Here is a 68,546-nt window from a genome sequence, read left to right as displayed (position 1 = left end):
GGGTACAAATTAAACCCAGAGCAAATAAATCTCTATTATTGTTTTTATTAGTCCCTGAATATTAGCTCCCAGTTTTTATTTCACATTGTGTGGGCTCAAGTAACCCTATTGGTTTCCTTTAGCATGCTTAATATTGCCTGAGGGGCAGATTTATTATATGCCCTGTCTTATAATATCAGGCAGGGGAAGCATTCCCCACAGAGACGCAATTAGGCAAAAGAGATGTAACCATCTTATTGTATAAAGCCCACTTAAATCTACCAATTTTTAGAAACTTTCATCTCAACTCTATCATCTTTAATACCTTTAACTTTAGTTTACATCAGGACCCCATCAACCTGTCTTGGTTTTACAAGGAGTCCAGAAACCTTTCTTTTTATCCTCCAGCCATTTTATCTATTTTTGTATAATGGCTTTGGGGTCCCCAGGGAGAGGTTGAGCCAAGGGACTCAGGACTTTTTGTCAATCTTTTTATTTATTTATTTATTTATTTATTTATGGCTGCATTGGGTCTTCGTTGCAGTGCGTGGGTTTCTCATTGCGGTGGCTTCTCTTGTTGCAGAGCACGGGCTCTAGGGGTCCGGGCGTCAGGAGTTGTGGCTTGTGGGCTCTGGAGTGCAAGCAATAGTTGAGGCACATGGGCCTAGTTGCCCCGCGGCATGTGAGATCTTCCTGGACAGGGCTCGAACCCGTGTCCCCTGCACTGGCAGGCGGATTCTTAACCACTGCGCCACCAGGGAAGCCCTTGTCAATCTTTTAACTTGATTAATTGGCCTAAATGTTGTCCCAAGCAATTGCTGGTCAAGTATCTCAGTGTAATTTTCTTCCAACTTTATGTATATGAGACATATATAGGTATATATATATATATATATATACACACGCACATATATATATAGTGTTGTATCAAACCTTTGTTTTAATCCCATTAACATCCATTTTATTTATCCCATTTCCTTTTTTTTTTTTTTTTTTTTTGGCCATGATGAGAGGCATGTGGGATCTTAGTTCCCTAGCCAGGGATCAAACCCGCACCCCCTGCAGTGGAAGTGTGGAGTCTTAACCATTGGACCACCAGGCAAGTCCCCTATGTATCTCATTTTTTAATAACCATCTAAAGATTTCTGTCCTGTTGGGATGAGTACTTTTAAAATTTCCATCCTATTGGGACTTCCCTGGTGGCTCGGTGGTTAAGAATCTGCCTGCCAATGCAGGGGACACGGGTTCAGTCCCTGGTCTAGGAAGATCCCACATGCTGTGGAACAACTAAGTCCACGTGCCACTACTACTGAAGCCCACGCAGCTAGAGCCCGTGCTCCACAACAAGAGAAACCACCGCAATGAGAAGCCCGTGCACTGCAACGAAGAGTAGCCCCCACTTGACACAACTAGAGGAAGCCCATGTGCAGCAACAAAGACCCAATGCAGCCAAAAATAAATAAATAAAAATAAAATAAAATAAGATAAAATTTCCATCCTATTGGGGAAAAAAAAGTCTCTTGACTTTCCCCTCAGCTTTTCTTTTTTTTTCCTGTTGATCAACCTAATTAACATTAATTAACCTAATATTTTTATTAGCTTCTGTAAGACCCACTGAGGGGAAGCTAAGACAGAAATAAGGTTTCGCAAACTGGTTTTTGTTTGTTTGTTTGTTTTAAACTAAGAGAGTTTTTAGGTGAGCTGTTTTTTATATATATATATTTTTAATCCGCCTTCTAATTTGTTTTTTTCACAGGTGCAAATGAAACAGCTGTTTATAATGAGTACTCTCTAAAAATTTACCAGTTTAGAAGTTTTTCCAGTTTAAAGGATCCATCATCTGCCCGTTGACAAGTAGTATCTTAGTAGGTACTCAAACTAATAAGATGCAAGAGGTGTCCCCACAAGAGAGTGCAAAGGATGCAGCCTTCGCAAGATCTAGGAAGTTTACTCCCCAAAATAGTCTAAGAAAGTAAAGGCCTTTGTTGTATAGGACACAATGAAGGTTAAGATGACAACAGCCCCTGAGAGTTGGTACAGTCAGACAAAAGACTGCTCAAAATCCCAGTCTATTTGACTGGCTGCCAAGTGTACACCTTATGTGTACCTTCCAGATGGGAGAGACAAAGCTCTCAAAATACAGGGGGGAAAAATGCCTAAGAAGACCAGGTAGAATATTTACATCTCAGAAACACAGGGAGAGAAATGTAAGTTTCCCCCTAGAAGGGCTTTTTTTCCTTTAAGGTCAGAGTTCTGAAAAGATGTTTTATCAAGCCTTTTCTAGCTGTGTACACAAACAAACAAAAAAGAAAGGTCAAAAGAACCCCAGTTTGGCCATTTTTAGGGTGAGATTTCCTTTAATTCCAATTAATAAGCAAGAAATTTATTCTTTGCGTACATAATAAAGTCTTTCCAGTGTCTTTCAACTGAGGATAACCAGGTACCTTTCCTTGAAACTTAGTTTCAAGGAAAACCTACTTCCCCAGTGAGGAGTTTAACACCACTGAATAAAACTTAGGATCATCAGTCAATAATGGGAGATCCAAGACCCAGGAGAGACTCACCCAAATTTGTCTGGACTCTCTGAGGAGGCAGACTGACTCAAGAGGTCTCTGCTGGTGCCAAAGCTCTGGTTGTCATAGAGTTCAGGCAAAGAACAGAAGTTGAAGCCAAGCAGGAACCTGTGGGGTCCTCCTGGGTACAAAAGCCTACCTGTGTCCCCTGTTTCTTGTTTTTAAGAAAAAAGGCTTCAGCCTCCTAGACCTTCCCTGAGTACAAAAGGCAGATTCAAACAGTTTCTAATTAGGGAAGTAAGGGAATGTAGAAACAAAGGAGGAGCAATCAAGAAACAATAGTGCAGAGGACTTCCCTGGTGGTCCAGTGGCTAAGACTCCACGCTCCCAATGCAGCGGGCCTGGGTTCAATCCCTGGTCAGGGAACTAGATCCCACATGCTGCAGCTAAGATCCTGCATGCCACAACTAAAAAAAAAACAAAAAACAAAAAATCCCGCATGCCACAAGGAAGATCCTGCATGCTGCAACTAAGGTCCAGTGCAGCTAAATAAATAAATATTAAAAATAAATGAACTAATTAAATAAAAAAGAAACAATAGTGTAGCAATTAAAGCAGGATCCTGGGTCCTCCTCAAGGGATATATATAACAATATCTTTGAGTTCTTCTACAGGAACTAAGGTCCCCACCCAGGTGGAGGATGGTAACTTCAGGCTGAGCACAAGATTCCTGGAACATTGCCGTTACCTCACCACAAACCAATCAGAAGAAAGTCACACACACCCTGCAGCACTCACCCCAAATTTTGCCTAAAAAAACTTTTCTCTGATAGTTCTACTTATTACTTTAAAATGTATATCTCAGAAAGAACTAAATTTCAAAAAACAAAAAAACAAAAAACTTTTCCCTGAAAGCCATCAAGTAGTTTGGGGTTTTGAGCACAAGCTACATGTTCTCCTTGCTTGACCTTGCAATAAACCTTTCTCTGCTCCAAACTCCGTGATGTTTTCATGTGTTTGGTCTCATTGTGTGTTGGACACATTAACTTGCATTTGGCAACAAAGTCCACTCTGGATCCCTTTGCTGATTGCCCAAACTGGCAAATGAAAAGAAAAAGCACAACTTAATAGTTGAGAGAAATGTTTTATTCAGGAACTTTACTGAGGACTGTAGACCAGGAGACAGCCTCTCAGATAGCTGTGGAACTCTTCAAAAGAAGTAAGGAAAGAGCCAGGATATAAAGGTGTTTTGCTTAAAAGAAAAAAGAAAAAAAATATATAGTCAAACATCAAGATTACTTCTAATCACAAAAAACAGACATCTCAGGTTAATGATTTTAGTGACTTTCTATGTATGGGAAGATGCAAGAGCCTGGGCTCATTGAAATTATTCCTTTGATATGCATCTTAACTATCTGAGGGCCAGTATCCTGTTTTGCTCCATCCTGAATTCTCTCAGGGTGCACTGTCGGGGGCAGCTGCAGTGGTGAATAGCTTGATGGCGGGTAATATTTGTTGTTTACTGAAATGGCAGACAACATTCTTTGTCCACGTGATCATTCCAATAATGTCCTTTATAAGTGGTGGATCCAATCCAGAACCACACATTTATTTTTTTTATTTGACTGCATCGGGTCTTAGTTGCGGCATGCGGGATATTTTCATTGCAGTGCATGGGCTCCAGAGCGCGCAGGCTCAGTAGTTGTGGAACGAGGGCTTAATTGCCCTGTGGCATGTGGGATCTTAGCTCCGCAACCAGGGATCGAACTGTCCCTTGCATTGGAAGGCAGATTCTTAATGACTTGACCACCAGGGAAGTCCCCAGAACCACACATTGGATTTAGTTGCTAAATCTCTGTAGAGTCTTCAATTGGGAACAGGCCTCAGTCTTTCCTGGCCTTCCTTGACCTTGATATTTTTGAAGATTTCAGGATAGTTTCTTTATAGAATGTCCTTAATTTGAGTTTTTCTGGTATTTCCTCATGATTAGGTTGTATAACCTGAATCTAATCATAAGGAAATATCAGACGTAGACTCACCACAGCCCCATCCCAGCTCTGCTTGTACCCCCGCCCCCTTCATCTGCGAGGGTGGGGTGGGGGTCCCAGAACAGGAGGTGTGGTGGGCAACCTGCTTATGAGTCTGCCTTGAACCTTAGTTGTGCGTGCTCAGCGGCACATGGGACTAGGCCAGGCTGCTCCCCTGCCCTTCAGGTACCCAGTGTCATTGGGAAGATGTGACCACACACGGTGTACAGAGAGTAAGGCAGCACCTCAGCACACAAGCTACAGGTTGAGGTGCCATGAGTGCCCTGGGAGTGTTACCTGAAAACTGGATTCGCCTCTCGGTAGGTGTCAAATCAAAACACACAACCAAGCCAGAGCACAGGAGGAGGAAGGGTTAATTACTTGCAGCAAGTAAGAACACCAGGGAATCTTTCCCAAAGCAGTGTCTCCTAAAACAGCAAAACTGGGGAAATTTCAAGCTAAGGGTACATGCATATTCATGAAAAGGCTTGGGTGGTTGACAGAGTCCGAGCTTTAGTTGAAGTCAGGAGGGTCAGAAAAGGTCAACATCATTCCTTAGGTTCCAGTTGATCTGGTGGTTGAGCACTTCAGGCTAATCTTTACTTCTGAAACAGAACTGGGAGTCTTTACAACTGATATGTTATCTTTGCTATTGTTACTTTTCTTGCCTGATAACAGTCATTTGTTTCTGCATTAAAAAAATTTTTTAATTGAAGTATAGTTGATTTACAATGTTGTGTTAGTTTCAGGTGTACAGCAAAGTGATTCAGTTTCATATCTATCCATCTCTAACTATCATCTATTATCTATCTATCTATCTATCTATCTATCTATATCTTCCTTTTCAGATTCTTTTCCATTGTAGGTTATTAAATGTTTCCGCATTCTTTTGTTTCCTTACGATTAGTAATTACTGAGACCTGCTCAAGGGCAGGCATAGTGGTCAGGCTTAGATCACAAGATGGCTTAAGCCAAAAATGTCTTCTCTTATGTCAAGAAAGCCATGCCTGGTTCTTTCTCCAGGGATCCCCCTACCCTATCTTGTTACAGGAAGACTGGGGCAAGAGGACAGACTCATCCATTAGATATCTATGGAGCCCTTACTATGTGCCTGCTCTGTGTAATGAACAGAGCAGACACAACCTCTCCCTGCCCTCGTGGAGTTAACATTCCAGTGGGCAGGGGCCAGGGAAGACAGACAGAGAAGTATGTCAGGCTTTCCTGAAGAAGGGGAGAGTTGGTCAATCATTTATTGAGAGCACCCTATGACCGAGGCTCTTTGCTAGCTCCCTGCTTGGTGACAAGGCCTGCTATTGCCAGGATGGCCAGAGCGGGGTTGGGGATGGGATGGGGCAGGTCTTTGGAAGGGCAGGGCCAGGTGTAGGAACCCAGCTCCCTGCAAAGGTGCCATAGGAGGCAGTGTGGAAGGAAAGGCCAGGGCTCTGACTCTGCTACCTGCCCTCCTACCTGAGTGCCATCCCCTCCATCTTAGGCACCTGGCTGGACAGTACTCAGAGGATTCCTGTCAGCCTCCAGATTTGCCCTGCATGAAGCAGCTGGTGGCCTTTGTGTATCATCTCAACCCGGCCAACTCAGACCTGGAGTGCTGTGCCCAACTTGTCCAGAGCCAGCTCCAGTGCCAGCTGTAACACCAGATCCACAGCTAGAGATGGCTCTGGCACCAGCTCCAGCTGTAGACGTATAGCCAGAGCCAACTCTAGAACTAGAACGAGCTCCAATACCAGCTCTAGAGCTAGAGTCAGCTCCAATGTCTGCTCCAAAGCTAGAGCCTGCAACAGCTCCAGGACAAGCGTCGGCCCTAGCACCAGTCCTAGTTCTAGCTCCAGAGCTAAAAACAGCTGTGGTACCTACTCCAACACCAGCTCTAGAGCTAGAGCCAGTGCCAGCTCCAGAGCAAGAGCTGGATGTATTATCAGCTCTAGCACCTGACCCCAGCTGAGAGCCGTATTGAGTGTCAGCTCCAGAGCTAGAGCATCTCCTGCATCAGAGCCAGAGCCAGAACCAGCTCTAGGACTAGGGCCAGCTCCAGAGCTAGAGCCAGTACCAGCACTAGCTCTAGCACAAGGTCCAGAGACAGAGCCAATGACAGAGCCATTGGCATGTCCAGAGCCAGTGCCAGCTCCAGCCCCAGCTCTAATACAAAAGCCAGAGCTAGGGCCAGCTATAGGGCCAGAGCTAGTTCAGAGGTACAGCCAATTCCTGGACCAGCTCTCACACCAGTTGCGGGGCCACATCCAGCTGTAACTCCAGCTCCAGCACCAGTGCTAGCTGCCAGCTCTAACACCAGAGCCAAAGCTAGAACCAGCTCTAAGCTTTCCATTAGCTAATTGAGCATATTTAAGACAGTTGATTTAAAGCCTTTGTCTAGAAAGTCCAACGTTTGGGCATCCTCAGGGATGGTTTCTGTCCATTTTTTCCCCTTTGAATGGACCACAATCCTGTTTCTTTTTATGATTTTTGTTGCTGTTGTTGAAAACTGAACATTTGAATATTATAATATGGTAACTCTGGAAATCAGTTTCTCTCCCTTCCCCAGAGTTTACTGTTTTTGATTATTGAAAACTGCAGTCATCTGTTTGTTTGATAACTTTCCCAAACTATTTTTGTAAAGACTGTCATCCTGGTCATGTGTGTTCATTTGAAGTCTCTGTTCAACTAGTATTTTCACAGAGATTTCCTTGAATACCAGGAGCTAAAAAGAAACAAACAACCCATCTCTTCCAGTCTTTACAGACTGGCTCTTTTCCGGCCACTCCTTTAGCACTTAGCCAGGCAGTTTAAAACTCTGCCTTAGCCTTTATTTCCTGCTTGAACCAAGCCCAGTGACCTGCCAGAGGTGAAAGCTTAGGGTCTTCTCAGGTCTTTTCCAAACATGCATCCTGTCCTAGCCATGCATGTGGCTTTCTAAATTGCATAGTACACAGGGTCACTTTAGAATACCCCAATTTCCCAAAGAGACTCCCCAGTATTTCTTCCTAGGCTTTAGGTGGTCTATTGTATGTCTTAAGCATAATCTTTGCTTCAGGTGGCTGCAGGTTTTTGTTCACCTTACAAAGGTAGTTTGTTTCTTTGTTTTTGTTTTTTGGTGTTTGGGGGTTTTTTTGGCCATGCCACACAGCATGTGGGATCTTAGTTCCCTGACCAGGGACAGAACCCACGCCCCCTGCAGCGGAAGCACGGAATCTTAACAACTGGACTGCCAGCAAAGTCCCCCACCTTGCAAAGTCCCCCACCTTACAAATTTTTTGAGCAATACCTACTATTTTTCTGCCCTGAATGAGTTCCAAGTCAGGCAAGACAGAGAAGAGTACCTGTCAGTCTTTCTAGCCCCTGATAGATTAGAACAAACAATAATTTGTGAATAAGGTCTGCTCTGCTTTCTCTGGAACCAGGGACTGGGGTCCCATACTGAGAACAGGGGCTGCTTTCTTCAAGACTGCCACCAAGCTGGTGAAGAGTTGAGGCAAGGCAAGTAAAAACACCACACAAGGACTTCCCTGGTGGCACAGTGGTTAAGAATTCACCTGCCAATGCAGCGGACATGGGTTCGAGCCCTGGTCCGGGAAGATCCCACATGCCGCAGAGCAACTAAGTCCGTGAGCCACAACTACTGAGCCTGCACTCTAGAGCCCGTGAGCCACAACTACTGAAGCCTGCGCGCTTAGAGCCCGTGCTCCACAACAAGAGAAGCCACCGCAATGAGAAGCCTGAGCACCGCAACGAAGACCCAACGCAGCCATAAATAAATAAATAAATAAATAAATAAATAAACAAACAAAAAAACACCACACAGCTTTCCTACCTACCATATTGAAGTTGTCTTGATGCAGTCTTCGCTATAAATCTATGACTGTTGTCCAGTTCAGACAAAGTTGGTTCTGACAGTTTCTGCTTGTTTTTCAGTGTTCCTTTTGAGGGATGGGTGTTTGGAACTGCCTGCTTCACTATTTTGCTCTCTCCTGCTAGTGTCCTTTGATGCACAAAAGTTTTAATTTGATGAAGTCTGATGTATCCATTTGTCTTGTCGCTTGTGCTTTTGGCATCATATTTAAGAAACCATTGCCAAATTCAAGAAGATCTGCCCTATGTTTTCTTCTAAGAGTGGTTTAGTTTAGCTCTAAAATTTAGTTCTTTGATCCATTTTTAGTTAATTTTTGTATCTGGTGTGTGAGGTAAGGGTCCACTTGCATTCTTTTGCATATGGATTTCAAGTTTTCCAGCACTATTTGCTGAAGACACTATCCCCACTGAATGGTCCTGGCACCCTTGACAAAAATAATTTGACTTAGATATATGGGTTTATTTCTGGAATCTCCATTCTATTCCACAGAACTTTATGTTAGTCTATTTTTATGCTAGTACTACTACACTGTTTTGATTACTGACTTTGAAGTAAATTTTGAAATCTGGAAGTGTGAGTCCTTCACCTTTGTTCTTCTTTTTCAAGACTGTTTTGCCTATTTGTGATCCCTTGTAATTCCATACAAATTTTAGGATCAACTTTTCAATTTCCGCAAAAAAAATAAAAGGCCATTGGAATTTTATTTTTCAAACCTTTCTTTTCTTGCCATCTTTTTTTGTTTTTTTTTTTACATCTTTATTGGAGTATAATTGCTTTACAATGGTGTGTTAGTTTCTGCTTTATAACAAAGTGACTCAGTTATACATATACATATGTACCCATATCTCTTCCCTCTTCCATCTCCCTCCCTCCCACGCTCCCTATCCCACCCCTCTAGGTGGTCACAAAGCACCGAGCTGATCTCCCTGTGCTATGCGGCTGCTTCCCACTATCTATTTTACGTTTGGTAGTATATATATGTCCATGCCACTCTCTCACTTTGTCACAGCTTACCCTTCCCCCTCCCCATATCCTCAAGTCCATTCTCAAGTAGGTCTGTGTCTTTATTCCTGTCTTACCCCTAGGTTCTTCATGACATTTTTTTTTCTTAGATTCCATATATATGTGTTAGCATATGGTATTTGTCTTTCTCTTTCTGACTTACTTCACTCTTTTTGACAGACTCTAGGTCCATCCACCTCACTACAAATAACTCAATTTCGTTTCTTTTTATGGCTGAGTAATATTCCATTGTATATATGTGCCGCATCTTCTTTATCCATTCATCCGATGATGGACGCTTAGGTTGCTTCCATCTCCTGGCTATTGTAAATAGAGCTGCAATGAACATTTTGGCACATGATTCCTTTTGAATTATGGTTTCTCAGGGTATATGCCCAGTAGTGGGATTGCTGGGTCATATGGTAGTTCTATTTTTAGTTTTTTAAGGAACCTCCATACTGTTCTCCATAGCGGCTGTACCAATTCATATTCCCACCAGCAGTGCAAGAGTGTTCCCTTTTCTCCACACCCTCTCCAGCATTTATTGTTTCTAGATTTTTTGAAGATGGCCATTCTGACCGGTGTGAGATGATATCTCATTGTAGTTTTGATTTGCATTTCTCTAACGATTAATGATATTGAGCATTCTTTCATATGTTTGTTGGCAATCTGTATATCTTCTTTGGAGAAATGTCTATAAGCCATTGGAATTTTGATAGGTGTTACATTTAATCTGTGAACGAGTATTTCATTAGGAAATATTGCCATTTTATCAACATTAAGTCTTCCAGGGACTTCCCTGGTGGTCCAGTGGTAAAGAATCCGCTTTCCAATGCAGGGGACGTGGGTTTGATCTGTGGTCTGGGGAACTAAGACTAAGACCCCACATGCCGTGGGGCAACTAAGCCCACACGCCACAACTACTGATCTCACGCACCTCAATGAGAGAGCCCGCGTGCTGTAAACTACACAGCCTATGCGCTCTGGAGCCCAAGCACCACAGCTGGAGAGAAAAAAAGAAAAAAAAACCTGCACACCACAACTAGAGAGAAACCTGCACACTGACACAGCCAAATAAATAAATAAATAAAATATTTAAAAAATAAACACATAAATAAAGAAGTCTGCAAAATATCTAAAATAAAGTTTTCCAATCCATGAACATGGGATGTCTTTCAATTTATTTAGGTCTTTAATTTCTTTCAGCAATGTTTTGTATTTTCAGAGTGTAAGTCTTGCACCTCCTGGGTGAATTTTATTCTTTCTGATGTTATTGTAAATATTGATAGAATTGTTTTCTTAAGTCCTTTTTGCTTTGTCTATTGCCAGTATATAGAAGTACAATTGATTTTTGCATGTATCCTGCACCTTTGTTGACTTTGTTATACTTTGTGTTTTTTTGTCTTTTTTCTTTAGGATTTTCTAGATATATGATCATGTCTTCTGCATATAGTTTTATTTCTTCCTTTCCAATTTTGATGCCTTTTCTTTTTCTTGACTAACTGCTCTGGCCAGAACCTCCAGTACAATGTTGAATAAAATTTGTAAAAGCAGTCATTCTTGTCTTGTTCCTGATTTTAGTGGGAAAGCTTTCAGTCTTTTACCAACTGAGTATGATGTAGGGTTTTTTTTTTTTTTTTTTTTTTTTTGCGGTACGCTGGCCTCTCATTGCTGTGGCCTCTCCCGTTGCGGAGCACAGGCTCCGGACACGCAGGCCTAGTAGCCATGGCTCACAGGCCCAGCCGCTCCGCAGCATGTGGGATCCTCCCAGACCGAGGCACGAACCCGTGTCGTCTGCATCGGCAGGCGGACTCTCAAGCACTGCGCCACCAGGGAAGCCCTGATGTAGGGTTTTTTATATGTCTTTTATCATGTTTAGAAAATTCCCTTTCCTTCTAGTCTGTTTATTGAGTGCTTTTATCATAAAAGGGGGTTGGATTTTATCAAATACTTTTTCTGCACCAAAAGAGGTGATCATGTGGCTTCTCCCCTTCATTCTACTGTGGTGTTTTATGTTGATTTTCATATGAACTACCCTTGCATTCCTGGGCTAAATCTCACTCGATCATGATGTATAATGCTTTCAATATACTGCTGGATTCTGTCCACTAGTATTTTGTTGAGAATCTTTGCATCTATATATTCATAAAGGGTATTTGTCTTCAGTTTTCTTGTAAAGTCTTTATATGGCTTTGGTGCAGGGCCATGATGACCTAATAGAATGAGTTAGGAAGTGTTCCCTCTGCTTCTATTTTCTGGAATATTTTGAGAAGGATTGATACGAAACATTCTTTAAATGTTTCGTAGAATTCACTAGTGAAGCCACCTGGCCCTCAGATTATTGGGGAGGTAGGGAGGATTATTGGCTGGGAGGTTTTTTATCACTGATTCAATCACTTGTTATAGATCTATTCAGATTTTGTTTCTCCTTGAGTCAGCCTTGGTAGTTTGTGCTCTTCCAGGAATGCATGGGAACAAGGCTCTCAGAAGGACCAGCTTGGCCCATCTCTGATGACAGAGGTCAATGGGCTTGAGGAGAGGGATGGGAGTGCAGCCTTGCAGGCCCAGTATTTTGGACTTTAATGTAGGGCACAGCTAATTTGCACTTTTAAGGTCCCTCAGGCTGCTTTGTGGAGGATGTGGGGGGTTGGGAGAAGCAGCAGGGAGACAGGGACGAGGCTGCCACAGTTGTCCGGGGGGACTTGGTGGTGGCCTCAGGGGAGGGCAGAGGTGGACTTCAGATATATTTTGGAAGCAGAATCCATGGGATGTAGTGATGGATTGGATATGGGGAAGGAGGTCCGGAGGGTCTCAGGTCTCTAGCCTGAGCTCAGGGTGGACAGTGGAAGTGTCATTCCCTGAGATGGGCAAGATGAATGCAGCAGGTGGGGGCGGGTCAGAGGCTGAGGAGTTCTGTTTTGAACTTGAGATTCCTAAGCAAGTCATTTCAGGTCCTGGAGCTCAGACTCTTCAACTGAGGTAAAAGGGAAAGAAAAGGAAGCATCTTCCTCGCAGGGTTCTTAAGAGAATGTGGCAGGAGCTGGGCTTCCCTTAAGCATGCAAGCTCTGCACAAATCTCTCAGCCAGTTCACTTGCCTTTGTTTCCCCCTTCACTCCCTTGCGGGCTGGCAGTTCTGGGCCTGGGGTCAGGGTCTGATAGCATGTTAGGTAAAAGTCTCTGCCCTGTCTTTGGACTTTCCCAGGGAAACCTTCCCCAGAGGCATCTGACCCTCAGAACCCTTAACTACTTACAGATGGGCAAATCCACTGGCCAGTTGTCCAGCCTCACCCTGCCAGCGGCTTGAGGACAGTGTTCCCCAGCACATGTCCCCTGCCTGATGCCTGTCCACACTTCACCCTACTTCCTGGTAGGACAGTCTCTGGAGCTCCCCAGTCCAGGGCTCCCTTTCAGCTGGTTTGTTCTCCAGGCACCAGTTCTCCTGACAAATCCCTGTGCCTCCAGGGGTTCCTTCCTGGCCCAGGGTTTAGCCCAGGGCCACCCATCATTCTGACACCTGGACAGGATGCCAGAAGGAAATAGCACCAACAAGACAATGTTTCTGGAAAGGTAGTCTTTACAGAGGGCAGCTGGCATTGCTTTTCTCTGGCGTCCTGGGAGACTGTCCTGGGTGCAGAACACAGAGGCTAGTTTGTTATTCTCCACCCCAAAATGACCGGGGTGGTACACAAGGTGATACGGTAGGTAAGCGGACACTTGATGGAGATAACAAAAGGTTGCTTTTCTGCCCTGTCCCATGGCTCCAGGACTCCTCAGAAGAATGATGAGAGGGATATAAGGATAACATTTCTATGTATCATCCACGTGGGTCTGTGTAGATTCCTGGGTAGCAGAATGAGACTTAAGTTTGGGAAATTATTTGCCTGGCTTATTTAAAACATTTAAAATAAATATTTTGGTCCTTGTCATACACTGAGGACACATAACCTGACTTCTCCTCATGCAGGTTTGTATCAATTCATCTAAAACTCTCAAGTAGCCACCATCTCTGAGATGAATGATGGATAAGGGTACAGTCTGCCTCTAAGAACGGCCTTCTCTTGGCAGTTTCTGCAAGGGAGGGCGCTGAGTATTTGAGTATGAAGAACAGAAACAGCACTGGGAACATGTTTGAGGCAGAGAAAATAGCAAGTGCAAAGACTCTGAGTTAGGAACAGACTTGGTCTCTATAATAATCTGCTAGCAGCAGCACTTGTGGAAAAGGCTTAGGAGTTGAAGGAGCTTGTGAGGATGAAGCAAGTCAGTGAGGCAATCCTATCACCAGAAAGGCTGAGGGGAGCTTCAGCTATATTGATGAAAGTACAGAAATTAAACCAGAGAGGGAGTCTTTCCACACCTGAACCCCACAATTTAAAACATGCCCAAGGGTGGGAGTCAGGGGGATCCTGAGGGAGACACGTTTCCCCTTGGCCTAAGGAAGATCTCTCCTCAGAGGGGTCTGAGGATGGATGGCCCCCAATGCTAGAGGTGTCTGAACAGAGGCCAGAAGAGCACTTAGCAGGATATGGTTGGGAGATTCAAGTATGGGAAGGCTCCTGAAGCAGATGCCGACCTTGACGGTCCCTTTCAGCCCCATGAGAAGGGCTGCCACGGGCCTTCCCGATGCTGACATCCTGTAGGTCCCTAAGGAGGCTTCACCGGAGACTGGACACACCATCAGACCTGGTCTGGTGCCCACCCCAGAGTTCTCTCAGCTCGGCACCTGGACACACTGCTTTAGCACCCGTATGGGGCAGAGCTGAGAATAGGCTTGAGGCCTCCATGCCAGCCACGCCATGGAGGGAGGGGGTTAGACATGTTACCCAGGGCGACATCTCCCCAAGTCTGGAGCTCCACCCTGCATCTGGGATCATTTTCAGTGGTATCAACAGGCATTAAGTAACCTCGTCTTAGAGAGAGAGAAAATCACTTCCCTTGCGGTTCCCATTCCATTTCCCCAAATCTATTAAGAAGATCCTCAGTTGGGTGCTAGTATGTCTAACTCCTCTGTAACATCCCTGACCTCCCTTTGTACAGAGAGCAAGCCTCAGGTGTAGGGTCTTTGCAGGTGCAGTACAGAGCTGCCATTCATAACACTATTTGTATTAATTTTTACAGTTACTTTCTATTTATATCAAGTGTAAACTTTCCTTTAAAAATGCATTTAGGGGGCTTCTCTGGTGGCGCAGTGGTTAAGAATCTGCCTGCCAACGAAGGGGACGTGGGCTCAAGCCCTGGTCCGGGAAGATCCCACATACAACGGAGCACTAAGCCCGTGAGCCACAACTACTGAAGCCTGCGTACCTAGAGCCCGTGCTGTGCAACGAGAAGCCACCGCAATGAGAAGCCCGCGCGCCACAACGAAGAGTAGCCCCTGCTCACCACAACTAGAGAAAGCTTGCGCACAGCAACGAAGACCCAACGCAACCAAAAATAAATAAATTAATAAATTTTTATTTTAAAAAATGCATTTAAGAAATGAATTAACTTAAAAATATTACGGGATTTATTTTCATCTGGGTTAAGAAAAGCAGAAGGGCCCTCGATGTTAGTGGCTGAGGGACAATTGGCAATGGGTAAGTGGGAGATGCCAGTGAAGTGAAGAACCAACGGGCATAAGGTTCTAGCACAGTGGAGAGTGCTGCTCCCACCCCCCAGGCTCTCAAAGACAAGCCTGGAGAGTCAATTAAAAACATTATTTCGGGGCTTCCCTGGTGGCGCAGTGGTTGAGAGTCCACCTGCCGATGCAGGGGACACGGGTTCATGCCCCGGTCCGGGAAGATCCCACGTGCCGCGGAGCGGCTGGGCCCGTGAGCCATGGCCGCTGAGCCTGTGCGTCCGGAGCCTGTGCTCCACAACGGGAGAGGCCACAACAGTGAGAGGCCTGCATACCACACACACACAAAAAAAAAGGTTATCTTAGGGACTTCCTTGGCAGTCCAGTGGTTAAGACTCCATGCTTTCACTGCAGGGGGCACGGGTTTGATCCCTGGTTGGGGAACTAAGATCTCACATCCTGCATGCATCCTGCATCCCGCATGGCGGGGCCAAAAAAAAAAAAAAAAAAGATCTTATGATGATAAAGAAAGAAAAAAGGGGAAAGTTGCAAGTTTAAAAACATGTTTATCTTTTCTTTTTAAAAAAGTTATAAAATTTAAATAGTTGATTAAAGTTAAAAATCTACTGTTGCAAAATTGATGTATTCTAAAAGATTTCTGGATCACTTGACTCCAAGTCCAATACACTCTCCATTTTGACCCTGCATTTCTTATAGATCCCACACTTTCAGGTTTTCTTTAGAAAACACGATCTGAGGTTATACGTTAAGTAATCAGCACTTCAAGTGTACGAAGCTCTGGCTGAGGCAGGAGGCACCCTGGCAGGATGAGGGTCACACGTGGGCTGGGTCCACTGCTGCTGGTGCTCCCCACACGGGACCTGTGAGGCAAACCTGGAGCTCCTTCCTTGCCCCATCAGCCCTCCTGGTCTCTCCTGGGGACTCGACCTCCTGGGCTCGGCTCTCCTGCCGGTGGCCAGCCTTGGCTTCATTCCACTTTGATTCTGGTCAGCTCCCACCTTCCTTCTCCACAGAGTTTCAGAACCAAGGAGTGAAACTACAAGAGACCACCACCACGTGGAGATCAGGCTGCCCTGGCTGTGACAGATCCCCTGCCCTCTCTGCCATCCCCACTCTCCATTGTGAGGGGGCTCTGGCCCCAGCCAGGCCCAGCCTTGGCATTCTTTCTCCTCCTCAGGCCATCCTGCGGGCACGGGTACCTTCTCAAGGTTGCGCCGATGGCCCACGCTGACGAACGTCATGCCCAGCTGCTGGCCGATGCGGTAGAGCTCGCTCTCCACCTCCTCGGTCAGGGCACTGGTGGCTTCATCAAGCACTGAGGACAGGACCCAGTGGGAAGAGATGAAGTCCTGCCCCAGACCCACCTCTGCTGCTCCTCCAACCCACACCCACCTCCGCTGGGACCTGGTGGGAGGCTGAAAGCTGTTACAGGGACCCTGCCTTAGGGAGAGCGTGGGCCAGAGGAGCGGAGAGCTAGGCTCCACCTGGGAAGCCTTCTGCCAGCTGCAGGACAAAACCCCTCAGCTTCCTACCCTATTCCTAATCCACCAGCCACTGCCTAGGACCACTCAATCCAGGGAATCCTAGTTCCCCCAAGGATGTCAGTCCTTAGAAAAGTTCACGCCTCTGCCAGGCACAGCAGAGGGAGGCCCATTCGCTGATGGCAGGGCCTGACGACCGTAACGTCAGAAGCCCCCTCAAGGCTGGCTCCAGCTGCTGCACTGGCACAAAGGTTAAGAACTGGCCGCTTAACATACACCCGAGGATGCCAAGCACTGCTGCCTCACGGGCAGAGCCCTGCCATCCTCTCCTGCAGGGACAGAGATGCCTGGCCAGGCACAGGTGTGCTCTCCTACCCATACCAATGCCTCTCCAGGTGCACACGAACACACGCTGCTATACCTGTGAGCGCAAACGTTACCTGGCTAGCACGTGTACCTACAGGGCGAACCTCACCTGCGTACTTCGGCTGCAGGTAGAAGAGCCGGGCAAAGGAGAGCCTCTGCATCTCTCCTGGGGACAGAACATCATACCTGAGAAAGGGGAACGAGAGAGGCCCACTGGAGGAAGGAGGCTATAGCCTGGCTTCTGCACAGAATGGTCTGGGCAGGAAGAGGCTCTCAGCGCAGACAGGCTGCCCCAGGACGGATGGATGTCAGCCCCCTTTCCACCACAGCCCCGCTGCCTACACAAGGCGAGGCCAAAATTCTGTACCACGGACATGAACCAGGTCCCCAGCAGCCCAGCAAACCCCTAGAATTTGGGGTCAGAAGTCACTTGATCCCTTGCCCAGGCCTCTGGGACCCACTGTCTTTGGGGGAGCTGGCTCTGGAGCACCCCAACCTCCTCCTTACCAGTTCCAATCGACCTGCTGGTCCAGACCCTCTGTCCTTGCCACCAAGCTGGACTGTAACACACCCAGAGGGAAAGATGTCCATGAAAGGGCCCATCCCTGCTTCCTGCCGTCCTGAGGACCTCCTCAGGCCCACCACACACACCCGAGACACAGCTACCCCTGGTCGCGTACCAAGGTGGGGCTGGGGGAGCAGGCTGCCCCAGGCAGAGAGAAGCAGTCCGTCAGCCACACTGTTTAGACTTGCTGGAACGTGGTGACCAGAAAAAGCAGGCTGATGTAGATTATTGTTTTAAAATTTGCTAGAGAGTGGACGCTGCTCGTTGCCCGAACCTGGCCAACAGCTCCCACTGCCGATTTATATACCCACTGCCCTGCCCCAGGCCCAGACTTCCAGTCCTGGGGCAGGGACGGTAGGGCCAGCTCCGCTGGGCCAGCACCTGTGGTCAGTGCCACCAGGTGGGCTTGGGCCTCAGGGTCCCTGCCCTCACTCACCAGGCCTGCCAACTCCAGGAACCTCATGATCCTCTCATCATCAGCAGAACCTGCAAAACACAGAAGGCTTCAAGAAGTCAGCTCCTCTGGGTAGCCAGAATAGATGGGGCACATCATGGCCGGGGGCCCCAGAATGTGGGCCAAGGCTCTGAAGCGACAGGTTCCAGCACTTCATAAACACGGGAAGGACCCAGTGAAGGAAGCAATCCCTTCCTTTCCTCCAGTGGTGTCTCTCAGATGAGGTCAGGGTACAGACCCCCAAATAGTAAACAGTCAAAGGAGGAGGTGGAGGGGACCCCACCTGAAACCAGCAGCCTGGCTGGGGCCTCTTCCAAAAGGTACAGGTGAGGCCACAGTCAGGCAGAGAAGAGACAGTGGGATGGGAGGTTGTGTCCTCAAGAGGTTCAGCTCACCTGAGTCCGGGTAGATCTCCTTCAAGGGATATATCACCTGATTAAAAAAAACCACATGGGCCTAGGGCAAGGGCCAAGGACAGGTGGGGCTGCACACAGCTATCCTCCCTCAGAAACAGCCCCAGGAACTGCCAGAGGCCAGGCTCCTCTCCACCCGAGGAGAGCAAGGAGTCCTGGCTGAGGGTCCGGTGGGAGAGGCGGAGCTGGCAGACAGCAGGGCAGGGCCCCCAAAATCCAAGCTGGTGTTCGACAAACACATGTGATATTTGGCTTACGGCCTCCACAGGTTAACCTGCCCCCAGAAGTTGCTCTGAGTACATGGCCTAATCCATAGAAGTGAATAAAAAGTCCTTAGAGCCAGGGAGTTCCTGGGCTTGGTTCATTTTATACCCCACCTGCTGTCCCATAGCTCTCCAGGGCTGAGACCTGTCCCACCACCAGGGTCCAGGTTGGGGGCAAGGGGTGGGAGGAGTGGGCCCCGGCTAACCTGCTCCCGAAGGGTCCCGTCAGTGAAGAATGGCTTTTGTGGCAGGAACAGCACCCCGTGGGGTCCAAAGTCCGTCAGCATCTGCACTGTGCCTACAGAAAGCACCATTTTAAGATCTCCCAGAAAGGTAATTGCCCCACACTCTGCTTTCCCAACAAGAGGCTTGATTCTTACACACATACCCCCCACAGGCCAAGGCTGGCTCAGAGCAGGGAAGGCTGGCTCTCACCCCATGTGCTCGCCCAGAGGCCACCCAGAACCCGGAGCAAGGAGGTCTTGCCGGTGCCTGTGTTGCCTGTGATAAGCAAGCTCTGCCCCTCAGAGATCTTCAGGCTCAGATCCTTGATTAAGGGTTTGTTAGAGGAGGGGGCGGAGATGCAGACCCGCTCAAGGAGAAAAGCTGTATCTGTTCGCTCTGTTGCTGGCCATCCCGGGGCCCTAGGGTGCAAGAAGGGAAGAGATGTTGGGAAGATAAGCGGTGTCAGTATTGCTGGGGGCAGAGGGGAAGTTCTTTCTCCTTGGGGGCATCACCTCTGGACTGGAGGGTTGCCATGGGCTGAACTGTGGCCTCAAAACTCATATGCTGAAGCCCCAACGCCTAGTACCTCAGAAGGTAACTGCATTTGGAGACAGGGTCTTTAAAGAGGTGATTACATTAAAATGAGGCCTTTAGGGTAGGGCCCCAATCCAGTATGACTGGTGTCCTTTTAAGAAGAGGGAGAGACACCGGGGTGCACAAGCATAGAGAAAAGGCCATGTAAGGACACTGTGAGAAAGCGGCCATCTGCAAGCCAAGGAGCAAGGCCTCAGGAGAAATCAACCCTGCTGACACCTTGATCTTGGACTTCTAACCTGTAGAACTATGAGAAAATAAACTTCTGTTCTTTAAGCTACCCAGTTTATGGTACTCTGTCACGGCAGCCCTAGCAAACTGATAGAGATGGACTGGGCACCTGCTCTGCGGCACGCTGGGCAAAGTCCTGCCCATGACTGATCTTAATCAGTCTTATCAGCCATGAACCACAGCTATTATCCCCACGGGGCAGATGAGGAAACTGAGTCAGGTGGCTGAATAACCTGCTCAGGGGCACAGAGCCGCATCTGTCCAATTCTAATGTTGGTGGCATTACATGCATTTTCATGGCATCACCGTGTGGCTGATGGTAAGAATGGGAGCGGAAATACTAACACAGTTTTGGAGTTTCTGGCTCTCCACGGATGCCCATCTCCCCCACAGAAGAGAATCTCCAGTTCCCTACAGTCCCTGCACCACCAGCCCCACACCCCCACCTCTGGGCTCAGAGCTGTATGAAGCTTTAATTCTGAACAGAGGCAACAGTTAAGGCATTAGCTCCTAAGAAGACAGTTGAGTGCAGACCCTGAAATTCAGCCTGTTTCCATTTTGAAAGCTTACTCTGTGGCCTCCGTCCAAGCACTTTCTATAAACTATGATATCTAATCCCCACAACAACCCTAAGATGAAGGTTCCATTAACGTCTTTTTTTTTTTTTTTTTTTTTGGCGGTACGCGGGCCTCTCACTGTTGTGGCCTCTCCCATTGCAGAGCACAGGCTCCGGATGCGCAGGCTCAGTGGCCATGGCGCACGGGACCAGCCGCTCCGCGGCATGTGGGATCTTCCCAGACCGGGGCACGAACCCGCGTCCCCTGCATCAGCAGGCGGACTCTCAACCACTGCGCCACCAGGGAAGCCCCATGTCTTCTTTATAGAGACGAAGAAACTGAGACACAGAACAGTTAAGTAGTTTGCTCAAGAAAAGTGAGGACATGAACAAATCCTTGATGCACAGGAAGGTCAGAAACATCACGGAGCCTGCAAAGATACAGGAATAAAGACACCTCTGGGCCTGAGTGGGGACAAAGAATAGACATGCCCCAAGGAAGGGGACTGGCGGCAGGGCTCAGCGAGGAGGAGGGAATAAAGGAAGACGAGGGATCCAATTCAGATTTTTGTTTTGTTAACTCAGGCCCAGGCAGACTGTACTTTGTTTCCATCAGCTGGGGGATGGTGTAAATAAACACAGATGCCAGAACAGCAACACTGATGGTGAACATTTACAACGTGCCTGGCGTAAGTCAGAGCTTTCCTCATTTGCTCCGCCTAACTCTGCTGCCCGGCTGGGAACGGGCTGGGCTCCAGGGTGCTTCCAGCACCTGCATTCTCCACCACCGAGCTGCACCGCCAGCCCAGCGCTCACCTGGCCAAGTCCCACTCGCTCTCGTCCAGGATCTCCCCATCCCGTGACTTCAGGGTCATGTCCAGCAGGGTCTCCTCAAGTTCCCCGATCCTGGGCGAGAAGTGAAAACCTGAGGAGGGTCTGGGCGCCCAGGTGAAGGCGTTACTCCTTTTTTCCTCTCATGCCCACTAGTATATGGTGAGCTTTTCTGCTCCTTTTTTCATTCTGCTACTTCTCCCTGAGGTACACGCTTTGCTCAGGACCTAGAGGGGCCGGACGCAGCCTTACCTGTGTGTGTAGCCTGCCACATCGGAGAGTGTGGTGGAGAGGTCAATGAGCCGGGTGAAGCAGCTGATGAGGTACATGCACACAAAGGCGTTCTGGACGGGACAGAGGGCAGTGAGCGCGGGCCTTGACTCCAAGGCCCTGGGTGCTGGGCCAAAAGGCAGGGGGGATGGTATGAGGGGGTCCCCAGAAGGGATTCTCACCTTGCTGACCAGGGTGCTGAGCTCTGTGGGGCTCAGGTCTCCGTAGACGCCGCTGAAAATGGGGATCGAGATCACGACATAACTCAGGATGCTGCCCAGATAGTCAAACATGTTGACACCGACTGCGGAAGACAGAAAGACCTAGGGTGAGAGACTTGGGAAGCAATCCTGCACTCCAGGGGAACGGGAAGCCAAGCAGGGTCAAGCTGTTCTGGGGATCTTCACTCTCCTGAGGTCACTCATGGCAAAGGCAAACTGATCAGTGCAGAGAGGGAGGAAGGAGTTGTGGGGAGGGAAGCAGACTCCCCCCCCCCCCGACCACGGTGGTTCCTGCCTCCCGGGGCTCCCTGCACCTACTGTACAGCCAGAGCTCCTTGGACATCAGCTCCCTCTGGGTCTGAAGGAGTCTCTGCAGCCTGCGGTCTGTCCTCATGTGCTCCACGTGCCCAGCTCTGATGAGAAAGGCCGGGATGTCCACGGAGCCTGGAGAGCCTAAGCCCCCCTCCTCACACTCCCCTTTAGGGACCAAGCACACCCAAGTGATCTTCCCCTCAGACCCTTTCGGCCACTAGCAGCCAGCCATTGCTTCATTCATTCAACACGGTATTGTCTGCGGAAAGACCATGAACTCTAGACTGGGCAGACCGGATTCAAATCCTGGCTCTGGCTAGTTACTAGCCGGGTAACACTGACAGGTTATTAAGCTGCTGAGTCTCAGTTTGCTCATCTATAACATGGAGCTTGTAATACCTACGTAATAGGCTAGAGTGAGAATTTCTGAATGTAAAGGGCCAAGCACATGAGGGGCTCCCAATAAAAAGAGCGGCTATTATTAAACAAATATACACGCAGCAGTCACTAGGTGGCAGGCTTGGTGCTAGTGAGCCAGCGAAACAGTTTTAGACAAAAGAGCCCCTGCCCTCGAGGAGCTCCCAGTTCAGGGAGGGCAGGCAGATGCGCTGCATTCTTCACCTGGAACGTGGACAGTGTTACGTAAGCCGTGTGTCTTCAGGGCTATGGAAGCAAATAGGCGTGACCCCTAAGGGAGTCTGGAAAGGCGCCCAGGAGGAGGTGACTTGGAGCTTCAAGGATGGGCAGAAATTCTCCAGGCAGAAAGGGTGGGGGAGGACAGAGGAAACGTTTCAGATTTTGCAGGAAGGACAGAGAGGCTGCGGGAAAGCACACTCGGAGCTCCAAGAATCAACCTGCTTTCCCCAGGGCCCAAAGCTTCATGAGCAGTGGCTGCAGAATCCAAAAAAAACCTAGCGCAGGCCCAGCCCTACCTGGTCCCCGCGACCAGCCCCACTCATAGATCCCTGGTATCCTTGGTGCCCCCAAGTGGTGGCAGCTACAAACTGCAGCAGAGACGGACAGAAGAGCAAAGTCCCAGGGCTATTAGATTCAGGTGATCCAAGGAGTAACTTCTCCTTAAACACAAACCTCTGGGCACTTACTGTCAATACAAATCCTGAATCCAGAGTCCTCATAGGAGGCAGAGTGCAGGGACCTACTCTGGCCCCGGGGGAAGGAATGGGATTTCACAATGCTGCTGTCAGGAGACCACTTTGCTCCACTAGGACAGTGTCTTGTGGCGAGCAGGCCTTCTGACCTGAGAGGCTCCATTCCCTCCCATGCTACAGAGACAAAGGATCAGCCTTGGACGTCAGGCACTGGCAGAAAGCCATCTTACAGACAGAAAAGCAGAGGCAGAGGCAATGCCTTACAGGCATCAGTAAGATGACGAAGCATTCACTCATTTCATTCTTAGAACTAATTTAGGCCCCATGCTAGGCCACGAAAAGAACTAGTTTCAGAAGCAAATCCATGGACCTAAGGATGAGGCAGACGAGGACAGTGAGAGGTAAGGGGAGAGGGTCACAGCCAAGTGTGAGGATGCCTGGCCCCTGGCCTTGGTGATGGTGGGAGCGTTGTTTCCTTCTCCACCATCTCCACTATCAGCTCTGACAAGGCAGAAGGGGAACTATCCCCACTAGACTCACCTGAAAAAAGCAGCAGGCTCAGCATTCACCCGGATCTGCATGTGCTTGAACCTAGGAAGACCAAAGGCAAATGTGTGCTGACAGTGGACAAGACTGGCCCGTCTCCTTTCAGAGTCCTGGATCAAGAAAACCTCCAGGCAAAGAGGAGCCTGGCTCCACTCCAAGACTGTGGCTGCCTCAGCCCGCGCCTTCCCTGGACTGTCACAGGGTGGGAAATTCCAGGCCTGGGAGGGATGGCAGGAGACCTGCAGCCACGGCAGCCACTTGCCTCTCCAAAGAGGACAGGTGCAGGCCTGCCACGGCTCCTCTTCTTCCCAGGGCCGGGTCTGAAGGAGGAGGCCAAGAAGCACAGAGTAGGGGCTGGACCCATCGGCTGACCAGAATAAGGGTGGTTGGAATAGAAGCATGTGAGAAGGCCCAGGGATGATGATGATGATGATGATGATGATGATGATGATGGCGGCCAACCAGTCACCGTTCTCAGTGCTTCTCATATATGATCTCATTAATCCTCCTTACAATTCTGTCAGTACCATCCCCATTTTAGAGATGGGAAAACTGAAGTTTAGAGAGGTTAAAGACCCCGCCCAAGACCATACGGCTAGTGACTGGCCTAACTGGGATTTAAACTTAGGCAGCCTTTCTCCAGATCCCATTCCTTAACCATTACGCCTGGTCCAGAAACCTCAAGCAAGGGAGACACACCTGAAATCCCCCTCCAGCTTCTCCTGCTGCACCAGCTTTGCCACAATGGGACCCATCAACATTTTGTTCACCACGGTTCCCAGAATGAAATACCCAAAGATGCTCACAGGCCCGAGCCAGCCGGTGCTGAAAGGCAGAGAGAGGGAGGGTGTGGGGAGTGACATATCCCCCCTGTTGGGCAGCCCCTGTCCCATCTCAGAGCCCTGTGTGGCTTCTGCTCCTGTGCGGGGGCATCTAGTACCTTAACACTGACACACCACAGGGCCACAGGGAGGGCAGGGGCCCAAGCATGCAAGACAGGAAGACTTCCTGGGGTGCAGGTGGGAGGGAGGGAAGACCAGCCTCTCGTGGACCCTGACCAGGGAGAGCTGACTCCCCGCCCAATGTGAGGGAGGGACTCTGGGGAATCACCAGGCAGGGGAGGAGGAAGGGCTCCGGCAGGAGGAGAGCCTTCACCTCTGGAAGCACTGATAGGTGTAGTAGACGAGGGTGAAGGGGGAGATGATCAGCTTGCTGGCCATGCTGCTGAGCTGCCGGCAGAACCGCTCCACGTCCTGGCTGATGCGCTGGTCCCTGGAGCCAACGACACACAGTGACTAGGCCCAGGGAGCTGGGCTTGAGGGTTGAGAGAGCTAAGGCAGTTCCAGGTTACCTCTTATTCTGACCTTGCCTTTCAGTGCTGTCAGCAAAGACCCCGTGGGAAGGTGGGCCCAGACAAGGGCTGGTTTCCTAGAGGCAACGAGACCCTTAGGACTTTCGAACAGGGCTCTGAAGAGTTGCTTCCTATGGTGCCTCCGTCTACCCCTCGGAAAAAATGGTAACTGAAAGGTCCAGCACACGAGGGTCCTGAGCCAGCTCTGAGCACAGCCAGAGAAAAAGCCCGAGGGTAGAGGATCCGCGTTTCCGGATGATCAGGAAAGCTACCTCACTTACCTCACTCCCCACAACCTCTCTCTCACGAGCCTGAGCCTGCCCCCATGTTAGCTATCTGGCTGTGGAAGTTGTGTACAGGTTGAGCCATAGAGAAGAGGCCTAGGGACTTCCTTGGTGGCCCAGTAGTTAAGACTCTGTTCTCCCAATGCAGGGGGAACGGGTTCGATCCCTGGTTGGGGAGCTAAGATCCCACGTGCCTGGTGCGGCCAAGAAAAAAAAAATGCGGAGAAGAGGGCTAGAAGAGGAGGTTAAGAAGCAGCAGCGGCCTCCCAAGAGTCTTTGCTGCAAAGCTCCACTTGAGCTGAGGAGAGGTTACGTCAGGCAACAAAGTGCTTGGGATGGTGTGGAATGGGGAAGGAATGAGGGTGAAGAGAGACCCACGTGTCCCAGCCCACCACCAAGGCCACAACGACTCCTATTCCCAGTGAGACGTGAGCTTTGGCAAGTCACTTGCATTCTCTGGGCTTCAGTTGCCTCACGTGTAAGGGAACCTGGAGCTTAGTGAACCTAAGAGAGGTGATAGAATGGTGACTGGAATCCCAGACTGAGCCCTAGACAGCAGTAGTTTTTTACTGCTGAAAACTGGAGCGCTGCTCTTCTAGCTTTTTCTACCAAGGACACTATCTTCAGAGGGTGCCTCATCTGGAAGCCCAGGATATGAAGTGGACAAAAGGGAGCTGCTCTTGGCCTCTTCCTTTTAGCTCCCTGTCCTCAGCCCTGCAGACTCTCCGGGGTCCTCTGCAGGGCACCCTTCCCCCTGGGCTCTGGGCAGCACCATTTGCAGATAACGGTGGATGACCTCACGGGGTCTGCCGCAGGGGGTCTCCAGGGCTGTGTGAGCCCAGGTGGAGGAACCACGCAGAGGGTAGCAAGGACTGAGAGGGGGCGCCTACGGGTTATCGATGTCATCCCGCAGCACGTTGAGGGTGTAGTACACGCGGCCCCGGAAGTAGAGGCGGTGGAGGTGCTCGGTGAGGTCCTTCCTCCAGCTCACATACAGCAGGTTGCAGGTGAACTGGTCAAAGCTCTTCAGCTGTGCAGCGGGGGAGACAAGGGGAAGGGAGAGATGCAAGTCTCTTTCTACCAAGTCTCGGCTCCAAGCTCAGGCTGGCGGAAAGCCTCTGCTGACCAGTCCCAGCCCATTCGGCTGTCCACTCAGCACTTGAGCCTGTTAGAGCGTCAAGTCACGGGGTTCATCCCTTCCTCATTCACTCATGTGTTTATTGACTGCACCAAATATTGAAGGGCTTACCAAAGGCAAGGCCTTCTAGCCTCCTCTACAGCGTATTGTCTTACATCTCCAGAGCACATGAGCTTCTGAAGATTGGAAACAATATCTTCTATTCCACTTATGTTCTTACCTTTCTGTCCCCCAAAACTTGGAACAGGGTCTGAATACATAGGTGCTTACTGACCGAAGACCCATCAAAAGTGCCAAAGTGTGATGAGAAGTGGCTTCCCCAAGAAAACAGGTAGTGCAGCCTGACAGAGAGCATTAGGCTTGAGTCCTAAAAGCGCCCTGACTCTCATCATTCCGTTTATGGAGCCCCTGTACGCTAAGCACGAGGAAAGTAACAATGAGCTCACAGTCTAGTGAGGACACAGACAATCACTAGGGTGTAAGGATTGTCAGAGCAGAGCTGAACTCAAAGGATCAGTAGTCGAAGGGGCAGAGTTTGGTGGAGGAAACATGAAGGACAAGCTGAGGAGGACGTGAAGGAGGTGACAGCGGAGGAATCGTGAAAAGTGAGCAGGTGTTAAGCAAGTGAACAAGGGGTAGGGGAAGGAGGCCATTTTGCAAGAAAGCAGCAGGTGCAAAGGCTGGGAGATATGACAAGTGCCAGGCTCAGGGACAGCCTCAGCACCCCCCAGAGGACAGCAACAGCTCTGGCTGCTGAGCCCAGTTTTCAAGTGCTCTGAGCTCCCTGAAGCAAGAGTTCTGGGAATGGAAGGGACAAGGATCATTTCCACCAAATGCTGGATTAAACCAGAATCCTGTGGCCAAGCCCCAGGAGCTTGAAACACTCTGGGAATTGGTCCCATGTGGGCCAACAGCAAGATCAATGCCCTGCCTAGAGTTCCCAGAAGAGGGAGGGAACACACATCCACAGCTTGGTTCCTGCTTCCTGGTGGCTAAGTCCCACTGGGCACTGGAGAGGCATCACACTAGACTGGAGAGGAAGAGAGACACAGGGAGAAGACCTTACCACGGAGTTGAGGACGATGAGCACAACAGCCAGGAACGTCAGGGTCTTAAACCCATTTAAATCTTTGTTTCCTAGGACCCCAAAGTACTGACTGGGAATCAAGCCAACCCGGTAGATCACCAGTTGTTCTGGGGGGAAGGAGAGGAGTCAGGAATCAGTGATGAGGGGTGAGAAAAGACAGAGGGAGGCTTCCTCTTGAGTCCTTTCCTCATCAACACCCCACAGAAGGAAAAGGACCTCAAACCAGGGCTGCCCTCCCTCCACCAGCCTGGGCTCATTCACTCACCCAGTAGGGCCACACACAAAAGGGTCAGGAACATCAAGGCATTCTGTGATGACCAAGAGGGAAACAAAACCTTCTGTATCTGCAGGAACCGCTGGAAAAATTGCAGATCTAACCTGGGCCTGAAGAAGAGAAGCAGGAGAAGCAAAGTCCTAAAAGGACAATGGAGTCTTAGAGAGCAGTTACCAAGCTTATCTACAGCTGTTGGTGGGCAGGGCGCAGGCCATGCAGAAAGAATGGTTTACGAATGCTGAAGATGGTAGGAGGGAAACAGACCAGGGGATAAAAAGGAATTTAAGTTGATAAATGCTATGAAAGGTTATTTACCAAAAACCTATAGCTAAATTAATAAAGAAACTTTAGCCACATCCTCTTTTTTGGTCACAAATGAGGCAAGGAAACCCACTACATCAAGGATTTTAAGATCCTGGCTAAAGCAATAAAAAAAAAAAAAAAAGAAATGAGGTCAAAGGAATGAAAGAAGAGACTAAATTGTCATTATTTTCAGATGATGTGATCATTTACATAGGAAACACAGCAAAGCAATAGACAAAACGTTAGTGGGACTTCCCTCGTGGTCCAGTGGCTAAGACTCCACGCTCCCAATGCTGGGGGCCTGGGTTCGATCCCTGGTCGGGGAACTAGATCCCACAGGCATGCCGCAACTAAAGATCCCGCACGCTGCAATAAGGATCCTGCACACAGCAATGAAGATCCTGCATGCCTCAACTAAAACCCAGCACAGCCAAAATAAATATTTTTTTAAAAATAGACAAAACGTTTGAAATAAAAGGAGTCCAGCAATGTTGCTAGATACAGGGTTAACACACGAGTATCAATAACCAACAATAACCAACTAGCAAATATAAAGAAAATATGTCATTTACAGAAGAAAAGTACAGAAAAACCATAAAATGTCCAGGAATTAACTTTAAAAAAGAATGTATAAGACATTTTGGAGGAAAAACCAAAAGCTCTATTATAGGATATGAAAGAAGACTTAAATAGAAAGACTTCATTCCTAATAGAAGTCTGTAACTGCAATGCAATACCAGTCAAAACCAGGAGTTCTTTAAGGAACTGTATATGGAAATATAAAGGTCCATGAATAGGTCAGGACAACTGTGAGGAACAGGAAAGGAGGAGGAAGAAACCCACCTAAAGCATCAGGTTATTAAGACATATCATATTACAGGGTTGGAGTAATAACAAAGTGTGGTATGAATACAGGAACAAAAAGACCATGGAACAGAAAGACCAAAAAGAAAAAATTCACCTATGTTTACGTGGGCACATAATAGAGATTATATGACAAGAAAGCGCATATTAAACACACATTAGGGGCTTCCCTGGTGGCGCAGTGGTTGAGAGTCCGCCTGCCGATGCAGGGGACACGGGTTCGTGCCCCGGTCTGGGAAGATCCCACATGCCGCAGAGCGGCTAGGCCCGTGAGCCATGGCCGCTGAGCCTGCGCGTCCGGAGCCTGTGCTCCGCAATGGGAGAGGCCACAACAGTGAGAGGCCCGCGTACCACACACACACACACACACAAAAACATTATATGCCAAACCCATACTACGTGCCCAGTACTGTTCTACACATTTTATGTGTATTAATTCATTTAATAATCACAACCCTAAAGATGAGGAACTGAGGGTAAAAAGGTTAAGTAACTTGCCTTGTCACCCACCTGATAAGTGGCAGCCTTAGGGTTTGAACACAGGCAGCCTGGCTCTGTGCTCTTAACTATGCTGTACAGCTTCTCTAATTTTTAATTATTAATCTGTCATTAATTGAAGAAGGTAGAGGAAAATTTAGGCCATTACCTCAAACTATGTATAAAAACAAACTTTAAAAACTCCAAATGGATTAAAAATCTAAATGTGAAAAGTAACATTACTTAGTTAATAGAATATAGAAATACCTTAATGAAAATATAATGGAAGGTATTTCTCAAATAAGACCCCCAAACCACCAACTATAAAGCAGGAAAACTAACAGATTTAACTTAGCATTAAGTACTTTTGTTCAACATAGTGCCACAGATTAAAAGACTTGGAGAAGTTACTTGCAGAGTGGAAAATAAACAAGGTAATAAAATCTAGTCCATATAAGTAATGACTGCATCAGGAAGACAGGAAATCCATAGAAAGTGGGAAAAGGATATAAATAAGGGGAAACTCAAATGCTTAACAGAGGAAAATTAACACAATGGGACACCACCTTACACTAATCAGGTCGATAAACAGAAAACCAAACAATACCAAACACTGGGCGGCGGGGTGGGGTGTCGGTCGTTAAGAAGCAGCAGGAACCTTTACGCAATGCTGTTGAGAAGTTGGGTGTGACCATGCCAGAGAACAAATTTAGCAGAATTAAGTGACCTAGCATCCTACCCTCGGATGGATACTCCAAAGAAGATCACCCATATCCACAAAGGAGGCAAGTGGTGCTTAAAAACTGGAAGCAATCTAAGTGTCCGTCACTAGGGTAATGTATACGTAAACTGGGGTCTAACGCACTTAGGTATGCAGCACTCAGAAGCACCATGCAGCACTCAGAAGTGAAAACTAGATTATTATACTATGGATGATCTCAACCATGTTGAGTGAAAAGTTAAAAAAAAAAAATCACAGTATGTTATGAGGGCGGAAGGTGCTCCTTCCCCACACAGCCCCGAGTAGGACGCCCCGAGGCCCGGTCCTCCTCCCCAGCCGCCGTACTCACCGGGTGCCAGCCGGGGGCGCGGGCCCCCGGACAGCCATGACCCGGAATCCGACCGACGCGGGAGCCCAGTAGCCCCCGGGTCCGCTCAGGGTAAAGTCCGAAGAACTCGCTGCCGCGGAAGAAGGGAGGGGCCCCGGGGAGGGGCCCCGGCACCCCCGGCACCCGGCTACCACAGAGACGGGCGGATAGAGAGGAAGGCGCAGGGAGACGCAGCCGCTCCCGGAAGCGACCGACTTCTCGAAAAGAACCACAGTGCTGACTCTGTTGACCCGGCGCCTAGAGCGCCCCCTCCTGGATATGGGAAGTTTCCCCTTTGGCAAGAAGTAGCCGAGAATGTGACTGAAGTATTTTACAAGTATTTTAAGCTCTGAATATAGATGTTTCATACATTCTCCCAAAGAAGCCAGAGTGATCTTTTAACAACATGTCAGGCTTCCAATTTCAGTTAGAATAAAATCCAAACGTTTCCATGGCACAAGTGATCCGGCCCTCTCCCCTTGGTCTTCTTTGAACAGGCCCCTCTATTTTGGCCTCAGGGTCTTTGCCTGGATCAGTCTTCTCCCTAGCCTAGAGCTTTTAGTGGCTGGCACATTCTCATCATTAGTTCAAATGTCAGCTGCTCACCCTACCTAGACTATGCTGTCCTTGCCCCATCATTCACTGTTGCATTATACTTTTATTTTCTTCATAATATTTATCACTGTCTGAAATCATCTTGTTTCGTTGCTTATTGTTTGTCTTCCTTTATAGGAATAAATTTCATTGAGCAGGGACTCTGTCTTGCTCATTGTTGTATTCCCAACATCAAACACTGCTAGTACATAGTAAGTGCTTAATAAACATGTTAAATGTTGAATGAATGAAATGCTTATCAAGTGGCTGATCACAAGCAGCATGATCTCACAGGGCCCTAAATTTGAACCTGGATGTACCTTTCCACCTTCTTTCAATCCTTATTAAGTGTCAACTATATTCCAAACACTCAACAAGATACATGTATCACCTGTCTTCTTGGAGTTGCCAGTCTAGCTGGGAAGGCCAACCAGTTGACAGTTTTGGTTGTCTTTATGAAGCACTATGACAAACTGCTCTACAGCAGGGTTTCTCAACCTTGGCACTATTGACTTTTTGGGCCTGATCATTCTTTCTTTGGTGAGTGGAGAGTCTGTCCTGTGTATGGTAGGAGGTTGAGCCGTATCCCTGACATCTACCCACTAGATTCCAGCAGCACGACCCCAGATCCAGTTGTGCCAATCAAAAATGTCTCCAGACATTGCCAAATGTCCCTTGGTGGGTGGGGGTGGGGAGGAGCAAAATCCTAGCCTTGTCCCAGCCCCCAGCACTGAAAACCACTGTCGCAGAGCCATAGAGAGGGCCATCCGACTCAGGATGGGGAAAAGGAGAGAGAAGATAACTGAGTGATTCCTCGACATGGCAAGAGCTTATCTATTCCCAAGTGTGATTTCCTAAGTATGTCTTTGTTACTTTGAAAATCAAACAAATAAACACATCAGGATACAATTTCGGAAAAATTAAATAAGGCAACAAGAGTATCAAGGCGAGCAACCTCACCTTGCTAGGGAAAACCAGGTTTGTAGCTCTTGTTTCCTTTCACCCTCAATAGTGTTCTGCTTTGGGGTTTGTCCCAGGGCTCTTCATGCTGTATATTACTTTAAACTTTACAAAATGCTATATATATCATATTGTTCATTAATATTTCAGTTTATATTTCTTAATTATCTTTTGAATAATTTCCAACACTTTAATCCTGAAGTGCAGTAGTGGGAAACCTAATGAAACACCTAAAATTAAAAAAAAAAAAAATTCTTGGGACTTCCCTGGCGGTCCAGTGGTTAAGAGTTTGCCTTCCAGTGCAGGGGGTGCGGGTTTGATCCCTGGTTGGAGAGCTAAGATTCCCTATGTCTCGCGGCCAAAAAACCAAAACATAAAACAGAAACAATATTGTAACAAATTCAATAAAGACTTTAAAAATGGTCCACATCGAAAAAATCTTTTAAAAATTTTCTTAATATCAAATATCCTGTTAAAATTTCCAGTTGTAATATCAAATATCCTGTTAAAATTTACTTAAAAAAAATCAGGATCTAAATAAGGTCCACGCATTGCAGTCAATAAATATGTCTTTTGAGACGCTTTTAATCTATAGGTTCCTCCTCCATCACCTTAGATTAACCACTGTCATCTCTCTCCTGTCTTGCAAAAACCTCCTAATTGGTTTCCCCACTTGAATTCTTGCTAATGGTCTAATGCAGTTCCTACACAACAGCCAGGGATACTGCAAAAATCAGATCAATACCTAGCTTAAAACTCTTCAGTGGTACCAAAGGCTCTAGTGCCCTCGCTCCACCAACCACAACCTTTTTAGGCGCCGGGAAACAACCTAATGCCCTCCACTCTTCTGTTCATCTCTACTCTTCCTTCATCTCCAGTGTAATGTCCCTTCCCCAGAAAGCCCTCTCCTGACCACTTTCTCTAAAGAAGAACTCTATTATTCCTTCCCATAGCACCCCATATTTTCTCCTCATGGCACTTATCGAAGCTTGTTATTATATTTTCATTTTGTGTGCTTACTTTATGAATGCCTCTCTCTCCACAGACTATCAGCTGCATGAGGGCAGGGACCATGTCCATTGTATTCACCATTGTCCAGGAGCACTTAGTAAGGGCACAATAAATATTTGTTGAACAAAGATGAACAAGACAATTCCTAACCTCACAAAACACACAGGCCATTGTCTCTGCTCATACTGTTTAATACTAGGACTGAAATTCCCCTTTTCCAGCTACCAGACTTGGGGCTACTTCCTCTGTCATACAAAGACAAAGAAAAAAAAAAGGAAAGTAATTTGATAATAACTATCAAGCTTTAGATGATGCCATAGTTTCACTTCCAGATCTTCTCTTATAAATATATTTACACAAGAGCGCAAAGGTTAATCACGAGGGTGTTTCTGCAGTGTGGTAGGTAGGTAATAGCAAAACCCTAGAAACAACCAGAATTTCTATCAAAGGAGGAAAGGGTAAAATAGTATGACACAATCACTTTATGGAATACACTTTGCATCCCTTAACAAGAATGAGAGAGGCTGCATGGCCATAGTGGTTCAGAGTATGGGCTTCAGAGCCAGATTGCATGGGTTCAAATCCCTGCTCTACCACTTAATATCTGTGTGACCTTGGGCAAGTTGCCTCAGTTTTCTTATCAGGGAGCTGTGGGAAGTATCTAAACAGCACCTGGCAATGATCAGGGCAAAATGGTGTACTATATAGTAGCATGAGAGAAATGCCTATGTTGTATTGTCTCACTCATTTTTAATGAACTAGTTTAATGGAAAAATTTAAAAACACATGATAAAAAAATTCACACAGGATCATTAGGCATATAGTGAAAAATAAGTGTGTCTCCTGCTCCAGAGACAACTACAGTTCACAGTTTCTTAGGAATCTTTACAAAAATGTTTCATGTAAATGCAAACTTATATGTGTGATTATTTTTCACATACACACACATAGACACACAAACACACAGCCTTACCTATTCCTTTTAAACACTCTGCCTTGAAGCTTGCTTTTTAGATTTTATAGTATATCTTGGAGATACTTCCATATCACACAGACCCACCTCATCTTTCCCCACTGCATAGTACTCCACTGTATAGAGAAACTTTTTTTTTTTTTAATTTCTTGGCCGCACAGCATGAGGCATCTTAGCTCCCCAGCCAGGGACCAAACGGTGGCCCCTGCAGTGGAAGTGAAGAGTCTTAACCACTGGACCACCAGGGAAGTCCCTAGAGAAACTATCCAGTTCCCTATTGCTGGACATTTTAGTGATTTATAGTTGCTTGCGGGCCTCCCTGGTGGCGCAAGTGGTTGAGAGTCCGCCTGCCGATGCAGGGGATGCGGGTTCGTGCCCCGGTCTGGGAGGATCCCATATGCCGCGGGGCGGCTGGGCCCGTGGGCCATGGCCGCTGGGCCTGCGCGTCCGGAGCCTGCGCGTCCGGAGCCTGTGCTCCGCAGCGGGGGAGGCCACAACAGTGAGAGGCCCGCATACCGCAAAAAAAAATAAAATAAAATATAGTTGCTTGCTATTACATAGAATGTTGAAATGAATATCCTTGGATATAGCCAAAATATGATTAATTTTAAAAGATGGCATACTCCATATTTTATTTGAAAAAAAGCATATTTGTGTGTGCATGAGCATATACCTATTTAAAATGATTAGAATCTGTAGGAATTAGGAATGCAAGGAATGGAGAGAGCAAAAGACAGTTTGAACGAAAGAGCCTGTGTGTTTAAATGTTTTTTTTGTTTTGTTTTTTTAAATGTGACCTGCACAGTAAAACCTTCCCAGAGGTTGTCTCTTAATAAGAAAAAATTACTTCATCTTCTGACCCTCCCAGCTCCTGGTTCACACCTCAGTAATAGACAGAGTTCTTCCTTCTCATCTCTCCTGCTAGCCTGCCAGTCATCTTCATGTCCTGTAATACTCAGCCCAGTGCCTGGCACGTAGGTGTTCACTAAACAGTTCTGGAATGAGTGAAGCTACTCCTCTGACTCCAGTTTGCCTGCATATAAAATTAGGATGGTAAAGTGGACCCACAACTCATGGCCGTCACGGGAAATTATTGAGCAATGTGAATGCTCTTGAAAAAGATGAAACAGTGTGTAAAAATACTCAAGAATAGCCACTGAATCTGAAACTTATCCTATGGGCTGACCAGGTCAAAACACCTGCAGTGTAGCTGGTTCAAAGGCTCATGGCAGCTTCCCCACAAGACCAGCCTGTTAAATTTATTTTCTGACAAAAGAAGGACAGAGCAGGAGGGATCGAGTTGTTAGCCAAGCAGAGCCCTGCTGTCAGGTCTTCTAGATCTGAAATCGTCTGGGCCTGTTCCACTCCAGATGTAGATCATTTTGGAAAGATTTGCCCCCTGAGCTGTACGTCTGTTAAAAAGTTTAAGTTTTCATATTAGAAATCACCCAAGGGTTGATTTGATTTCACCCAAGGACAATTCCTTGATTGTAGAGTAATCTTAGAGGAGTGAGGAGCTGAGGCTGACGAAAATAATTCATTCAACTTTCAATAAATGTTTACTGAGCACCTACTCTCTATGTGCCAGGCATTGTTCTAGGTGCTAGTGATACAGCAGTTTCAAAACAAAAAGTCGAGCCAGCGCTGGAAGTTGGCTGCCGTACAGCGGTGAGGCGGAATCTGTTCGGAAAAGAAGAGAGGTTTCTCCGTGTTACGTGGGGACAACAATGGACACCCAGAAGGACGTTCAACCCCCAAAGCAGCCAATGATATATATCTGTGGAGAATGTCACACAGAAAATGAAATAAAATCAAGGGATCCAATCCGTTGCAGAGAATGTGGATACAGAATAATGTACAAGAAAAGGACTAAAAGATTGGTGGTTTTTGATGCTCGATGAAAGATGAAATTCAGAGGAATGTCTTCATTTGGATTTGGATTTGCTATTAATGTTGTCGTATAGCTTTTGATTAGTGTACTTTATGAATACAACTATATACAAATGATTTCGTTTTAAAAACCATATTGTATTTAGGTATCAAGAGCTTATATAAAGATATTTTTGTTCAGTTACATGGTTTGTAATTTAATTTTATCGTATATGTAATCTGACACACAATGAAGGTTAAAAGTGCTTCCCCAAACGACACTTTAATCAAAACCTAGAATCATCTGGGGCCCTTGTTAAAAATGAGGTTTGCTAGGGCCCTTTAAAGGTCTGATTAAGTAAGTTCCTAGGAAACCACTGTTTTACATCACCAATTGTTTGTAAACTCTCCAGCCTCATTTTGTATAGAGTATACCAATGCACTTACTGTCAGTGTGCATACCTCATTTTGAGTTATAATTTATTTGTTAACTTGGCATAGGCCTTTCTGTATTTGTATATAATGCTTGACTGTTTTTTAAATCTTCGGCAAGGGAAAAGAAACTTTAACGGTTGCTTTATCTAAGGCAAAATCAACCCCAAGTAAAGTGGATGAAGCAGACTATTAAGGCAGGTGCAGTTTCCCAGGTGTAATCATTCATCAAGGTAAAAAAACTCTGCTTTCAGGATATAGAAAAAATAGGAGTTGGTTTACACTAAATTGGATGAATGTTTAAAGCTTTTGCCTTGATCTTAGGGATATGGATGCTCAGATACTCCATCTGTTCCAGGATTCGATTAGATATATTTCAACTTTGTTAATAGTTTTGTGTGTCTCGCACATTCAAAGTATTAACTGTGCAACTGTGCCGTTTAAAAAAGAAAACAAAGCATTGTTTCTACTACCATCCTCAAATATTAAGTTCTGTAAATTTATTATGTGCTATACAAAGTACTACCATACTCAAGATTTTTAAAGAGTGCTTCCTTGGTCCAGGTTTTCCTGGACTGTGGCTTTCATAATTTTGTAATTCTGCCATGTTCCTTCTTGAGCTTGTCCTTTTTGTACAAGATCCCCAATAAATATCTCTTTATGACAGCCTCCTAAACCACACACACACAAAAAAGTCCCTGCCTTCAAGACCTTAAGCAGATACAAGGACTTGCCTGGTGGTCCAGTGGTTAAGACTTCACCTTCCAGTGCAGGGGGTACGGGTTCCATCCCTGGTCGGGGAGCTCAGATCCCACATGCCTCACAGCCAAAAAACCAAAACATAAAAAAAACCAGAAGCAATATTGTAACAAATTCCATAAAGACTTTAAAAATGGTCCACATCAAAAAATCTTTAAAAACAAAAGAAGACCTTAAGAAGATACATATAATAAACCAAAAAAGTGATATGAAATGTAAATCATAATGTTAAGAAAACTATAGCAGGTGTCCCAGGTTAAATCCTTTGCGATGCACACCCTGAGATGTTTAGCACCTCAGTGGTGAGAGAGAATGTTCTAGGATCACATGTGTGGAAGGGTGGGGAAGGAAGCAGGATTGAGCACAGGGGGAGATCAGGCTGAGAGGTGGCTCGGATGATAGCCTCAGCAGACTCCATGGGGAGCTCCAGAGCTAAAATGGCCCATCTGAGTTGTCTCCTTTCCGCTTAGCCCCACTCAGTTCTTAGATGCGGGCTGCCTAGGGAAGGTCATGACCTTGGGCAAGTCCGCTCTGTGGCTGAGGCAATCCCTGAAGGGGCTGACAGCTGAAGGCTGTCTGCTTACTACACTCTGAGCAGCTGGGGTGACAATCTTTCCTCAAGGAAGGAACTCTGGGCTGCACATCTCTGTGTCCGTCACACAGGCTGCGGGGAGAGAGAGGGATCGGGGTGGCAGTGCCCCTTGGGAGAGAGTGATCAAGGGAGGTCTCTCTGGTTGGGTTTAAACAGCAACCCTGAGTAAAATGAGGGAAGGAGCCACGTAGATTCTGAGGGACCTGGAATGCAAGTAGGGAAACCAGTTAAGAGGCAATTCTGGTATTTCAGGTAAGAGGTAGTAATTGTTGAGATTACAGAGTAAAAACTGTAGAGAAGTGTTTCCCAGCCAGGGTGATTTTGCCCCACCCTCTCCACCCAGCACTACCCAGGCCAGGGACTTTTGGCAATATCTGGAGATATTTTTGGTTGTCACCACCAGGGATATGCTCCTGGCACTACTGGGTAAGGCTAGGGGTGTTGGTAAGCATCCTACAATAATGCACAGGACAGCTCCCCAGAGCAAAGAATTACCTGTTCCAAAATGTCCAAAGTGCCGAAGCTGAGGAATCTTGCTTTAGGGAAAGTGACAAGTGTTGAATTAGGGATGTATTTTGAAAGTAGAGCCAACAGGATTTGAGTTTGGATGTGGGGAGTGAGAGAAAGAGGAGTCGAGGGATTCCAAGGTTTTTGGTCTGAGCAACGGAGTGAATGATGGTAGCATGTACTGAGATGGGGAGCTCTGGGAGAAGAACAGATTCTGGGTGGGGAGCAGGTGGTAAATCAAGAGTGTGTTTATCGGGCTTCCCTGGTGGCGCAGTGGTTGAGAGTCCGCCTGCCGATGCAGGGGACACGGGTTCGTGCCCCGGTCCGGGAGGATCCCACATGCCACGGAGCGGCTGGGCCCGTGAGCCATGGCTGCTGAGCCTGCGCATCCGGAACCTGTGCTCCGCAACGGGAGAGGCCACAGCAGTGAGGGGCCCACGTACCGCAAAAAAAAAAAAAAAAAGAGTGTGTTTATCAACAGGTTAAATCTGAGATGCCTATTGGTGATGTTACTTAGGCAATCGGCTGTTTGAGTCTGGAGCTCAGGAAAGATGTCTGAGTGGGAGCTGTAGATGCGGGGTCATCAGAAGAAAGGTGGGATTTTAAATCAATAGCTCGTAAGAGATCACCTAAGGAGTAAAGGCAGGTAGAGAGGCAAAGAGGTCAGAGGACTGAGCCCTTTGGGAATCCAATATCTAGTTGGAGAGGAGGAGGGAGAGCCAGCAAAGGAGATGGGGAAGGAGCAGCAGGGAGGTAGGAGGAGAACCACATGAGTGTGGTGTCCTGGAAGCCAAGGAAAGCAAGCACTTCAAGAAGCATGGCTGGCTCAGCTATGTTGAATGCTGCTGAGGGGATGCAGGTGAGACAAGAATTGCCCACAGGGATTGCATCATGGAGCTTGTCAGTGACCTTGACAAGAGCAGGCTCCATGGAGTGGGTTTGGGAGAGAGAAAGAGGTGATAAAATGGAAGTAGCGGTTATAGGCAATTATTTCAAAGAGTTATGCCATAAGAGGGGAACAGATAATATGCCAGTAGTTAGAGGAAGATATGGGGTCAAAGAAAGATATTACAACACATTTGTAGGCTGCAGGGAAGATCTAGTGGAGAGGGGAAAATACTTGATGTTAATCTCTGTTGCCTACTTACTACATCTCAGGAGCTGCGTTAGGCATTTCATATGGAATTTTTTTTTTTTTTGGCCGCGCCTGTGGCTTACGGGATCTTAGTTCCCACACCAGGGATTAAACCTGGCCCTCAGCAGTGAAAGCGCAGAGTCCTAACCACTGGACCGCCAGGGAATTCCCTGTATGTATTATTTAATTTAACCTGTACATCAAACCAATGAGATAGACTATAGTGTTTTCCTCATTTCACAGAAGTTAAAACTGAGGCATGGAGAGGATCAGTTGGTTACATGGCCACGGTCCCATGGCTAGTAAGTGGGGGAAGTTGGATGTAACCAGGATGTCTGGCTCTGGAGCCCAAGTTCTCACTTTCTTCTTCATCTGAATTCATTTCTTATTGCAGATTGTAACCACCGGCTAAAGTTTATTATCATTTGTTTTCCCCTTCAGAGGAAAACAAAACTATTGACCCTTCAATACTCAGCTGAAGCTGATCTCCTGGGTTTTGTGTCTGACTGCTCCCACCGTGAGCCCCTCTGCTTCTGGAGCAAACCTCGATCTATCATAGTCTCTAACACAGCCCACCCAGACCATCACCCACCTAATTGTGTCTGTTTACTTGTCAGTCTCCTGCAGTGAAGCAGGAGCTCCTCAAGGACAGGGGCTGTGTCTAATTTGTCTAATTCATCTTTCTATTCTTAGTTGGCAGGACAAGCCCTCAAACAATAAGTATTTGTCAAGGAGTTGAATGGATGGATGATTGAACGAATGTAAAAACTTATTAAGAATATTGGAAGCCGGGCTTCCCTGGTGGCGCAGTGGTTGAGAGTCCGCCTGCCGATGCAGGGGACACGGGTTCGTGCCCCGGTCCGGGAGGATCCCTCATGCCACGGAGCGGCTGGGCCCGTGAGCCATAGCTGCTGAGCCTGCGCGTCCGGAGCCTGTACTCCGCAACAGGAGAGGCCACAACAGTGAGAGGCCCGCGTACCGGAAAAAAAAAAAAAGAATATTGGAAGCCATAAGACAGTTGAGTATGGGCATCTAAATGTACAAGCTGGATACATACAAAAGCGCTCTCAGTTCAGAGGAGTGGGGGCTTAAGGGTGAAGATGCTTGTAAAGAAGGCCTCACGTCCATACTAGTCAGTATGTCGAGATGGAGTCCAGGAGTTAGCACAGGAGGTTTCTTCCCTTTTCAAAGAATTCCATGGTCTTACCACTGGAAGCCCAGAGAATCAGGAAACTTGGGTTCCAGTCCACATTCACCCCTTACCATCTGGATGGGATTGCCAGATAAAATATTGCATGAAATATTTGATATTTGCGATACTAAAAAATATTCATTATGTATATGAAATTTAAATTTAACTGGGCTCCTATATGTATATTTGCTCAATCTGGCAAACTTCCAGCTGGTAACCTTGGCCAAGCTGCATAAAACCCCCTTAAGCTTCAGTCTCTGTATCTATAAAATGGAGAAATTTGAGCTTTCCTTATTGGCATGAGAATTAAATAAGGTCTTCAAGTAGAGTACTTAACACAGCAAAGGGCACATGGTAAGTGCCCAATAAATGAGATAGTCGGCTTCATAACATTTATTTTAATTTCCTTCTCTTCTAGAGCATTAACGTATAATCCATCAAATTAGACTTACGCAGAGCTTCTCAGGAATGCGTCAGTTAAGTGGCCAGTTAATGTGAGTTTGGGCAGCTGTCTAGGATGGTGAAGTATAGAGTTTGAGACTCAGTCCTGGGCCCCAAAGAGGGTTAATGGAGGATCCGAATTCTCATTCAGCCACTGATTTCTCAGTCAGATCTTGGGAGTTTCCCCACAACAGCACACCAGTAAAAGAAAGATGTGATCCTTCCAGAAACCAGTAGAGGGGGGAAGTGTGTGCATTTTGGGATAAAACTGGGATACAGCAGGATCAGTCAAGCAGCAGCAGCAGCAGCAGCAGCAGCAGCAGCAGCAGCAGGTTTTCACGTTCCTTTAGAGAACAGCGGAGGGCCCGAGAAAGCCCTGAGGAGGATACTGGCCATAGGCAGTCAGTGAGACCCCCAAACCACCAAGTAAATCAGCCTATAGAGGACCAGCCCCTAAGGGCGGTTTTGGGCATACACTGTGTAGAAAGAAAAAGAGACTCTGTATGTTGAAAGATACCAAAAAGCCAAAAGCAGGCGACAGCCAAGAGAAAAAATTGCAAATTGTATAACAAAGAATTCCAGAATGCATAAAGGTGTCCCATCAATCGTTAAACCAAAGACAAAACCAAAACCAAACAAACAAAAAAACACACTGAAAAAAGATTAATCTCGTTAGCAACAGGGAAATAAAAATGGAAACAACATTGCAGGGAGTTTCTGCCTTATTTTCCTATGGTTAATATTCATTGAATACCTATTCTGTGCCAGACATTGTGCTAAGAATTTCCTAAACATTAACTCAGCACTTAATTTGTCAAAAACCTTTAGAAGCAGAAACACAGTATTCCCATTTTACCTATAGAAAACTGCTGCTCAGAAAGGTTAGTAACTTGCCTAGAATTCACTCAGCTGGGAAGGGCAGAGCAGGGTTCGGACCCAGGTTTGCAGGCTTCCAAGTCCTTCCTCTCCTCACACTGGTTGTTTTAGGATTTCGGTTCAAGCACTATCTAAGGCTTGAATATGGTGCTTTGGAGAAGGCCCTGGAAGTTGTGAACCCCAAGCAGCCAAATAGGAATGGAAAAGTAAAAACAAACAGAAACCTCAGAAAATCCAACAGCCTTACGAGCAGGCCTGGGGAAACAGATTGGAAAGTGGGGATTTGGGGAATGGACGAGATGGGTGTTCAGAAGCCCGGTTGCGGGGGGCAGGGAACCAACCAGTTGATGGCCCTCAATTTTAAGCGAGATGGAGTCTGGCAGGCCTGAAGTTTCACAGCCTTAGAGGCTGGAACCCAAGGAATCTGTTTGTCGTCCACTGCATGCTGAGTTGTAAATTCTCATTTCTAAACCTTCCAGGCTGGAGTCTGCAGCTCCCTCCCCCATCTCGCACCTGTGGGCAGCGGGGGCTCCAATGAATGGACAAGTTCCATGAATTCTTGCCCCTTCCCCCACTTTTTACATAGCCAAGCCGCGGGACAAAAGGCGCCCGGGCCCTGGGGCTCCTTCCCCGGGCTCCTGCCAGCTCCGGGGAGTGTCAGACGGCTGGAGCCGCTCCACACCGCACCATTTACATTTTTTACAGCCTCCCTCCCACCCCCTACTCCCCTCTCCCTTAGGGCCATGGCCAGGGCCACAGGTCCTCTAGGCCCCTGGACTCTCCTTACAGTTCCCTGGAGGTTGAGGGCAGTTGCCTGTGAAGCAGAGAGCCAGGGCAGCAGGAATACAGGAGGGGCTCCATGCTGGGTCCACATCCTAAAATCTAGGGCTGAAGGTGCAGGTCCTTTGTTCGGGACAATTTATTCCACCAGCCCAGCAGCCGCAGCCAGAATTTGCTTCCCTTTTCCTTGTAAGCCTGTTCCAGGCCCCACAGAGTGACTTCCCCGTAGGATATGGGTCCCTATCTTTCTTGCATAGCTCCCTAATCCACTGATAAATGCAGCTACTATTTATTGAGCACCTACTGCATGCCAGGGACAGTGCAAAATGCCTGTGCATCTGTTCCTTCATTTAATTCTTACAACAACCCCAGGTGAAATAAGTGTGGACCCTATTTTCCAGATGAGGAAAGAGGTTCAGACAGGAGAGGTGTGTCCCCCCGGGCCTCCACGCACTCAGCGGCCTATCAGTTGTCAGCAGTAGTGCCAGGATATGAGCCCAGGTCTCCTCATACCCCCCCACCCTGACTGTGAGTCTGAGGACCGATTGGGCAACTCCTTCCTCAAACTCTCTTGCACAATCCCTCAGTCCCTGCTGTTTACCTGTTTACCAGCTGGTTCTAAAATCGGACAGGCCATCATCCTGATCCTTCCTGATCCTTAGGGCTGGCCCCACCTGGGCTCGCCTTGCCCTCCTAGGTAGCCTCCTATAGAAGCCCACATTTTGTTTCAAATAGTAGTTCAGTAGGACAGGCCAGGAAAAGGGACAGTTATTCCTCACTTCTGTGAAAGGCCCTGTGGAGATTCAGGCCTGGCTCAGATTTGCTGCTCGCTGACCTTCCTCCATCTCTTGCAGGCCCTGCCCTGTGGACTGAGGCCAAGTTTCAGACAAAATGAGGGCCGGTTGATTCTAACTGGCATGTTCCACATCTTCTGATAGCCCCCCAAGGCGCCTCCAACTTCCTAGGATATGGGCCAACACATCAAAAGGCACCCTGCAGGGAGAGGAATGAAAACTCTGGAACCTGGCCACATCCTGCCTTAGAGAGAAAAGCTGAAATACAGCCACGGAGGTGATCACGGTTTCAGTCAGCCCAGCCAGCCCTTGGCGTCTCAAAGGGCCCAGCAGTCCCATCCCTTAAAGGGCTCAGAAGCCACTTTAGCCACAATAATTCTATGCACTGCACGTACCCAGCAAATGACAACACAAAGCACTTCCTTCATTCATTTACCAAAACACAGAAATAAATACGTAAGTATCTAAATACTTCTCTACATATTACCTTCTTTGACTAAGCATTTCCACTTTGTGAATCTTACAGAAATGTTTGTACAATGTGTGCAAATATGTCTTTTCACATTGTTTGTAACAGGGAAAAAGTGGAAACAACCTAAATGTCCAATTGCAAAGAGATGATTAAATATATTATTGTACATCCCTACAATCAAATATTATGCAGCTGCTAAAAGGTGTGAGCTAATTTTATATGTACCAACAAGGAACATAATTCATGACATACTGTTGGGTGAAAAGAAGCAAGTAGCAGAACAATATATAAATGTCATTCCTTTTTGTTAAAAAAAATGTATTTATTAAGGTAGAAGGTAGATAGATAATGTTTTTAACCTGAGGATTTAGGACGGCGGTTGTTACCTTAACTGCACATTGGAATACCCGGGAATTAAAAAGATCCAGAGGCCCAGGCCCACTCCAGACCATGTATCAATATATCACAATCTCTTGGGGTGGGAGGGAGGGAGTGTTTTAACTTCCCCAGGTGATCCCAATGAGCAGCCAACTTGGGAAACACTACCTTAAACAAACAGAAGGAAGGAAAGGTTGACTCAGAAAGGAAATCAAGTTGTAACCTCTTTACATGAAATCTAAACAGATATTACCTACTCTGCTCTTTCTGGGAAAAGAAAGGGGCTGGATCGCCTTGAATTATCACTAGCCTTCTGTAAGCACTGAGTTAGTTGAGTTTAGCTCTGAGCAATGCCAAACTTTTTGATGACACCGGAGGGGTTCTAGAAGTTGACCACTTGACTTCAGGAGATGAAGTCTCCAAGGGCAGCAGGAAGGTTAAGAGCCCGCATTGCTGCGCCTTCTGAAGGACGTGGGCCACCACCTCATTAGTAAATGGAAACACAAATGAAGCACTTTGCACAGCGCCTGACACAGTGGTGGTGCTTAACATGTGGTAGCTTATTTATTTTCAGGAATGGAAAGAGCTCAGAGATAATTTTAGTGCCTGCTGAGTACCAGGCATGTATATATGGTGTCCTGTAATCCAAACAAGCCTGAGGCCAACACTCATAGACCCATTTTACAGATGAGGAACCTGGGGCGTACCGGGGTTGGCATCTTGTCAGAAACCAGAATTAAAAGCCGGTTCTGTCCAGCTCTATATTGTGTACTTTGCTTACCACACTCTGTCCCTTCTTAGGGACCTTTTGGGCAGGGATTTAACTCTGATTAGGGCTCTCATTTTTAGACTCATTCTTCATTTACCTTCAGAGGAAGGGAATGTGTGGCTGAAGTTACCTGGGATCACTCTGCTTAGAGATGATAGGACACCTTAAAAGACTGTGCCCAAAAGTGGTCTGGAAGGCCTGAAGTTGAAGCCACACCATGAAAGGAAAGGAAAGGAAAGTTCTATCTCTGAGCCCAAAAGGAAACGTTATGGGCTTTGGGCATTTGTTCTGCACTGCGGATGGATGCAGGCAGAAGACCCCTCCAATCTCCCACCCCAAATTTTCCATTCCCTCCTCCCTCAAAGCAACTGCTTGAGCCTGGTTTTCACATCTGTGTTTCCTGGCCTGGCTGGCAAGTTTATCTTCGCACCTCAGAGGATTTGGTGCTGCTCCCGTTCTTTTTCACTTCCCTTGAAAAAAGGGAGGTGCTCTTGGGCTTTGTCCTGTTGTCTCTTCCTCCTCCTTTTCACATCACTTGAATCAAGTACAGCAGTCAAAAACAGCGACTTAGGGCTTCCCTGGTGGCGCAGTGGTTGAGAGTCCGCCTGCCAATGCAGGGGACACGGGTTCGTGCCCTGGTCCGGGATGATCCCACATGCCGTGGAGCGGCTAGGCCCGTGAGCCATGGCCGCTGAGCCTGCGCGTCCAGAGCCTGTGCTCTGCAATGGGAGAGGCCACAACAGTGAGAGGCCAGCGTACAGAAAAAAAAAAAAAAGGAAAAACAGGGACCTATTGAGTATCCACCTTAACCAGCACTGCGGGTAGCACATCGGTCCTGGAGAATCTGCCTTAGATCACCAGTACTCCCTCCACCTGGAATCTCTGCTCTATCGTCTCTGTTGCTTGGGCTGTGCAACCCCCATGCCACCTCCTCTAGGAAGCTTTCACGGATCTCATCTACTCCGTGTCCTTACGGCACTTGCACACCTCTCCTGCATGACTTTCCATATCCTGTACTTGGTTTATGGCTATTTGTATGTATGTCTTCCCCACTAGACTGAACATTTCCTTGAAGGCAGAAACAATCTTTTCTTTTTTTCTTTTTGGCCGAGCTGCGCAGTTTTTGTGGTTTTAGTTCCCCGACTAGGGACAGAACCCGGGCCCTCGGCAGGGTGCGGAGTCCTAACCACTGGACCGCCAGGGAATTCCCACAATCTTTTCTTTATCTTTGTATTCTTCAAGGACCTAACTCAGTGCCTGGCATATTAAGAACAAAAAATTCATACGGTTGTTTGCTTAAACTCTTTCCAAAAAAGGATTTTAAGTGCCTTACTGAAATACATAAAGAGTAGCAGAAATGGGACTGAAGAAAAGCAAGGGTAAAGAAATCATGGAATGAGAGTGCTCTCTTCGGCAGCACATATACTAAAATTGGAACGATACAGAGAAGATTAGCATGGCCCCTGCACAAGGATGACATGCAAATTTGTGAAGTGTTCCATATTTTAAAGCAACTACATGCCAATAAAAATTTTTTAAAAAAGAAAGAAATCATGGAATGAGAGCCCATAATAACAACAAAAATGTTTGAGTTCTTACTAATGCTGAGCACTGTTCTAACTGATTTACATGCATCACCTCATTTAATCTTTATAATAATCCTGGGAGGTGATTACTGTTATAATTATTTTACCTTTGAGGAAGCGGAGGCACAGAGAGGTTGTCACTTGCCCAAGTTCACACAGTGGGATGCGAACACAGGCAATGTGGTTTCAGAAGGCTGTGCTCATAACCACAGCCCTCAGGATACCAACCACAGACATTCTGTGTGTAGAGCTGGGTTATGAATCTGGCTCTGAGGTTTCTAGCAGTCGAAGCCAAGAAGAAAAGGCATTTAATGACAGGAGTGATTGTATTTATTAGAAACAATAAACCAAATCCTTGGGAGAAATGCAGCTTTTTGTAACCTTGAGTCTGAGAGAACTCATCAAGAAGACACTGCTTTTCAAACTTTATAAGTTGTTCTTCCATGGGTAAAAATTGTTAAACTCCCCCATACAGGTATATTTGTTTATATTTATACCTATGCACTGATGAACTAATATATTATGTGCATTGTAAAACACAAAAGTAGAAATTGAAAAGAATGAGAGAAACTATAAAAACACATGGAAGTTCTGCTGAGGACAATCTTGTACGCTCCCTGGGTAGACACAGGCCCCTCCTGAGTTCCCTGGTACGGTAGGTGATTCTATGGGATGGATCCTGGCAATAGATAACAGTGGCTGACTTCACATCACCATTTCTTATAACAACCAAAGCATGACACCGAAAATGCATTTCAGTGACAGCAGTTCTAAAGGGATCAAAATAATGTTGTCCAAATAAGTACATCTCTGATTGGCTGGTTTGATCTAGTAATAGCTATTCTATTTACTACATATATAAAACTAATATTATAATATATAACTTATATATATATTATATATGTATAACTAATATCAATTGAGCCTCTTCTGTATGAGAGTCATTGTACTAGATGCTTTACTCATGCTCCCCATTTAATCCTTATTGCAGTCCTTTGAAGTAATTATCAGTATAATCACCATTTTACAAATGAGGACACTGAGGCTCAGAGAGGTTAATTGGTTCATGGAGTAGAGCTGGGGTTTAGACTCATGTTTGTTAGATTCTGAAGCCAACGTTCTTTTTTTTTTTTTTTTGCAGTACGCGGGCCTCTCACTGTTGTGGCCTCTCCTGTTGAGGAGCACAGGCTCCGGACGTGCAGGCTCAGCGGCCATGGCTCACAGGCCAGCTGCTCCGCAGCATGTGGGATCTTCCCAGACCGGGGCACAAACCCATGTCCCCTGCATCAGCAGGCGGACTCTCAACCACTGCGCCACCAGGGAAGCCCCTGAAGCCAACGTTCTTCATCACCTTCTCTACTCCACAGAAAATTTGAATATAGATGGTTTTAAACAGTAGTTTCCCCCTTTTACAAACCTTTTTTATTTACCAAAAGAATGCATTCTTGTGGTAAAAAATGCAAACAAAACTGAGGTGTGCAAAGTAAAAAGGCCACCTTTTCCTACAAACAAGCTCACCAGGGTTTCCCCTGTTAGTCTGCTCTTTCTAAAGTCTTCTAGACTTCTTTCTACTCACTGAACATGTATATATACATATCAATTTTGCAAAAGTAGGATCAGAACATATATTTTACTTTGAACTCTCTCTTTAACGTGGCTATCTTTCCAGGGTGGTTCATGCAGATCTATTCACATATTAGGAGCAGATAACACAATTGACTACTTACCCCTCTCTTCTTAAAATATTCTCTCTGGGTTTTTCTTTCTGCCTTTTTTTTTTTTTTTTTTTTAATGGTACGCGGGCCTCTCAGTGTTGTGGCCTCTCCCGTTGCGGAGCACAGGCTCCGGACGCACAGGCTCAGTGGCCATGGCTCACGGGCCCAGCCGCTCCGCGACATGTGGGATCTTCCCGGACCGGGGCACGAACCCGTGTCCCCTGCATCGGCAGGCGGACTCTCAACCACTGCGCCACCAGGGAAGCCCCTTTTTTTTTTTTTTTTTTTTGTGGAACTTTGCAAATACTGTTTACTTCACTGAAACCTGGAGATGGGGAAAAGGTATGTGAAAGTCTGGGACACCAAGCCTAGGAGTGCATATTGACAAGGGCGACATACAAGGCCAAGGTGCTGAGGGCCCGCAGTGCCGTCCAGCTGCCCAGGGAACAGAGGTGGACGAACATCTCCATGACAAAGGCCTTGTAGATGCTAAGGAACATCAGTAGGAGGACTGCTGGCTGGAAAGTGTGGTACAGGTCATAGCAGGTGATCATCCACACCTGGGCAGGTGCGACGACGTAATGGACCAGACAGATGTTGGAGTCAATGCTCATCTGGATGTATTTCCAGTCAAACTCAGTGCCCGAGCTCCAACCCAGAGGGAGATGTAGCAGGACATAATGAACTTGGCGGTGACCCAGCCCAGGGTAGGAACCATGATCTTGTATTCCCCCTTGCTGGCATTCTGGGACATGACAACGTTTAGGCCTATCAGGTCTGCCACAACCACGCTGGCCTTCATGAACTCCCCAATGAAGTCATAGATGCCACCTTCCCAACTGGGAAAGAAAGTGGCCAGGAACAGCATCTTGCACAGCTGCACGATCAGGTAGGTGACTCCAGCCTGGACACACTTCCAGAAGACGCTGTACTCGGACAGCCTGCTGCACTTGTAGGTGATGAAGTAGGGGAGAAGTAGGCCAGGGCGAAGCAGTTCCCAAAGTGGAATAGTGTCATGGCGCTGGCTGCCCAGCCCACTGGAGCGCGCCTCTCTGCCTCGGAGGCCTGGCGCCTGAGCCTGGGCCTGGCGCCCACCTTCCTTCTGCTTCTTTTTCTTTTTTCCCTCTGGGTGACTCTAAAGTTTAGTCCCTTTTCTTTCTCCCTTCTTTTCCTTCTTCTTCTATTGCCTTGCCTCTAGAGCTTATCCATCTATATGCTAACAACTCCCAGACTTACTTCACTCTTTACCTGGAACACTGCAATTTTCTCTGTTTTCAATTTGCTTTGTTGTTAGTTTTAAGCCTATTGGAGGATGTATATTTGCATTTGCTTATACTTACAAAAAGAAAGTCTGGAAGGAAACTAATGAAAGGGGTTACCTGTGTGTGGTGGTGGGGAGTGGAGGGAATTGGGAATAAACTAACCAAGATCAAAGGCACCAGGCTTGAGATTACGAACAGAGTTAATTGGGAGAACTTGGGTTTGGCCTGTGGTCTTGTCTCTCCTTTACGGATGAAATAGAGGTGACAGAAGAAATGTAATGAACTTGGTGGGGAGAGGACCACAAGGCCTTAAAACCTGGTCTGAGGCCTAGCTGTTCCTGTGGGGTACTTGTGCCTGTTTCCTTGGGGCAGAGGAGGGGTAAGTTATCCACAAGCCTTCTTCCCTGTCCAGGTGAATTCCCCAAGGGCACCTGCAAAGGTCCTGTAAATAAAGCAGGTGTCAATCTAATGACATAGCCCACCCTTTGCAAGCTCTCCTCCTGGCTAAGGATAGGGCTGCCTGCCCTCTGCCTAAATGGGAATGCTGCATGCGGGTAAGTTTCCTTCCCCTTCGCTTCCATAAAGTGATCCTCCCATTCAACAAAAATAGATATTCAACCTTCCTATTATAAAACTTATCAAACACATCAAAACTGAGAGAATGGCATAATGAACCACCTTGAATGAATGGTAAAATGAACCCCTGATTCAATAATTATTGACATTTTGTCATATATGCTTTACCCTTCCTTTCTTCCTCCCTTCCTTCCTCCCTTCCTTCCTTCCTTTCTTTCTTTCTTTCTTTCTCTTCCTTTTTTTTTAAAATCAGGTAACAAAAGATCAGTGTTTAATGGCAAACAGTGGGGGGGCACTTTTTCTTCTTCTTTTCCTCTGATTTTTAAAGAGCAAATACCTAAAGTCCTATCATTTCAACCCTGAATTCTTACAAACATATCTGAAAATTTAGGACCTTTTCTTACTATTATCACCTCTAACAAATTTAACATTAATTCCTTAGAATATTATTAATTCCTTAGAATACACTAAAATCCAGTCTATATTCAAATTTACCGCAAAATTAAATGACTTTAAAGCCATAAAGAATGCCAGATCGGAGTTGCAAACGAAACCAGAGAAGCTAGCATCAGCCCAGCAGCCCTCTCAGCACAGGTCTCTGAGAAATGCCAGTGTCCAGGAGTGAGGGGCGTTCCTTGGGAAAAGCAAGTAATAGTAGTTCTTATTGAGCACTTACTGTGGACCCCCCTGGGCTATGGCTTCTGACTGGAAGAGATGACATTAGCTCTTTGTGTGTCTTTATAGTATTGAACATAATGCCTACATAGAGTAGACACTCAACTAATTGAGATGTGAATTGATCATCATACCTCCCTGCTGTTAAGTGTTTCTTTGCAGCAAAGGAGTGACTTCACTGTTTAATTCAATCATTCGAATAAAGTGGATATTATTATCCCTATTTTACAGAGGAGGAAACTGAGGGTCAGACTTGTCTAAGTTCCCTAAACTAGAACGTAGAGGAGCTGAGCTTCAACTCAGGTTAGTCTGACTCAGAGTCTGAGTGGTCATCTGTCTTGGTAATCACCAAGGGACTCTTATAGGGGTAGTAAAGGCCTGAGTCGGGGTAGAGTCCTGGGCAAAGAGAGGGTAAAAGGGCGGGGTGGGGGGCGGGGAAGAAGAGAAAGGAACAAAGGAAGAAAGCCAGGAGATTATGATGTCATGGAATTAAAACTAGCAGCCATTGGATAAAGAGCCATGGTATACAGGGAACACAGGTATTTGTTCTGCTGTGGAACGAATGAGAAGCTTTTGAACCTCAACCCTCAAACTCTTGAGTCAGGTCCATGGACATCACTATGTACTCAGAGCTAGTCCAGGATCTGCCCCATACTAGGAGCTCAAATATCTGTTGAATGAATGACAGTGCATGAGTGAATGTGTGAGTAAGTGAATAACTGAATAAATGATAGACTAATATGTAAATTATTTAATAAGGCATTGAGTGGCTGCATTAATTGAATGACAAATGGATGAATTCTTTAAATATCTATAGAAGGAGAATGAGGTGGGAAGACAGCTACATCTAACAGCAGCAACATGTCCAGAGCATTTTATCATGAGACCTGTGCTAAGAACTTCATAAGCAGTTTTTCATTTAATTCTCAGAGCAAACTCTCCAGTACTATTATCATTCTTTAAGTGAGGAATTAGGTCTGGAGATGTGAGAAAACTTGTTCAAGGGCACATAGGCACAGAGCTGGAATTTTAATCCTGCCATTATGCTCCAAAGCTCAGGCTTTTCACTATACAGTCAGTGTTCAATCAATATTATTACTTCACTCAATACCGGACTTGTTTTTGTAGCTGATCCAAATACAGGTGAACCACCACTTATACAACCCCTGGAAAGCTGTAAATTTAAACACAGTTAATTACTTATCTCAGCTCATTATGTAAAGGAAGCTGTCCTATTGTATGCCCCTTTATAAGTGAAGGATTACCCTGAACTCATCTGCGTCCTAAATCTGAATTTTGTTCAAAGCAAGGTATATATTAACTAAAGATATCTACTTGTAGGAGTTGGTTTAATTATTGCTGGGAATCTGGGATTTTTGGTGTTTGGACAGCTTATGATGAGACCCTTAATTTTGTGACAGCTCATCTTAATGGTTTAAATAAAGGTAGATTAAAATGTACCAAATCCAAAATCCATTAAAGACAAGATATGTTCAATATATGTAAAAATAAGCAGATTTCTTCATGATAAAAGCCAAGTCCAATTATAAACCACAAACTCAGAAAAAAATATTTCTAGTTCCTGTCGTAGACCAAGGGCTGTCTTTATATAAAACTCTCTTTAATCAATAAGAAAAGGTCTATAACCAAATAGCAAAATGGGGCAAAGGATATTCACAGGAAAGGAAATATAAATGGCTCTTAAATGGATGAAAAATGTTCTCCTTTACTCATAATGAAAATTGTAAATTAAAACCACACTGAGAGACTAAGTTTTCACCTATTAGATTGGCAAAGATAAAAAAAAATGTGATGACACACTACGCTGTCTTAGGGGTAGGAAGGCTACACTCATACTTTGTTTTGGGGGGAATAAACTGGTACAACTTCTACGAAGAGAAACTTGGCAAAATCTATCTAAATTACTATACGCATACACTTTGAAGGTACAGTTACACCTACACGTGTGCAAAATTATGTATGTGCAAGGTTACCAATTGTAGCATGGTTTAAGAGCAAAAGAAGGAAATGACCTTAAGGTTCATCAATAGAGGACTGGATAGGGACTTCCCTGGTGGTGCAGTGGTTAGGAGCTGCCTGCCAATGGAGGGGACGTGGGTTCGATTCCTGGTCTGGGAAGATCCCACATGCCGCAGAGCAACTAAGCCCTTGCACCACAACTACTGAGCCTGTGCTCTAGGGCCCATGCTCCAGAACAAGAGAAGACACCACAGAGAAGCCCACCCGCGCACTGCTACGAAGAGTAGCCCCTGATCGCTGCAACTAGAGAAAGCCCACGTGCAGCAACGAAGACCCAATGCAACCAAAAATAAATAAATAAATTTATTTTAAAAAGCAAGCTACATAAGAGTAGTATATTACATTTATACTTTAAAGAAAGGACAAAAGTGCTCTCTGAGAGATTTGCTTCTTTATGCATAACAGATCTCTGGCATGATACCTTAGAAACGATGTTGGTTGCTTTTTTTTTCCTTAATACATCTTTATTGGAGTATAATTGCTTCACAATACTGTGTTAGTTTCTGTTGCATAACATAGCGAATCAGCCATATGCATACACATGTCCCCATATCCCTTCCCGCTTTTTAAATTTTATTTAAATTAATTTTATGTATTTATTTATTTTTGGCTGCATTGGGTCTTCATTGCTGAGTGCGGGCTTTCTCTAGTCGCTGAGAGCGAAGGCTACTCTTCGTTGCAGTGCGCGGGCTTCTCATTGCGGTGGCTTCTCTTGTTGCAGAGCATGGGCTCTAGAGTGCAGGCTCAGTAGTTGTAGCAAATGGGCTCAGTAGTTGTGGCGCACGGGCTTAGTTGATCTGCAGCATGTGGGCTCTTCCCGGACCAGGGCTCGAACCCGTGTCCCCTGTATTGGCAGGAGGATTCTTAACCACTGTGCCACCAGGGAAGCCCTCCCCTCCCTCTTGAGCCTCCCTCCCATCCTCCCTATCCCACCCCTCTAGGTCATCGCAAAGCACCGAGCTGACCTCCTTGTGCTATGCTATGCTTCTGCTTCCCACCAGCCAACTATTTTACATTCGGTAGTGTATATACATCAATGCTACTCTCACTTTGCCCCAGCTTCGCCCTCCCACCCCATGTCATCAAGTCCATTCTCTATGTCTACCTCTTTATTCCTGCCCTGCAACTAGGTTCATCAGTACCTTTTTTTTTTTTTTTAGATTCCATCTATATGCGTTAGTGTATGGTATTTGTTTTTCTCTTTCTGACTTACTTCACTCTGTATGACAGACTCTAGGTCCATCCACCTCACTACAGATAATAACTCAATTTCGTTTCTTTTTATGGCTGACTAATAGTCCATTGTAGATATGTGTCACATCTTCTTTATCCATTCATCTGTTGATGGACATTTAGGTTGGTTCCATGTCCTGGCTATTGTAAATAGTGCTGCAATGAACATTGTGGTGCATGTCTCTTTTTGAATGATGATATTGGTTGCTTCTGAAAAGAGAAACTGTAGAAAGGGAACAGGGCTGAAATTTGAATCTTGAATACTTTAGTAAATTCCTGAACCAATATTTACAAGCATTTTGAATAATACACAGTGGCACTGTGGTCCCTCCCTACTTCAGCCCCCCCAACCCCATCCTAAGACCCCCCAGTGGATGCCTGAAACCGCGGAGAATACCGAATCCTATATATACTATGTTTTTCCCTATACTAACTAGTTGGGTAGCGTCTACAGCGTGGATAGGCTGATGGGAGGGCTGATTCACTCACTTCCCAGGTGGGACAGAGCTGGGGGATGAGAGGTTTCATCAGGCTACTCAGGACAGTGAGCAATTTAAAACTCATGAATGTTTGTTTCTGGAATTTTTCATTTAATATTTTTCCACTGCAGTTGACCGCAGGTAACTGAAACCAAGGAAAGCAAAACTGCAGATAAGGAAGGACTACTGTATTATTATTTAGATATCATTTATGTATATAATACATAGGCACATATATAATATATATTAGTCAAAAGTAAAGTATTTAACCCAGAATAAAAATAGGCACAGAGAAACTAGAAAAATATACATGTGTATATGCACAGAAAAAGCTGAAAATATACAGAAAAAGAACTGGGCAGTTGTTTTAGGTCTCATAATGAGGAGAATGGGTTTGGGACTAAAAGGGAGGACTGGCTCAATTTACTCTGTTTTTTACTCTGTACCGTTTGGGTCTTTTGTAAAGACAAAGTTTCATTTGTGTAGTCTAAGAAAAGAAACTAGATTAGAAGGAAATGTACCAAGATGTTCACAATAGCTGTCTTTAGATAATGAGATTATAGGTGATTTTTCCTTCTTACTGCTTTACTTTTAAAATTCTCCCAATTATTCATTTTCCCAATTAGTCTATAAATAAGACTCTTACTTTGGTAATGGGAGCGCCAACAAACCTTTTTATCACTAGGGTTTCTTTTTAAAAAACACTTTCAAAGATTCTATTAGCCTTTTAAAGAATTTTAAATTATCTTCATTGCCTTTATTAAATGATAACAAGTAATGCAGACTCCTTATAAAATGTCAAAAGACACAGAAAGCTATGTGGAAAGAAAAAGTTATCTTGTAATTCCATCTCCTACAAAATCACCACTATTGTCTGAAACTTTTACAATACTGCATTTATATTAAGAACTTAAAAATAATTTCAAATTCACTGGAGAGCCTGAGAACCGGAATATACTTGCTTTGTTCCAAGCACAGTCCTAAATGCTTACGTTTATCTTATTGAATCCACCCAACAACTCTGGGGGTAAACGAACTCTCTGGCGTAAATGTTAGGCCCCAGTAACCACTAAATCAGGGCTCTGAGGTTTAAACAATTTGCCTAAAGCCATACTCTAGTACGGGGCAGGGTTGGCATTCAAATCCAAGTCCAGGAGGCGTCTAAACCACTGTCTCAGGCGACTGCCATCATGGTGGGTGGGGCTGGTGTGCTTAAGATGCAGGGACTGGACTTGAGTTCACTTCTGGTGGCCCCCTCATCCAGCTTTCCTGAGGATGGATGTTTGATAAAGGAGTTTTGACTTAGGTGATAAGTGTAGGGTTCATGATCAGCAGAGGAGAAGATGATTAGTGGAGCTGGGGCATAACCGACACTGGGGGGCATTTTACAGTGGTAGCGGGGCTGGGGGGTGTAAGGCGATAAAGAGGAGAGGTGGGTGGAACTGAAGCCCGGGAGAAGCTGTTAGCCTCAGCACTCCAAAGGGTTAAGGCTGGGCAGGAAAGCCCCTGGGGGGAGCTACCACCAAAGGCTGCAATCTGGCAGCCCTCACCTCCCCCACCAGCGGGGAACTGGACGGGCGGATAGGACTAGTTCCTCCGGGATTATCTGAGGCCTCTGGGCTGAGGTGAGCTGCGGGGAGGGACGGAAGCCCCAGGTACCACACGTCCTTACCTTCCTGCTGGGCTCAGAAAACCAGGTGTCCTGGGATAGGTGCCCTGGCCCCAGACAGAAGCATCTTTGGCCCAGGCACACTTTGGGAGTGAGAGGTGTTGAGCCTCAAGCCTGGGGGATGCTCAGAGAAAGGTGGGGATGGAGGCCTTTCTGGAAGGGAAGGGGGCCTGCACCAAGGTGGGGGCAGTGAGTTCTCCAGCCTCCCTGTCTCTTGGGGGCCAGGGATGGGGGAGCTGCCTCAGGAAGAGATGCATCTTGGGGGTTCAGAGAGCCCCAAGTCCTCTAACCAATCCCCCAAGGTTAGCTTCCCGGCTCCAGCTTCGCTCTCGCCCCCACCTCCCCCTCTTAGCCTGGCCACAGACTTTCCTTAGGTCTTTCTATCTAAACCTCCTCCCCTCCCTTTCCCCTCCCCCTAAATTCTTTGGAAATCTTTCGACTTTCTTTCAAGTTTTCCCTGGGCAGTTCGGGGTCCGTTTCAGAGCTAGGTCAGGGCGCTTTAACACCCACAGCTGGGTAGAGTGGACGAGACAATAGCTGCTATCACTTTACCATTGGAAGTGACCCCCGAATTTGCACTTCTTTCATCTTGGGACCAGAGCCCTTGAGGGTGGGCGATTTCCTGGGGGGAGTGGCTTAAGCCGCTTCCCCACCGGCCAGTTGGCTGTAGACGGTCCATGCTCAATGGTCCACCAGATATGAAACCAGTTCTGGAGTGAGAGTGGCGCTCAGCTGGGGACACTGCCCACAGGGTGACTTAAATGTCCCAAGCTGGAAGGTGGAGAGAGAAGCGGACGCCCCCTGGGCTCTGGGCCACCCTCGAGGTCAGTAAACTAGGAAGTTTCCTCAAAATTAGGAAGGGTGGGTGCCTCGAGCAGTTTGGAGACCCCAGGTGAACGAGGGGGTGGCCTTGGGACACTAAAGGGCTCAAGGGTCATAGAGTGACTCTGAAGATGCCGCGTGTGTGTGTGTGTGTGTGTGTGTGTGTGTGTGTGTGTGTGTGTGTGTGTGTGTGTGTGTGTGTGTGTGTGTGTGTGTGTGTGTGTAGAGGGGACGCATTGTTTCAAGTTCTCCTTCTCCCCACCCCCACCCCCACCCCCACCCCCCGCTCGCCCGCCTATCTCCCCTCCCCACCCTACACAATGGTCTGGCCTTAGCCCCTCCCCAGACTCCCGGTGTTTCCCCAGTTGGGTCCCTTGTCTCAGATACCCCCAGCCAGCCAGCTCTCTCCCCAGCTACCCAGGGCCTCCTGGCGGCTCGCTCCGCTTCCCCTCGTGGGCCTCGCTGCCCATTCTCCTTCCCTTCCAGGCGCGTGGTCCCCTAGAGCTACTCAGCTTGGGAACTACCGAGGCATGATTGACTGGGTGGCCTCAGGCCCACCCTGGTGCCCCCAGACCCTCCTGCTGCCCTTGGTTGGTGGGAGGTTCCTTGGGAAGTCACAGCCAAGGGACTTGCCTGCCACCAGCCAGGACCTGTGGCCGCCCATGCCCCGCGAGGCCTCCTGGCCACCGGGGAAGAAGCCAAGATGGCTGGTGCTCCCTGGAGCCAGGGGCGCAGCCTGGGCGTGGGCCGGCCAGAGAGGTGTGGAGCCAGGCCGGCTGAGATGCCAGCCATGCCTCCACGGTCTTAGGCAGTCTTACTGAGGGCTGAGGCCAGTGTGGCCCCCCCTCATGCTTGTAGGGCCTGGCTGGCTATTGAGACCGCAGGGCCTGCTTTGTGAGGGATGGGGAGAACACGGGGTCCTTGGTGAGCGAATGCGGGGCCCAGGATAAGCCTGGCAGGGAGAGTGTTTGTTCTAGAGGCCAGAGACTTACCAACACTGTCAGCAGATCCTTTGGCCCTTTCTTCCCTTGCACTGCCCAGAGCGCTGACTCACCCCTTTTAAAATGCAAGGGACAGAGGCCAGACCTGGGCTCCGAGACCCCATCTGCTTGAAATAAGGAGACTGGGGGAGGAGGAAAGCGGGCCTTGGTGAAGGTGAGACTTTGAATTGCCTGCAGAGTTGCCCGTGTCCATTCATTCATTCCTGGGCTCCAGAGCACTTCTTAGGTGCCAGGATGCTGGCTGGATACTTTCTGGATGTCCTATTTCCTCCCTTCCAACCTCAAGCCGGGGAGCCTGTGTCGCCTTGAGGGGCCCTGCCTCGTCGGTTTCATGTTTTTTCAGGTCCCTTCTGAGAGGGGAGGCCAGCTGGGCAAGACCCCTAGATTAGCTTTCAATTTCTGCACCTTATTCCACGAATGCACCTGGTAATCGTCAGATCTGCTTTGCATTGCGTTTCCAGGGAGCCATCACCAAAAAGACTGTTGCACCTGAACCCCATCAACCAATTGTCTACTTAAGTATGATTAGCTTCCCCATACGGCCTCTGGCCTTTCCCCGCTGCCCCATTCTCTCCTGGTCCAGACCCACCTGAGTTGACGCGAGGTGCAGAGCTTCTCCAGGGAGCTACGTTTTCTCAGCAAGCTTTTGAGGAAAAAAGAAGTAGGGTATTACCTACTCACATCTCCTCTTACCTCTTTGGGGGAGAGGAAGGAATGAGTTAGGGTTGGGTGGGGTGGGACTGGGATGGGAAGAGTAGGTAGGGTGGGACAGGGAAGGGGAGGGAGGAGGGTGGGGTTTGCGCAGGAAGACGTGTGGTCTATCTGGACGTGTTGGCAGGTATCCGGATACTACAGCGAGAATTCAGGCAAGTCAACTTTACCTTTCTGGACCTCAATTTCCTTATCTGTAAAATGGCCAGCTTTGCCTCGAAGCCCCAAGAATCCATGTGTTTCTGCATCCTTTGGATAAAGAGCATTTTGGGCCCTGTATTTCCCTGTATGGTGGAATTACAGGGGTTAGGAGGGGAGCTCTGGAGTCAGATTGCTTAGGTTTCGTAGTTTTAATAGCTTGTGGTCTTGGGAATGTTATTTAACGCCCAAGCCTCCATTTCTCTATGTGTGAAGTAGAAGTAGCTATCCTAGTGAAGGTGCAGGTGTGATGGAGTTGTAATTCATGTAGAAGGAAAGTGAGAACCACATATAAATATTACCTCTGAAAAGCCTGAAGTCCAAACGCTCACCCAATGCAAAGCCCACAGAAACTTGTAATCGTTTAAGGGAACATTGTGCCCTCCTCCTAGTGTGGAAGGGCAGGAAGAATCACCCACACGATTTAAATTAATTATCCCCTCTTATTTTTTTTGAGATTTTGGTTGAATTACCTAAATGTACATAGTAAGCAGTAGGTGAATGGTGGTTATTTTCATAATTTTGTTTGCGAAGTATGTAGCAGAACAGAGCTCTCATTTATATGCATTTGTATAGCAGCGTTTACAAGGGACATGCAAGAAAAACAAACCCCCCAGCGTCTTTGTTGTCTGCCAGAATGAAAAAGCTCTTCTGTGTTTACAGTTTGTTCCTCAGGGCTCAATTTTTTATCGCATATGGAAGTGCTCTCAGTCAAGTTTATCTCCCGAGTCCAAAAAACTAACAGTTTTTAAAAAAGTAAATATGAAGTATATAAAAGATGAACAGATTAAAAGCCCAATTCCAGGGTCAGATAATGTGGGACAAATAAAAATCTGGTGAGAGGTTAGACCAGGTTTGTCACAATAAACACATTAAAAAAAATCTACAAGCAAGAAATTTTTATCCAAAGATGATTCTGATTACCAGTTTTTAAAAAGCTTTCTTTTTTATGGTTACTAAGTAAAATTCCGGTGGTAAGCCTTTGGTTCTTTAAAAACTTTTTTTCAACTTTACTGAACCATAATTTACACCCAAACGCATCCCCTGTAAGTACGCAAAACCCTTTCCTTTTAGGTGTGCAGTTTGATGAGTTGACAAATGTATACACCCAAACACAATTTTTAAACCTAAGGCTAATCTAAAGGAATTTATTAAAATCTGAGAACAAAGATCTGAGAAAGGGTAATGGTCTCCTTTTAAATTTAAACACAGTGTCCACAAAGGAATATTACTCTGCTTTGCAACACAACACAGAAAACCTACCAGTAATTAGGATGATTAGTTTGAATTGAAAGGTGGCTGACATTTTAAACTGTAGTAGGTGAATCACAGGCCCTAAAGAGCATCTGGTTTCAACTACTGGCTGCACCACTTACGAGGCTTGGGGCAAATTGGGCAAATGAGCCTAAGTTTGATTGTCTCTGTTTTTTCACCTGTAAATTGGGGATAATGGTAGTACCCACCTTAAAGTTCTGCTGCCAGGATTGGGAAAGTGCATGGCAAATAGTAAACCTTAGTTATTAGATCTATGTCAGCACAGTGGCTAGGCTGCTGCCACCTCTTTGAAAAGACTAACTTTATCCCAGGGCAGCAGTTCTCAAACATTTTGGTCTCAGGACACGTGTACGCTCTTAAAAATTGAAGACCCTAAAGAGCTTTTGTTTAGATAGGTTACATCTGTCAACATGTTACATTCAAAATTAAAATGTAGACATTTAGAAAAGATTTCTTTATTAAAAAAGAACAGGGCCTCCCTGGTGGCGCAGTGGTTGAGAGTCCGCCTGCCGATGCAGGGGATACGGGTTCGTGCCCCGGTCTGGGAGGATCCCATAGGCCGCGGAGCGGCTGGGCCCGTGAGCCATGGCCGCTGGGCCTGCGCATCCGGAGCCTGCGCATCCGGAGCCTGTGCTCCGCAACGGGGGAGGCCACAACAGTGAGAGGCCCGCATACCACAAAAAAAAAAAAAAAAAAAAAAAGAACAAACCTGTTACATAGTAACAAATAATAGTTTTTGTGAAAAATAACTTTTCCAGAACAGAAAAAATTTAGTGAGAACAGTGCATCTTTAAAATTTTTCAACTCTCTAATATCTGGTTATCAGAAGATAAGTAGATTCTTATCTGTGTCTGTTCAATCTGTTGTGATACATTATTTTGGTAGAAGTACATGAAGAAAATCCAACTTCATCCAGACACATAGATGGACAGAGGAAGACTATTTTTTTTTTTTCCTTTGGCTTTGCCACCACGGGGCTTGCGGGAACTTAGTTCCCCAACCAGGGATCGATCCTGGGCCACAGCAGTGAAAGTGTGAAGTCCTAACCACTGGACTGCCAGAGAATTCCCAGAGGAAGTGTATTTTGGTAGCATTTTCAGTGGATATTCTTTGACAACTACACTGAAACTCGACAAGTGGAGTTCCCCAAAGCTTAGTTATAATGCAGAATCTGAAATAATATCCAGGAACTTTTGTACCATATTATATTAAAAATCCGTTGCTTTCTTTTATACTTTGAATGGATCTTTTACCCGTGCCATCCCATTGGTTATTTGGGAAATACAGTTCATTGAGTGATGCAAATCTTCAAATGTTGAACATTCCATTATATAGTATAAAAAGTTACATGTGTTAGTGTCACCACTGGTCCCATCAGGAAAATCTTTAAGTATTGGGAAGCTGTCAAGCTCACTGTAGTGGATACAAGTTTTCCAAAATTCTAATTTTCAAATGAAAGCTCAAAATTTTTCACTGGCCATAAATAGTAGTAGTTTTCCTTGAAGTGACAGCCTCACCTTATTCATTTTTGAGAAAATGTCTGTCAAATATATCCAAGTCTAAATGACTAATGCCACTCAATTTTTCTTTCAAGTAAAAATGGTATTCCATGAAAAAGCGGCTAGTTCATCATGCAACCCAAACAATTGTCACTCATTCATTATGCACCAGTGTGCAGCAGAAATCCTCTATGAGTACTCCCCATTTTGTCACTCCCAACATTGAAGTCATGTATTTAAGGGTTATGATTTTAAAAAATAATGATCTTTGTTGCTGCATCAAGGACATTTTGGAGTGATACTAGCTTTCTTTTTCCCAACTGTGGCTACATGATGGGGTAGAACACAGTGATTTCTAGTTTAATTCATGCTGAGGTACTAGCTGTACTCCAATGTTAACACAATGAAAAAGGCAAATCATATCTTAGTGTTGTTATCTTAGTATTATTATGGAAACAGTTTAACTTGCAGCCCCTCAGAAAGTCTCAGAGAACCCCAAGGGTCCATGGACCGTACTTTTTTTTTTTCTTTTGACTGCGCTGGGTCTTCGTTGCTGCGCGTGGGCTTTCTCTTGTGGTGAGCGGGGGCTACTCTTCGTTGCGGTTTCGCGGGCTTCTCATTGCGGTGGCTTCTCTTGTTGCGGAGCACGGGCTCTAGGCACACGGGCTCAGTAGTTGTGGCTCGCGGGCTCTAGAGCGCAGGCTCAGTAGTTGTGGCACACGGGCTTAGTGGCTCCGCGGCATGTGAAATCTTCCAGGACCAGGGCTCGAACCCATGTCCCCTGCATTGGCAGGCGGATTCTCAACCACAGCACCACCAGGGAAGTCCCCATGGACCATACTTCGAGAATCACTGTTTTAGGAAAAAGGAGACCAATTTAGGCTATGTGTGATTGTCTGTCTTTAACAGGTGTAGAGGTACAGCTTCTATACCTGCACTATATAATATGTATAGTACTAGATAATACTCTAAAATATAATAGCTAATGCTTCTTTAGTACTTTACTATGTGCCAGGCACTTTTCTAAGGATGAATATATATATATATGTGTGTATGTGTGTATACACTTATAAATATACACTTATATATCTCCGTCCGTTACTTTCATTGTCTCATTTATATCCACAACAATCCTATAAGGTAGATACTTTTATTATTGTCCCCATTTTAACAGAAAAGGAACCAGAAACACAGAGAGGTTGAGTGACTTGCTCAAGCTAATATCAGAACCAGGATTCAAAGCCATTCTCTAAGGCCAAGCTCTTCCTTTGTACCACTGAGTAATTAAACAGACCCCTACCTGCTATGGGGGGATGGGAATAGATAGGTGCTATCTTGAGGGAGAAGGCAGAGGAGTGGATAAGGCGCCATTGCTGGGTATCATCTGGGTGCCTTGGCTGACCTCTGCCCTCTCTCCTTTGCCCTGGTAGGATGACATCCCGGGAGCAGCTGGTGCAGCAGGTGCTGCAGGAGCTGCAGGAGGCAGTGGAGTCCGAGGGCCTGGAGGGTCTCGTTGGTGCTGCTCTGGAGGCCAAGCAGGTCCTGTCTTCCTTCGCTCTCCCCACCGGCCGGGAGGGAGGCCCCGGCCCCCAGGTGCTGGAGGTGGACTCGGTGGCCCTGAGCCTGTACCCAGAGGATGCTCCCCGGAACATGTTGCCGCTGGTGTGCAAGGGCGAGGGCAGCCTGCTGTTCGAGGCGGCCAGCGTACTGCTGTGGGGCAACGCGGGCCTCAGCCTGGAGCTGCGGGCCCGCACGGTGGTGGAGATGCTGCTGCACCGGCACTACTACCTCCAGGGCATGATTGACTCCAAGGTGATGCTGCAGGCCGTGCGCTATTCCCTGTGCTCTGAGGAGTCCCCGGAGATGACCAGCCTGCCGTCCACCACGCTAGAGGCCATCTTTGATGCAGACGTCAAGGCCACCTGCTTTCCTAGCAGCTTCTCCAACGTGTGGCACTTGTACGCCCTCGCCTCCGTCCTTCAGCGCAACATCTACTCCATCTACCCCTTGCGCAACCTCAAGATCCGGCCGTACTTCAACCGCGTCATCCGGCCCCGCCGCTGCGAGCACATGCCCGCCACGCTGCACATCATGTGGGCCGGCCAGCCCCTCACCAGCCAGCTCTTCCGCCACCAGTACTTTGCCCCCGTGGTGGGGCTGGAGGAGGTGGAGGCTGAAAGTGCCAGCCCCGGCCTGGCCCCGACTCCCACTGCCCTGACCCCGCTGCCCCCGCCCGCCAAGACCCTGGAGCTGCTCAACCGGGAACCTGGCCTCAGCTACTCCCACCTCGGTGAGCGCTACAGCGTCACCAAGAGCACCTTCTACCGCTGGCGGCGGCAGTCCCAGGAGCACCGGCAGAAGGTGGCCACCCGCTTCTCGGCCAAGCACTTCCTGCAGGACAGCTTCCACCGCGGGGGTGTCGTGCCGCTGCAGCAGTTCCTCCAGAGGTTCCCCGAGATCTCCCGCTCCACCTATTATGCCTGGAAGCATGAGCTCTTGGGCTCTGGCGCCTGCCCGGCCCTGGCCCCCAAGGAGGAGCTGGCCATGGAGGAGCTGGAGAAGCTGCCGGAGCAGCAGGTTGCCAAGGGGCTGGGGTGCTCCTCGTCGGCCATGTCAAGCCCTGGAATGGTCTTAATGCAGCGGGCTAAGTTATACCTGGAGCACTGCATCTCCCTGAATACGCTGGTACCCTATCGCTGCTTCAAACGCAGGTTCCCCGGCATCTCCCGGTCCACCTACTACAATTGGCGCCGAAAGGCTCTCCGAAGGAACCCCAGCTTCAAGCCTGCACCAGCCCTCTCGGTAGCCGGGACTTCCCAGCCAGCACCTGTTGGGGAAAAGGCCTTGCTCCCTTGGAAGGATGAGGCAGGAGAAGGGGCAGGGAAAGCAACGGGTGGGGGATCACCTGCCCCCCGGGAGTTCCTACCCCTGAGGATGCCCCTGTCCCGTTGGCAGAGGCGCCTGCGCAGGGCAGCCCGCAAGCAGGTGCTCAGTGGGCACCTCCCCTTCTGTCGCTTCCGCCTCCGCTACCCGAGCCTGTCTCCCTCCACCTTTTGGGTCTGGAAGAGTCTTGCCCGGGGCTGGCCCAGAAGTCTGTCCAAGCTCCAGATACACGCCCCCAGCTTGGGCAAAGGGGGCATGAAGGAAGCGGAGGAGAAACGGGAGAAAGAAGCTGGCAGGAATGTGACAGCTGCCACGGCCCCACCTGCAGGGACCCTGCAGATGGCGGCTTCTCCAGGAAAGGATCCAGGGAAGGCCCAGGGAGGGTCTTCCAGAGAGGGGGCCCTGCAAGAGGGGGCCACGGCCCAGGCCCGGCCCCCCAGTGGGTCCCTGTCCAGACACCCTGTGGTGGCAGCAGCGGCGGGTGGCAGGGGCGGCCAGGTGCTGGTGATGGACATGCTCGCCACCACCAAGTTCAAGGCCCAGGCCAAGCTGTTCCTGCAGAAGCGCTTCCAGTCCAAGAGCTTCCCCTCCTACAAGGAGTTCAGTGCCCTCTTCCCCCTCACCGCCCGCTCTACCTACTACATGTGGAAGCGTGCCCTCTACGATGGCCTCACCCTGGTGGATGGCTGACGCAGAGGTATGAAAGGGGCTGGGAGGAAGGAGGACCACTTTGGAGAAGGTCAGAGACCTGAGTTGCGCCCCCCTGGCTTGGCCAGGATCCCTTTTGCTCTCACAGCATCGACCCTGAATCCAAGGGCAGCTTCGTGTTGTTTCCCAGCTCCAGGGCAGAGAGAGCCAGAGATCAGCCATCTGGCCCCGTGCAGAGAGCTACAGGACCGGAGATATTCTCTTCAGTTGTTTACCATTCTTATTTTTATTATTGTGTCTTGTTTTTAGTCTTTTGTTTTGATTTAAGTGGGTTGGCTGGGCCCCCTTGCTGGTGTTGGAAGCTGTATGTATGTGGGGACCCGAAGCGGGGTTGGTTAGCTAAAGCTGCTTTCAGCTTTTCCCCGGGACAAAAGGAGTATTGTAGCATGGCCGTCTGTCCCATTGGGTAGAATATGTCTTCAGTTCCTTTTGGGGGTTGGCACCCCCCTTACTCAAAGATGTTTCCCAGAGGAACATTAAGAGATCAGATGTGGAGCAGGTCACGGCTTCTGCCTGGTGCCCCTAAGGGAGAGGGTGCCAGGCTCAGTGTGAGCAGAAACAGGGATGTAGAGAAAGAACCAAAGTTGGCCTCTAGGGGATCACTGAAGGCTGGCCTGTCCATTGTGAGGAGTGTGGTAAAGGACTTGGGGAGAGGGCCTTGGGTCTCTACTTGCTGGTGCTTGGTGCATCTGCTGTGGACCCCGCAGTCCTCAGCCAGCCCGGCTGGCTCTTGGGGACCCCAGTTTTTCTGTTGAGCTTCTCCTCAGAGCCTGTGCCCCACCTCCAGTGAGAGACCACACAGTGGCCAGGCAGACAAGAGACTGAATTTGCATTGTCCAAGAGTGAAGTTGGAAAACCAAAGAAATAAAGTGATGTGGTGCTCACAGCCCTTGGTCTCTGGTATTTGTTTTGTCCTATGTGACTGCCCATTCCCACGTTCCCTTTTGGTTTAAGGAGCAGAGAGTGACCATTTCTCTCCCTTGATGTTCCCAGGTCCAGGACTTGGAGGATGGAGGGGATTACTCTGGGGTTTCTACTTAGAACTGGTTATTGACCTTGGGGGTTCTTCCTGCTGGGGGCAGGGCTATGGATGCCTGGAAACATACTTCCCAACAATGGGAGAAAACTGGCCAACTCAGTGTGCTCAGAGGCCAGGCCAGCATGAGGGTCAAGTCTGTGTCAGGCATCTATTTAGTCCTTGTGATGCACCCCAGCAGGCTAGGCCCAGCCACAGGTAAGGAAACTGAGCTTCAGTGTGGTTCACTCACATGCCCCCTCCAGCAGGACTGAGTATTAAGGCCAGGCCTTTGCTTGTTGGGATGCCACATCCTTGGGAAAGACGTTCCCTTAGGCCCTTTCTCCCTGTGTCTAGGTATTCTGCAGTAGCTGTCATCCTCATGGTCTTGGGGAGTCATTATTGGTTCTGCTATTTTTTCACCCCACGTCCAATCCATCAGCGAGTCCTATTGACTCTGACTTTAAAGTATGCCCAGAATCCTCCCCTTCACAATGCTGCCACCACCATCTCTCCTGGCCCACATCTCAGGTTCTACCTGCCTCCTCCTTCCACTCTTGTCCCACACAAGCCGTCCTCCAGGGGCAGCCAGAGAGATCTTTAAGTGAAATCTGATTCCGTCACTTTCCTGTCTGAAAGGTGTCGGTGGCTTCCCTTCAGTCTTAGAATTCCATGCACTGCCTTACAAAGTCCTTCATAAACTGGCCCCTGACTATCTTTCCTGCCTCTGGTCCCTTTGTTGCCTTTACCCACCACATCCAGCCACATTGGCTGCCTCTGATCTTGAATGTGCTATGCTTACTCTCCCTTTAAGGGCCTTTGCATCTATTTCTTTGGCTTAGAGTGCTTTTCCCTGTTATCTTTACAGGGCAGACTCCTTAACATTCAGATATGCGTCACTGCCGCATATCCCTTCTACATTCTGTACATGTTGCCTATTCCCATCTGTTTTTGTTGTTTATTTGCTTATGTCCCCCCCCACCACCACCACCTCCTTAGGGCATAAACTCCATGAAAAGTAGGGCTCTTCCCTGACTGGCTTACACCACTGTATTCGCAGCAGGTAGATTAGTTTCTGACACACGGTGCTACAATTTGTTGAAAGAAGGAATGAATGAAACGGGGCCACTGTGATGTCCTGCTGTTATTCCTTGACATTTTTTTTAATCAAACCTAATCCTAACTATTTCTCATTGTCCATATTTCTCCATCCCCGCAGCTACCACCTCATCTAGGCCAGCAGCTGCTCTCATCTCTGATACTTGAATGGTTTCCAAATTGACTCTGCCACCACTCAAACTATTCCAGAGGCCCCCCCGACAAAGTCCAGAATGATCTCACTGAAACCTAAATCTGACTTGTTACTAGATTTCCCATTACCCTTAGCACAAAATCCAAACGCTAATGAGGCCCCCCAGCTTGATCCCTACCAACCTCTAGGCTTATTTTTCCCCAGTGACCCCTCATGCTGTAGCCCTCATCCAGACTGACCTTGCCTCCTACCTGCTTTTCCAGGAATCATGCAGCATTGTTATGGCATTGTCTCTGCCTGTCTTTCTCTGTGGGGTCTCCACTGAACCCCCAGCGCCGATGTAGTCGCTTGGTGGTCCCTTAACGTTTAGTGAAGAGATTGGACAAGTGATGTTCCTGCCTGGCCTGCGATGGCTACCTACAGCCAGCAGGTGGCACTCTGGTGCAGCAGGAGACAAAGTCTCTGGGTTCCCAGTAGGAAACAGTATCACGCTGTTTCCAACCACAGCCTACCACCCTTACTGCCTTAGCTGTCAGAGGGTGGCGGCATCTTCCGTCCTGTGAAATGCCCTGGTTGGAGCTCAGATTCTCCTGTTTGCTCCCTTCCTGCACCCTCAGAACCAGAGCAGATCTGACTCCTGGAGCAGTGTCTCACAATGGGGTCTAAAAACCACCTGGATCTCAGTCCCTGGGGGAGCTTGTTAGGAGTGTGGATTCCAGGGCTCCACCTGGACCTACTGATTTAGACATTGGAGAAGCAGTATATGCACAGGAGCGAGCTAGTCTACCTTGCTGTGCCTCACTTTCTCCATCTATAAATGGGATTATAGTAACGCCTATAGTATAGTATGTTGCACGTAGTAATGCTGGGTGAGGATTTACTATTGGTAACAATGATGTCCAGTCTGAGAACCCCTGGGAATCTAATTCCTGTTTTCTAGGAGGAAGCTAATGCCTAAGGAGATTCTTGCTTAAGGTTACTCTCTAGATTAAAAACACTCCTGTCCCAAGATGTAAAGTTCCTTTTGTCAGAGGCCAGCACTGAGCCCAAATCCACAGGGAGATACTTTAGCTTCTGTTGGAAAAGAATTAAGAAAAATGATATGTCAATATTTATTGATTTGGAAAAGGTTTTATAAGTATGGTTATATT

At 47.2% G+C, this 68,546-nt stretch overlaps 3 protein-coding genes, 1 non-coding gene and 1 pseudogene across 8 annotated transcripts; 3 read left to right on the top strand and 2 right to left on the bottom strand.

Annotated features, from left to right (window-relative positions):
* Positions 1-14,854: 14,854 nt before the first annotated feature.
* Positions 14,855-30,430, bottom strand: ABCD4 (ATP binding cassette subfamily D member 4). 5 transcript variants are annotated; one of them, XM_060095831.1, is made up of 19 exons: positions 30,245-30,430; positions 27,522-27,640; positions 27,236-27,363; positions 25,922-26,061; positions 24,552-24,668; positions 24,096-24,221; positions 23,391-23,441; positions 21,748-21,842; positions 21,391-21,512; positions 21,191-21,282; positions 20,924-21,013; positions 18,937-19,145; positions 18,708-18,799; positions 18,221-18,257; positions 17,808-17,857; positions 17,314-17,366; positions 16,916-16,992; positions 16,159-16,274; positions 14,855-15,995 (listed from the first exon to the last, which is right to left on the bottom strand). In XM_060095831.1, the coding sequence occupies exons 1-19, from the start codon at positions 30,280-30,282 to the stop codon at positions 15,927-15,929; spliced, it is 1,821 nt and encodes a 606-aa protein (XP_059951814.1). In that variant the 5' UTR covers positions 30,283-30,430; the 3' UTR covers positions 14,855-15,926. The 5 variants fall into 5 exon arrangements, with proteins under 5 accessions (XP_059951814.1, XP_059951815.1, XP_059951816.1 ...); XM_060095832.1 differs by lacking the exons at positions 24,096-24,221; positions 24,552-24,668; XM_060095833.1 differs by lacking the exons at positions 27,236-27,363; positions 27,522-27,640.
* A 5,048-nt stretch (positions 30,431-35,478) lies between these two features.
* On the top strand, positions 35,479-35,785 carry LOC132489068 (DNA-directed RNA polymerases I, II, and III subunit RPABC4-like). The gene has a single exon (XM_060098003.1). The coding sequence runs from the start codon at positions 35,528-35,530 to the stop codon at positions 35,699-35,701; it is 174 nt and encodes a 57-aa protein (XP_059953986.1). The 5' UTR covers positions 35,479-35,527; the 3' UTR covers positions 35,702-35,785.
* Positions 35,786-46,197: 10,412 nt separating this feature from the next.
* LOC132489869 (U6 spliceosomal RNA) lies at positions 46,198-46,304 on the top strand. The gene has a single exon (XR_009532237.1). It is a non-coding gene; the product is annotated as a U6 spliceosomal RNA (small nuclear RNA).
* Positions 46,305-48,465: 2,161 nt separating this feature from the next.
* On the bottom strand, positions 48,466-49,114 carry LOC132489067 (BOS complex subunit TMEM147-like; annotated as a pseudogene).
* Positions 49,115-62,968: 13,854 nt separating this feature from the next.
* VRTN (vertebrae development associated) lies at positions 62,969-65,110 on the top strand. The gene has a single exon (XM_060098002.1). The coding sequence runs from the start codon at positions 62,969-62,971 to the stop codon at positions 65,108-65,110; it is 2,142 nt and encodes a 713-aa protein (XP_059953985.1).
* Positions 65,111-68,546: the final 3,436 nt, after the last annotated feature.

Source organism: Mesoplodon densirostris, chromosome 4, assembly GCF_025265405.1.
Source record: "Mesoplodon densirostris isolate mMesDen1 chromosome 4, mMesDen1 primary haplotype, whole genome shotgun sequence".
Taxonomy (NCBI): domain Eukaryota; kingdom Metazoa; phylum Chordata; class Mammalia; order Artiodactyla; family Ziphiidae; genus Mesoplodon; species Mesoplodon densirostris.
This window is presented reverse-complemented; position numbering and strand designations above follow the sequence as displayed.

Bases quoted from the DNA above. Each gene is read 5' to 3' on its own strand.
- ABCD4 (XM_060095831.1), bottom strand. From the start codon at position 30,282: ATGGCTGTCCGGGGGCCCGCGCCCCCGGCTGGCACCCG. The intron at 21,513-21,747 runs GTAGGTGCAGGG...TGTCTTCCGCAG, and splicing joins CAAGGAGCTCTGGCTGTACA to TCGGTGTCAACATGTTTGAC. The intron at 21,283-21,390 runs GTGAGAATCCCT...TGTCCCGTCCAG, and splicing joins TCAGCACCCTGGTCAGCAAG to AACGCCTTTGTGTGCATGTA.
- LOC132489068 (XM_060098003.1), top strand. From the start codon at position 35,528: ATGGACACCCAGAAGGACGTTCAACCCCCAAAGCAGCCAATGATATAT.
- VRTN (XM_060098002.1), top strand. From the start codon at position 62,969: ATGACATCCCGGGAGCAGCTGGTGCAGCAGGTGCTGCAGGAGCTGCAG.